The following is a 70,737-nucleotide window of genomic DNA, read 5'->3' as shown; positions in this document are numbered from 1 at the left end:
GACAAAAAGTGTAAACAAACAAAATATAGGGGTAAAACCGTAAATGCACGAATAGAATAAAGAAAACAGGGATAAAAAGGGAAAACAGCTAAAAAAGAAGGGCAAAAATGGAACAAAATGTGAGAAGAAAAATTATTGTTCTAGGGGTAAAATCATAAATGCATGAACAAGAGCAATAGACTGGCCGAAAATTGCTGAAATTAAGGTGGTGATATTAGATGGTCTTAAAATAAAATTGAAAGTTAAATAAAATATTATTAAAATATTTTTTTAATAATAATAATATTATTTTAAAATTTGAAAAAATTAAATTATTTATTATATTTTATGTAAAAATTTATGAAAATTATAATGATAAGATGAGATGAGATGAATTAAGATAATTTTGACATCCAAACATAACCTAAATTAGTATTGAGGAGTCGCAGGTGGAGTATAATAATTGAGAAAGAAAAATTCTATTCATAAGTTTCACACATCACATATCATACTTTTTGTTATTTTTTTAATTTTTTTCTCTTATCAAATATATAATAGATGAATGATGAGTAGATTAATTTAATTATATTAAGAAGAATAAAAAAAAAAAAAATATTATGTGTGATACGTAAAGCTTATGAAAAGCAAAGCTAAAAAATGTCCAAGATCCCTTGCTTATAGCTTGCAATGCCCTCACAATAACTTACAACAATTAATATATCTAGTTCAATTACTATTTTAGAAAAAATTATATTTTATAAAAAAATTTATAATTTTAAAAGGAAGTTTTTGTTTTTTTTTTTAAAACCATTTTAAAAGGAAGTTAAAGGCAGAAAGTGGTCGTAGAAAAAGTCTAAAGTGGTGTGCTAGACTTGAGGTAAACCATAAAAATCGGACGTTACGAATTTAGTTTTCTGAATTCACATTATCAAAGTTAACAAACCTGAAGACAATTCAAATAATAAAAATAGAACGTAGCTGTAATTAATACTCCACGTACCGAAGAAATGCGCTACAGATTATACTCTGTCCCCATATTTAATTCCCCCGTAACTTTTCAAGTTTACACAACAAATCCTCTGTTTGATGGATCCAAACACGAAAGAAGTGGCGCATGATTTCCCTCCCTTCTTCCGTCTCTACAAAGACGGCACCATCGACAGGTTCTTCGGTACCGAAATCGTTCCTCCAACCACCGATCCCCTTACCGGCGTCCAGTCAAAAGACATCACTATTTCCCCCCAAACCGGCTTATCCGCCCGCCTCTTCCTCCCCAAGACCACTAGCTTCTCCCCCAAGCTTCCGCTCCTCATTTACATCCATGGTGGCGCCTTTTGCGTCGAGTCCCCCTTCTCACCGAACTACCACAACCATGTCAGTTCCGTTTCCGCCGAAGCCAACGTGGTCGCTGTGTCCATCCATTACAGAAGAGCCCCGGAGCATCCTCTTCCCATTGCGTACGACGACACATGGGCCGCCGTACAATGGATGGCCTCGCATAGCAAGGGCAAGGGACCGGAAACTTGGCTAAATGATCATGTAGATTTTGAACGAGTTTTCTTGGCAGGGGACAGTGCTGGGGCCAATCTCGCGCACAGCACGGCGAGGAGGGCAGCGGTTGATGGGCTGGGGGAGGTCAAGATCGTAGGGATGGTTTTGATCCATCCGTATTTTGGGAATGACCAGCGTAGCAAAATGTTGGAGATAATTTTCCCAACAATGAGCGGTTCTGATGACCCGAGGATGTACCCAAATAAGGATTCGAAATTGTCGAGATTGGGGTGCAGCAGGGTGCTGGTCTTAGTTGCTGAGAATGATGGGCTAAAGGAAAGAGGATGGACCTACTATGAGGCACTGAGAAAGAGTGGGTGGAGTGGTGCGGTAGACATCATGGAGACAAAAGGGGAGGATCACGTGTTTCATTTGTTCAACCCAAATTCAGAGAACGCATCATCCCTCTTGAAGCAGATGGCTTCTTTCTTTAATCAGAATTAGGCCACCTAACTACTTGTTTAAAGCCCGTTTTACTTTATGTTCTGGTGGCAAGGCAGAGTGTTTATATTCTTATTAGGATAATATTTTTTGCTATTTGTTTTGGTTTCAAATTAGTTAGGTCTAACGTTAAAACTGTTCAGTTGGTACATGCAAGTTCAGGCTGCCACGCAAAACTGGCCATTCTGAGCACCATGAACAAATCATGTGGTCTTCATCAGCTTGCCGGAATTGGAAAAATAGTGAAGCAAAATTACATATGGCTGCAAGTAATGAACCCTAGCTACTCCACTTAACACACAAAATTCGTTGTAAAGGGTTACTCTTACATAGCTGCCAACTTACAGGCCCCTAGCAACATTATCCACTAAATTTCCAGGTTTGTTCCGGAACTCTGGCTTAATCGATTTTTGTTCATTGAATCCATTCCTTCTTTTTGCTCGTGGGTTCAAATTCTCAATTATCCCAATTTTCACGACAATCTTGTTTAATAAAAGAGGATCATAATTAATAAGATTCACATTCAGATCACACTTGATTTTTAAGGTGTTCTAATTCTAACTAGTAAGTATGATATTAATTATATATCTCAATATATATAAAATGAGCTCCCAATGATATTGTTATCTTGGACTTCTTTGCTGTCTGTAATGCTAGCAGATCAGAAAAGGATTGAGCTCTGACAACTTAACAGATCAGTGGCCTCCATTCAGCCAAGACCCATCAATCAAACAATATAAGCAAATCAATTGAGTGAGCTGCAAAAGCGGGCTGCCTCTGTTGCGCAGAACTTAGGGCCCGTTTGTTTTCAGATTAGAAATGAGATGAGTTGAAATTAAAGTTAAAAAATTAAATAAAATATTGTTAAAATATATTTTTTAATATTATTATTATTTTAGGATTTGAAAAAATTGAATTGTTTATTTTATTTTGTGTGGGAATTTAAAAAAGTTGTAATGATGAAGTGAGATTAGATGAAATATTTTGGGAAAACAAACAACTTTATTTACTCAAGTATCTGCATGCCACACACATCCATTAATACCTACATATCTCCGAAATATAACATTCCATTTTCATAAATGCTAGCGACCCAAAGCATGCATCCACCGCTTCTAAAGACCACATATCGCCTACATTATATCTTAGCGATCCTGTATAACAAAGGAAACAAATTTATCAATCACAGCCACTGCCTTGTCATATCTGAGGTTGAACAGATGGAAGCAGTGCTCCTCCCCTAAATTCTCCACAATCTCCACACTGCCTCCCCACCCACTTTTCTTCAGTTCCTCGTAGTAGTGCTTACCCACATCCATCAAATGGTCCTTCTCTGCCACAAAAATCAACACCCTCTCACACCCAAGCCTGGCTAGATCCCCTGCCGCTGGTTTCAGCCTTGGATCCTCCAACCCGCCATTCGTCGGACACATGTGTAGCCACATTCTGTCATCGTCCGTACCTCCGAAATATGGATGCAACAGCACCACACCAATCACCTTCACCCCGGGAAGCCCGATCGATCCGACTCGGACTGCTAGAGTGTGCGATATGTTCCCTCCGGCGCTATCTCCCCCAATGAAAACTCGTTGGAAATCTGCGTAGTCGTTTAACCACGGCTCGGGTCCGTTTCTTTTGCTGTGGGATGCCACCCATTGGAGAGCGGCCCAGGAGTCCTCGTAACAGGCGGGTATTGGTCGGGTTGGGAACAGACCGTACTCGACGGAGACTGCAATAACGTTAGCTTTCGCGACGAACGTGTTGAGGAAATCATGGTACTGGGCAGAAAAAGCGGATTGCATGCAGAAACCGCCGCCATGGATGTAGAATAGGAGAGGGAGTTTCTGGGTCGAGTCGGCGGATTTTGGTATAAATATACGAACTGAGACCGCAGATTCGGATGAAATTACGGCGTCCTTTGATCGGACCCCCGTGACTGGGTCATCGGAGGGTGGGATTTTTTCAACTGGTGGGCGGTGTATCACAACGCGGCCGTCTTTGTATTCATGGAAGAAACGGAAGTGGTGGGTGATTTCCTCGTCGCTGGAGGCCATTGTAGAGACCAAAGAGCCAAGGTTTAGATCTTGTGGAGAGAGAGGGAGCGAGTGAGTGAGGGTTTCTCGGTCTGTATATTTATGGTTTGGACACTTTTCCGCTTCTCAAAATTTTCAGAACATATCTGATATTTTTCGTTTTCCCAAGATAAAGGCAACCTTAAAATTAAATCGTTTGACGCGAATTGTCATACCGACAAGTCGTGTCTACAGTTTTAAGGACCAAGGAGGGCAAGAATTTCAGTTGTGTACGACTGTTCGACGGAACAAATTAGGTAAAGTTTAGATCTATAAAAATTAAAAATTAAATAAAATATTATTAAAATATAATTTTTATTTTAAAATTTAAAAAAATTAAATTATTTCAAAATTTAAAAAATTTAAAAAAATTAAAATTTTTCTTATTTTTAGTTTAATGTTTTAAAAAATTATATTGATGAGATAAATAAATTAAATTCAACCAGCAATCCAAACAACTAAAAAAGAGAAATGAGTACGTCCATTTTCCATTCTTTTATTTGTATCCAAGGGTGTGAAATGAAATGAGCGACAGATATCTACCAATCAATTAATTGTAAATTTTGCTATACATCATATACTATTCATTCTGATAAGGAAGAATCAAATTCTTCATGATATATGTTTTTCTGTTAACGTAATATTCGCTTGTATAGCTGTAGGGATATTTTGATTATTTGTATTCAATCATTTTCTATTATATAGGGGTGCAAAATTGTAATTATTGTATATATAATGAAGAGTTATCTCCTCACAGAGTAAGGAGGATTTCAGACACTTTCGTTTATCAAACATCTTTATGGTATCAGTTTCAAGGTTTCTTTTGTGATCTTGACCATGGCTGATTCGTCTTCTTCATCTCGTACTCTTCCGCTCAACACAATGGTGCATATGTTCACCATTAAACTGACCTCCTCCAATTATCTATTGTGTAGAAATCAGTTTGTTCCTCTGTTAGCTAGTCAATAGCTTTTTGGCTATTTGGATGGTAGCATCATGGCTCCTTCTACCACGATTACTCTTTTTGATGGCACCACAAAGTCAAATCCTGCTTATACCTCGTGGCTGCATACAGATCAAACGCTGTTCAGTTTACTCTATTTTTCTCTTACATAGGAATCTATGAGTGAGGTACTGGGTTTCCGTCATTCCCATGAGGCCTGGCGTGCTCTTGAAGCCTCATTCTCACACCGATCGAAGACTCGAGAACAGCAACTCAAGGATAAACTCCAGCTGATGCAACATGGCTCTCAGTCCATTGCTAAGTTTTCTTGCACCTTCAAAGGTCTTTGTAATCAACTGGCTGCCATTGGTCGTCCCATTGACAACACGGATAAACTCCACTAGTATTTACGTGCATTGGGATCCGACTTCAAGATCTTTTCTACCACCATGATGTCACAGCTTCCACTATCTTCTTTTGCAGAGATTGTTCCGAAAGCTTTGAGTCATGAGATCTTTGAACGATCTTTTTCTCAGCCGTCTTCCAACTCTGCCAATTTTGTGCAGCAGACTTCCAAAGCGGCGCGAAATAAAGAAGTGAAGCATCGGTCTTCAATCTCTTCTACACCTTTTGCCAATTCAAAGTCATCATCCACCTTTTGTTCACTGTCAGTTGTGCGACAAGGAGGGCCACTTGGCCAAATGTTGTTGGAGCTTCTTGAAACTCAAGAAGAAGCAATCGGCTAATCTTGCTGAAGCATTTCAGCCTGCTTGAATCAAGATTTTAATGACTTTGAATGGTTCCTTGACTCTGGTGAAACGTCCCACATGACAGGTGATACTGAGGGTGTGGTTCAACCGGTTGTTTACTCTAGTAATGAACATGTCATGGTTGGCAATGGTCAATCTTTAGCAATCTTTCACATTGGTTCCATTTCATCTCTTGTTCCGTCAAGTCCTATTCTTTTATCTAATGTCTTAGTTGTTCTTGGAGTTCAGAAAAATCTTATTTCTACTAGTCAACTTAATAAAGATAATAATTGTTGTGTTACCTTTTCTTCCTCTGGTTTTACCATACAGGATCGGGTCACAAGAGTGGTACTAGGAGTTGGAAGAAGTGAATATGGTCTCTACGTGTTGGATCGTCGTCATCAGGCCTTCGTGTCCACTACTTCTCCACTGCGAGCCTCTGTTCATTTATAGCATGCTCGCATTGGTCATCCACATTTTCGTACTATTGCTTCTCTTTCTAGATTTGGATCTATTTCCTGTAGTAATAAATTAGTGAACACTGATTCTGAAATTTGTGTTTGTTGTAGACTCGACAAAAGCCAATGTTTACCTTTTTCTCTAAATGATGAACGTTGTGCCATGCCTTTTGATCGTTTACACTGTGACTTATGGGGTCTATCACCAGTTCCTTCTTTTATTGGATATAGATACTATGTGGTATTTATTGATGATTGTACCAGATTTAGTTGGATATTTCCCTTAAAACAGAAATATGATTTCTTTGATACTTTCATCAATTTACAACTTTTTATTGAGGTGCATTTTTCAGGAAAAATGAAATCATTTCAGTGTGATGGTGGAAATGAATTTACTAATAATAAGTTTCACTCTCATCTGCATTCTTGTGGCATTGTTCTTCGTCTGGCATGCGCTTACACTCCTAGTCAGAACGAGATTGCCGAACGTAAGCATCGCCTTGTCACAGAAACAGTTGTACCCCTATGTTTCATGCCTGTGTGCCACTCTCCTGATGGGTTGAGGCCTTCTCTACTGCCGTCTTTCTCATTAACTGACTCCTGTCATCGTCTCTTGCTGGGAAAACGCCTTATGAGCTCTTGTTTGGTAAGCAACCTGATTACTCTATGCTTCATACTTTTGGGCGTCTTTGCTTCCCTAGTTTGATATATTACTCACCTAATAAATTATTTCCAAAATCTGCTCATTATGTATTTTTAGGTTACAATACCCTTTATAAAGGATTTTGGTGTTTAGACTGAAAGACACATCGTGCCTATGTTTCTTCGCACGTACAGTTTCATGAAAATATATTTCCTTAAAATGGTGATTCTGTGCAAAAGATGACGTCCAATACTGACTATATTCATTTTTATGAGTGTCAAGAATGTGTTTTTAGTTCTTCTAATGTTAGTTCTTCGGATTCTTTGCCTTCACCATTCTTTTCGAATTCATCGTGTCTGTCTTGTAGTGATATTCCACACCTGTCCTCGACTCCTTCCCTTGGTCCGCATATTCCTCCTTCTATGAAATCTCTCTCAAATTATGCAACTTAGGACACCACCATCCCTCTACCCTTTTCTTCCTCTCCTTGTATGACCACTTCCAGCCAGCCGATGATAACTAGAGGGAAAGCTGGTATATTCAAACCACGATTGTATCATGCTATGAGTATCTTATATTTTTCTCAGCTTTTTTAGGCTCTTCTTACTCTCAAAGAGCCACGGGGCTTCAAGTTTGGTGCAAAATACCCTGAATGGCTCTCGGCTATAGATGATGAAATTCACGCTTTGAAGAAAAATTATACATGGGTTCTTTTACCTCGACCTCAGCATCATAATGTGGTTGGTTGTCGTTGAATTTTCAAAACAAAGCTTGACTTTGATGGGTCTATTGAGTGTCATAAGGCAAGTCTTGTGGCTCAAGGATTTTCTCAGGTTCATGGTCTTGACTTTGGTGACACCTTAGCCCTGTGGTGTGCCCTGCTACGGTCAGAATCGTTTTGTCCTTGGTTGTTACTTCTGGATGGCGCTTATATCAACTAGATGTTAAAAACACATTTCTTCATGGTTTTCTCAACGAAGAGGTGTACATAGAAGAACCACCTGACTACACTGATCCACAATTTCCTCAGCATGTTTGTCGCCTAAAATGTGCTCATTATGGCTTGAAACAAGCTCCTCAAACTTGGTTTCATCGCTTTAGCTCATTTTTGCTCAAACTTGGCTTTCTTTCTAGTCAGGCTGATTCCTCGTATTTTGTTTATCACTCATCGCTTGGGACTGTTTACTTACTTCTTTATGTTGATGACATCGCTAGAAGTAATCATTCTCTGGTTCACACCTTTATTACACGACTTTCCAAAGAATTCTCCATGAAGGATTTGGGTGATTTTCATTATTTTCTTGGAGTAGAAGTTCAAGCTAATGAGAAGGGTCTCCTTCTCTATCAAACGAAGTATGCTCTTGATCTCTTGCAATGTGCTTCCATGAGTGATGCCAAGCCTATTTCTACACCTTTTGTCGTTGGTCAGCATCTATCAGCCGAAGGGACACTGTTCTCCGACCCTACTCTGTTTCGTTCTCTTGCCCGTGCTCTCTAATACTTGACAATCACCAGGCCTGATTTATCCTTCAGTGTAAATTCCATTTGCCAGTACATGCATGTTCCCACCGAGGATTATTTTCATGCTCTTGAGCGTATTTTGCTCTATGTTAAAGGCATTGCTAACCATGGACTTCAACTTCATAAACAGTCCACTCGTGATCTTCTTCCCTATTTTGATGTGGATTGGCACGCCGTTCTACTAGCAGCTATGCTATTTTTTTGGTGCCAATTTAATTTCTTGGTCTTTTAAGAAACAAAACACTAACTCTTTCAAGTGCAGAAGGAGAATATCTCTCCTTAGCTGATATTGCATGGAATATTCAATTGCTTCGGGACTTTCGTGTTACACTCTCAGCGCCACCTAAAATTCTCTGCAACAATCAACGTGCAATTTTTATGGCAGTCAATCCGGTTACTCGTCTTCAATCAAAACATAATTGCAATCGACTACCATTTCATTCATGAACTTGTTGCTAATGGCACTTTGAAAATTGATTTTGTTTCTTCACATCTGTAGCTCGCTGATTCGCTGACCAAAGGAGTCACCAAGCCGTTTAGTAAAAGAGGATCATAATTAATAAGATTCACATTCAGATCCCACTTGATTTTTAAGTTGTTTTAATTCCAACGAGTAAGTATGATATTAATTATCTGAATATATATAAAATGAACTCCCAATGATATTGTTATCTTGGACTTCTTTGCTGTCTGTAATGCTAGGAGATCAGAAAAGGATTGAGCTCTGCAACTTAACAGATCAGTGGCCTCCATTCTGCCAAGCGCCATCAAACAATATAAGCAAATCAATTGAGTGAGCTGCAAAAGCGGGCTGCCTCTGTTGCGCAGAACTTAGAAATGCCAATGAGAATAAGAACAACTTTATGTACGTAAGTAGCTGCATGCCACACACATCCATTGATACCTATATATCTCCGAAATATAACATTCCATTTTCATAAACGCTAGCGACCCAAAGCATGCATCCACCGCTTCTAAAGACCACATATCGCCTACATTATATCTTAGCGATCCTGTATAACAAAGGAAACAAATTTATCAATCACAGCCACTGCCTTGTCATATTTGAGGTTGAACAGATGGAAGCAGTGCTCCTCCCCTAAATTCTCCACAATCTCCACACTGCCTCCCCACCCACTTTTCTTCAGTTCCTCGTAGTAGCGCTTACCCACATCCATCAAATGGTCCTTCTCTGCCACAAAAATCAACACCCTCTCACACCCAAGCCTGGCTAGATCCCCTGCCGCTGGTTTCAGCCTTGGATCCTCCAACCCGCCATTCGTCGGACACATGTGTAGCCACATTCTGTCATCGTCCGTACCTCCGAAATATGGGTGCAACAGCACCACGCCAATCACCTTCACTCCGGGAAGCCCGATCGATCCGACTCGGACTGCTAGAGTGTGCGATATGTTCCCTCCGGCGCTATTACCCGCAATAAAAACTCGTTGGAAATCTGCGTAGTCGTTTAACCACGGCTCGGGTCCGTTTCTATTGCTGTGGGATGCCACCCATTGGAGCGCGGCCCAGGAGTCCTCGTAACAGGCGGGTATTGGTCGGGTTGGGAACAGCCCATACTCGACCGAGACTGCAATAACGTTAGCTTTCGCGACGAACGTGTTGAGGAAATCATGGTACTGGACAGAAAAAGCGGATTGCATGCAGAAACCGCCGCCATGGATGTAGAATAGGAGAGGGAGTTTCTGGGTCGAGTCGGCGGATTTTGGTATAAATATACGAACTGAGACCGCAGGTTCGGATGAAATTACGGCGTCCTTGGATCGGACCCCGGTGACTGGGTCATCGGAGGGTGGGATTTTTTCAACTGGTGGGCGGTGTATCACAACGCGGCCGTCTTTGTATTCATGGAAGAAACGGAAGTGGTGGGTGATTTCCTCGTCGCTGGAGGCCATTGTAGAGAGCAAAGAGCCAAGGTTTAGATCTTGTGGAGAGAGAGGGAGCGAGCGAGTGAGAGTTTCTCGGTCTGTATATTTATGGTTTGGACATTTTGTCCGCTTTAAAATTAAATCGTTTGACGCGAATTGTCATACCGACAAGTCGTGTCTACAGTTATAAGGACCAAGGAGGGCAAGAATTTCAGTTGTGAACAACTGTTTGACGAGAGTTTCTCGGTCTGTATATTTATTGATGATTTGGATGGAGAAGAGTTCTTTAGATTGATAGTTGAAATTTTTTTATTTATCTTATCAATATAATTTTTTAAAATTTTAAACAAAATATAATAAAAAAAAATTGTATTTAAAGATTATTTTTTAATAATATTTTATTTAATTTTTAATTTTCATAAATCTGAACTTTACCTAATTTGTTCCGTCGAACAGTCGTACACAACTGAAATTCTTTGCCTCCTTGGTCTTTATAACTGTAGACACGACTTGTCGGTAAGACAATTCGTGTCAAACAATTTAATTTTAAGGCTATCATCACCAACCTCCTAGCCCAGTTTCTTCATGCCAACTATGAATGGACGCAAGAGTAAATTCGAAAGTCACAAACCAACCGAGGCTAGCAAGTAATCTTGTATATGCAGGACCAGTTTTGTTTGAGTCACAAACGGGCGTGTGGGAAGTTTTTGCCGGCAACTGTGAGTCTGTCGGAACGCTGGAGAAATTGGGAGATTTCTGTCGACCAACGATTTGTGAAGTTGGGAGATGAGTTCAGCGATTATATTTGTATGTTGAGGGAATCTAAAAAGTAATAAATAATAATAATAAATTGGTAAATAATTTATAAATAATAATAAATTTTTAATTATTAAGATTTAATTTGATTATACAAATCAAACTATCTCATTTTATCTCATATTATATAATTATTATATATTTTTAAAATTTTTATATTAAATATATTTAATTTTTTAAAAGTTTTAAAATAAAAATTATATTAAAAAATAATATTTTAATAATTTATAATTTTCGAGAGATGTGGGGAGAGTGTGATAATGTTTCCGAAGTTAATTGAGGAGTTCTATGCCGTACATCCACCCCATCACACACGTGATTGGTGTGTCCGGCGTGTGGGGTCCGGCACAAATATAGATTTGGAAATCTCAAACATGTGCCCTGAATGATCAAGTGGTTCAGATTCTCGAAAAATGAGTTCGGTTCAGTATATTCGGATGCAGGAGAGTGACACAGCAGCACCAACGTGCAACACCCTTCGAATAGAGAATTAAATGTTAATAAATATATGCTCTAATTCTGCTATTATTTTGCTGTATTCACGTGTATTATACATCAACCGTTGAAATTTTATTTTAAAAAATAAAAAATAAAAAATATTGATCCGGTAATAACAGTGTAATAAAGAATGAAGATATAATAACTTTGCAGCATGTGATTGCAAGATATAAACCCTTTGCCAATCCAAAAATAAACAAAACGGTTAAACTTAAACCCTCGCCGCAGCCCTTGTCTTCTCCTCTTTCGGCTTCTTGTTTTCTCACTGCGTCAACCACAGACACGGATACACATCCTCAAAATCTTCAGCCTTCTGGTAATCTGGTTTGCGTAAATCAACTAGCAAGGCAAATAATTAACAGCTCCACCTAGCTATACAAAACAATAAACGGACTAGCTAGCTGGAAGCAGATGGGGCAGCTACTGCATTGTAGCCATCAAGATCTTTGATCAGATCTGTGTTTTCTTTTTCTACTCCCATTGATCAAGTCTCTCTAATCATTAACGATCATGAAGGCCTGTTTCATTAACTCTCCAAAGCTTCTTCTTCCCCCCCGTTTTTCTCCAATACAATTCCTCTGTCGTCCTTTCTCTCTCTACCTTAACCGGGCCTCGATCTATATTTATCGAAGGCCTCAGCTAGCCAAAATCCTCTTCCACCATAATTCACCAGCATCTAACCCTTACTCTTCGCAGATGGACACTTTGAATGATGAAATAGCTCATGAATTTCGCTTCTTCCGAGTATACAAAGATGGTCGCGTGGAGAAATTCCAGCCCACTCCCAAAATCCCTCCCTCCGATGACCCCGCACCGGAGTGCGATCCAAAGACGTCGTGATTTCGTCCGAACCTCCTATATCCGCCCGTATTTTCCTACCCAAGATTAACGATCCGACCCGGAAACTCCCCGTCCTGTTCTATATTCACGGTGGGGGCTTTTGCTTCTTATCTGCCTTCTCTCCTCTCTTACATTTCTATGTGAGCACGTTGGCAGCTGAATCCAACCTCATTGCTGTCTCGGTAGAGTACAGGTTAGCTCCGGAGCACCCAATCCCAGCTTGCTACGAGGATTCTTGGGCCGGGTTCCAGTGGGTGGCGTCCCACGCTAACGGCAATGGACCTGAGTCGTGGTTAAATGATCACGCTGATTTTAACAGAGTTTTCCTTGCCGGGGACAGTGCCGGAGGAAACATATCGCATAATTTGGCTTCTCGGGTCGGGTCGACCCAGATACCAGATGTGAAGCTGGTCGGGGCCATCTTGGTTCACCCGTATTTCGGAGGTACGGACGATGATAAAATGTGGCTATACATGTGTCCGGAGAACAGCGGTTTGGACGATCCTCGGCTGAAACCGGCTGCAAAGGATCTGGAAAGGCTAGGGTGTGAGAGGGTATTGGTGTTTGTGGGTGGAAAGGACCATTTGAGAGAGGTGGGTTGGCGTTATTACAAGGAACTGAAGAAGAGTGGGTGGGGAGGTAGGGTCGAGATCGTAGAGAACGAAGGTGAAGACCATTGCTTTCATCTGGATGACCTCAAGCAAGAGAAGGCGGTGGCTCTCATCAAACGCTTTGCATCCTTTATCAACCAAGAAGGAGCAGGCGCGCCAATCTGATCCCCGTGGAGTATTGGCTCGACTGATCTTGAGCCTTATGAAAGGGCTCGACTGTTCAAAGATCGAACGGCGTAGACTTAAATAGAACAGGAATATTTTAGTTTCAAACAAATTTATAAATGTGTATGATTTGGTACTGTATGTTAAATTGTGAAGTTAATTTTATTTTAAAATAAATTTAATGTATTATATAAAGACATATTAGTTTGTAAATTTATTTTTATGAAATCTTTTTATAATAATAATATTTTTCTTAATAAAATACATATTTTTATGTAAAATTTCGATTTACACAAATTTTTTAAACAAGAAGAACGAGAAAAGAGCTTTCTAGCTCAGGATTTTTCTGCCATCGGGGGGCCAATTTTGTCATTGTCATATAGCATAACTTATGCTGACATGCATGGAGGTTGGTACTTGATCTAATATAATGCTTATTGTATTGGCCTTTGGATGCGTGAGACGGACTCGTCTATTTTTGTAAATGAGATGAGATGAAATGAGTTACGATGAGATAAATTAAAATAAAATAAATTAAGATAAAAGTTAAAAATTAAATATAATATTATTAAAATATATTTTTTTAATATTATTATTATTTTAAAATTTTAAAAGTTGAATTGCTTATTTTATTTTATATGAGAATTTGTAAAAATTATAATGATGAGACGATATAAAATGTATTGTGAAAACCAACGAGGTCACTCTCTGCACCTCTACCCTTATAAAAAAGAAAAATTCTAAACATAAGCCTCACACTCTACACACCCATTTAAAAACATGTGATTTTATAAAAAAAGCAGAGTGTGAGGCTTCTGTGAGACTTCTGTGTAGCTTCTGTGAGGCTTCTGGTTGAATTCAATATGAAATATGAGGATAAAAAAGTAAAATTACATATTTTTAAGTAGGTATGCAGAGTGTGAGGCTTCTGTGTAATACAACTCTATAAAAAAAGCATTCTTGAAATCTTTTCTTAAACGAGTTGGTTTCTTCTATTGTGTCCTCTCGAAAGAGCGGTCGTATATGCTTCCTTGGCAACTGGAGCTCTCTAAGTAAGCCCTCAGTTGAATCCTGTTTTGTAAGAATAAGTTGAAAAGTGAGAAAAATTCAATTTTTGCACGTGGTGACGGTTCGGATCTCGATTGGAGTGGTTTGGAGTCCACGATGACGATTTTGAATTGCGGTTGTCCATACGTACATCTATGGTAGTAATTAGAAATAAAATACAATAAATATAAATGAAAAACAAGACATAAATTTACGTGATTTAGTACATTACCTACATCCAGTGGTCGTTTGGAGAATAAATTCACTATAATAAAAATATATTTTACAATCTCTTATAATCTTCCATGACTTATTATACAAATAATAAAATTAAAATTTTCTGTCTGGATATTGAAGAATCTCTCTCTCTAATCGTCCCAACCGATGACACCTCATTGGTTGGGTTTGAGGCTCTAGATGGGCCAGGGGATATTATACCTTCCACCCTCCCTTTCTCTCTTTGGGTCCATCTTAGGTTGCTACTCTGCGAATCATCCTTCATCTTCATTTTCTATTTCTTATTTCTGGTCTGTTGATGGGTCCATGTACAGTCGCACATCTTGTGGACTTTGAATATGTATTTGACTTCAAATTTTTGAATAGGAAGTATAAATCCAATGAAAGCATCGGCATGTCTTTAAGTAGGTTGGTCTCAAAGCCAAACAAGTGTCCATTATTAGTAGTTGTTGCATTTATTAAGGTTGAAGAAACAAGTGTCCATTATTAGTAGTTGTTGCATTTATTAAGGTTGAAGAAACTAGTTTTATTAGTTGTTGTATTTATTTATATATACTTCAGTTAAACTATTGGAAGTTGTCATTTTTTAAATTGTTTGTGTTTTTTCTAATGTGGTTAGCTTTAAATGAACCCTCCAACTAATACAAATTTTTAAATTAAATAAAGATAGATTTAAAGAATTCGTTACGTGGTGCTTTCGAAAATGGTTAGCTTAGCTAAACTAGAAAAAGTAATTTTTATTTTCTATTGAAAATATAGTTAGTTCTACTCTGCCACGGGGAGGCCAGAGGAGCACACCAGCTTTGGTTGAACAGTTTATATTTACACAGACTTGAGTCATATTAGAATTTAAAAAATAAATAAAGCACAATGGGGCAGAAGAAAGAAGGCCGGAGGAATGGAAAAACAAATGACCTGTTGTAACACCCTCACTCCCTAAGATTTGGAATGTCACGTAATTTTCATTAAACATTACATGATAAGAGGTTTCATAATTTAATAAATAAACTAATTAAATAATTAATATCTGACATTAAATTCAACTGCTCTATCTGAGTTTGGCCCGCCTGCTCGTGGTCGTCATCCTCACTTAATTGATTTAAAAACATAAAATAAAATTAAAATGAGTTGAAAATTCAGTAAGAACTCATCTCAACATAAACAAACCCAGGACTTAGTTTGGGCACAGTTTAATTGAATTTCTTTGCAGTTTCTGCTCGAATAAGATGAGCATAAAAACTTGACCCCTATCTAGTCATATGATTTCAGTATTGGTAAATGAATCCACTGCAATACCATCAAGTAATATTAAGCTGTTAACTGTAGTAGTCTGGTTTTTATCTTACACAATAGATTTTTTTATAGAACAGAATTTTTTATAGCAGTTTTTTTATAACATATTTTTTTATGACATTGGCACTTGATTAAAATCAAAAAATCGAATCGAAACATTGAAACCGTAAGTACCGGTTTAGGAAGATAACTAATGCGATATCGATTCTTGAAAATATAAAATTGGTATATATTGGTTCGGTTCTAAAATTTGTATAAAATCGGATCGGACCGGTTAAATCCCTAATTAAAACCTCTAAACTATTTTTCATATAGATCATCAACTTTAAATAATTTTTATTTTATTTTTATTTTAAATTCTATATTAAGAAGTCTAATATTGTGTAACAAAAGACTTTGAGATTCATATTAATAAATTTATTATTTGTTCTAAACTTAATTTAAATTACTTTTAGTGAGGTCACATCATTAGAAATAAATAATATATAGAAATTATACAAAATTTTAGGATTATAGGGAAAAAAAATTAAAGAGAAATATTTCTAGGTATATTGAAATTTTAGAGAGCATATAAAATTATAAGTTTTTTTTTTTTTTTTTTTTGTGAGGGAGCCATTCTCTATATTTATAAGAATATAAATAAAATTTAGGGGGCAATTTTAAATTTAAAAAAAAAAATTGGGGGACAAAAGCCAGCACGGGTCCGCCACTAACTCTAGACTCCAAAGGAGATTTGAATGGTCTGAGAGGTCTCAATTATTCATCTTGAAAAGTCAGTGGCTTATATTTGAGTAATTTTAGATATTTTCCTATATCCTAAAAGTATGTATAATGTGATCAATAATGAACAATAATTATTGTTCAAATTAAAGTGTAATTGATAGAAGGGATGGAGTACAAATACGTCTTCTAGTCTTTCAGCATCTGCAGTCCTTTCAAACTCAAGTGGAGGAAGAAAAAAATTCTCTCTAGCTATTTGAAGATTCTTCTTCTCACCGTTATTATGCAAAATTCTTCTAATATCACTTCTGCTGCTTTTTTTCTTTTTCTCTTTTTCGCATGTTTATTTTCTTTCTACGGCTCAATAATAGAAATATATTTCTTTTTCGTTTCCCTTCTTTCCCGTATGATTTCTTCTTCATTTCAGATTTATTTTCGCATCTTTATTTTCTTTCTTCTTCGTTTCTTTTTGGTTTGAAGAGAGGGAGAGAGAGTTTATGTGTGCGTGCGAATGCCAGTGTGCGACAAAGAGAGAGAAAGGGAGGTTCATGGTGGCTGGGTCTGGTAGATGTTGTCGCCGATGTGAAGTGGTGGAGGTGCAGTGGTCGCGTACGGCTGCACAGCTGGACACAAATGGGTGAAAGCCATTTTAGTTGGATTTCTGCGAGGGAGAGGGAGGGCTGCGCATGGGGACATTGGTGGTGGCTGGATTGGTCGCCGGCGTGAGGGAGAGTCGTTGATGGTGATCGTGATGCTGGGTGGCCGCCTACGGCAGCGCAGGTTGAGATAAATGGGATAAACTCATTTCGGATGGATTTTCACGGGGGAGAGATTGGGCTGTGTGTGGGGGACATCGGTGGTGCCTGGGTTGGTAGTCGGCGTGAGGGGGACTCGCCGGTAGAGGCGGTGAGGCTGGCCGGGCACGGCGGCGCAGAACTAGGTTGAAGGAGAACGAGCCGTGGGGATTAATCAGGCCAGAGGAGAGAGATAAAGTGAGAAAAATAAATTAATAAAACACTGTAAAATCACTAAAAAAATAATATATGTTGTTATATTTTACAATTTATCATCTAAAAAAATATCTAACTACTTGTTATTAATAAATAAAATTAATTTTTTTTTTGGCAAAATTGAATAGAATAAAAAGTAAGAAAATATTATATAAAATCAAATTAGAAAAAATATGTTTAATTATATATATGGCTAATTATATATATATACACCAATGCATGCAGTAATTTCACCATTCACCAGGATTTTTTGTTGATTACATTTGTGTGAAGGATCGTGTTTGGACCTTCACGAACAAATTATAACAAATTATTATTAATTTTGATGATACTGACCCTTTAATTTTTTTAAATTATTATTATTATTATTATTATTATTATTATTTTAAAATTTTGTTTTTGTTTAGCAAAATTATGACAATGACCTTCAAAGCTATCGAGTCTTAAATATTATATAATTGTATTATTTAATCTAATAATCTAAAGGCATGCATATTGAATACAAGGTTGGCCTTCAACGATATAATTAATTAATTAAGAAAGAAATAACAATTAAAAAAATTTGAGATTCTGATTGGATAGAGAATATTGATTAGTTTGATTTGGGTGAGACATGCAGCATATTTAACATAATTTTTATTGAAAGATAACATCATTAATAATCGAGATCTGGTGTAGTAATAATGAGGTACGACATACGTGATCATAGGGGTGCTACCCGCCCCCTACGGGGCGGGGGCACCCCTTCCCCGCACCCCGCCCCCGGGATGCGGGGGCGGGGTGCGGGGCGAATTCCCAATCCGCCCCGCTTCTTTTAACTTAAAAAAATAATATATTTCTTTAATATAAAAATTATTTATAAGTGCAAAAATACATTTTTAGATCCAAATTATAAATTTGAATTTTTTAAATATGACTATAATTTAAAAATTATGTAATTTTTAAATTTGTCAATGCATATTTTGTGAACAAGTCTAACAAATTGTAATATATATTTATATATATATAATTTGTAAAATATAAATAGATATTTATGTATATATATATGTATATAATATATATATATATAAAAAAATAGGGACGGGGCGGGGCAGGGTTGGGCCCTCCCCGCCCCCGCTAGGGCCCCTAGATGCGGGGTGGGGGGCCTCGCCCCCGCATGGGCGGAGCGGGGTTGCCCGCCCCGCCATGCGGAGGCGGAGCGGAAGCGGGGTGGGGCCCTGCTGCCCACCCGTACGTGATCATGATAATCAATGATGATGAGTTGCTTTGTTTCTTAAGCAAAATCTTTTTAGTTCAATCTTCGGGCAAATGTGCCTCGCACATTGCCCCACAGCTAGTAATTGTAAAATAGGTAAATAATCATTTTAAAAAAGAGTAAAATTTATTATTAAAATACTAAATTTTTTTTTGTAAATTTCAAATTTTAATTTTTTTTTAAATAATTACGTAATGTAAAATTTATAATTATAAATATATTTTCTCTATTTCAAATACAAATGTTATAAACACGAAATGATACTACAAACTAACGTGGCACTCCTACGTTCATTAAAATTTTTTCTTCTCCCTCCCCCTCCCCCACGCCCCACCAACTTCGCCTCCGTCGCTCCCATTCCTGGCCGGGAGGTACACACCGTTTTTTTTTTTTTTTTTTTCCCACCGTTTCTCCATTCCTCCATTTCAGTCATTTTTTTTTTTTTACAATTTCTTTTATTTTCTCAACAACTAAACAGAGAACAAGTTGCAAATTTATTATTTTCTTTTTATTTTCTCAACAACAACACAAATAGAGATCTGTTGGTTTCCTGTCACCTCCTTTCATTTTCTCAACTAAACACAAATAGAGATCTGTCGGTTTCCTTTCACCTCCTTTCGTTTTCTCAACAACCAAACGCAAATAGATCTGTCGGTTACTATTTTGCTTAAAGGTATTCGCTTGTATGCCTCTTCACGTACTTAAACTTATGTATAAATTGTATAATCCGAGTTTGCATGTCTTGTATACAGAGATTTTATTCTTGTATATCTATTCATGTACTTAATCATGCGTTTTGCAGGTGTTCTCGTTCTGACAAAAATGGTATTTTCTTAGGCTTATTATCAGTAAAAAAACGTGGTCATTTCTTTCATTTTTCCCGCTGGGCACGTACATTTTTTGTCATTTTGTCTGGGATGCTTTTTTTCAGACATGATTTTGGGCAAATCTCATAAAGCAGAAGAAAGATGGGATAGAGATGCATAGTGAAAAGTGACGCGTGCCACCACGAGTGTCACGTTCTCTTCACTGTGAAGCGTGAAATTTGTACAAAAGCTATTTTTATTCCATCTTATAAATGCCCTCCCTTCTCTTCATTCAGCTCTGCCCCTTGCCAACAAGCATTAACGAAGCCAACCTCTTCCGTTGAGAAGTGTATAAATCTTTGTCATCCTCTTGTTTCAAATGGGGTCGGTTGGCAATGAAATAACCCATGAATTTCGTTTCTTCCGGGTATACAGAGATGGTCGGATCGAAAAATTTATCCCGACGCATAAGATCCCACCCTTCAACGACCCAATTACTGGGGTCCAATCCAAGGACGTAGTTATTTCAAATAAACCTCCCGTATCCGCCCGGATATTCCTACCCCGGATCATTGACACTACGAGGAAACTTCCGGTACTCTTCTACATCCATGGCGGTGCCTTCTGCTTCGAGTCCGCCTTCTCTCCGATGTACCACAAGCACGTTGCCTCCTTGGCTGCTAAAGCCAATGCCATTGCCGTCTCGGTTGAGTATGGGCTTTTCCCGGAGCGGCCCCCACCCGCTTGTTATGAGGACTCGTGGGCGGGGCTCCAATGGATCGCATCTCATGCGAATGGAAACGGGCCGGAGCCATGGTTGAATGAACATGCGGATCTTAACCGGGTTTTCGTAGGTGGAGATAGTGGGGGCGGGAACATTTCTCACACGCTGGCCGTTCGGGTCGGATCTATAGGGCTACCGGGCTTGAAGGTTATTGGGGCGATTTTGGTGCACCCGTACTTTGGTGGCATGGAGGATGATGAGATGTGGTTGTATATGTTCCCAACGAGTGGTGGGTTGGAGGATCCGAGGCTGAAACCGCCCGTAGAGGATCTGAGTAGGCTGGGGTGCGAGAGGATGCTGATATTTTTTGCTGAAAATGACCATTTGAGAGGCGTAGGCGGATCCTATTACGAGGAATTGAAGAACAGCGGGTGGGGTGGGAGTGTGGAGGTTGTGGAGCATCGAGGAGAGGATCATGTTTTCCATCTTATGAAGCCAGATTCTGAAAATGCCGTTGATTTGCTCAACAAGTTTGCATCCTTTATCGTCCAAGTCTAATTTGCAACATGGAAACGATGGATCCCTCGGCATAGATTCCGTGTATGACCTTATGTCCATATCACTTATGTTTGCTATATATTCGTACGTATTTGTTAGAGTCTATGCTTACGTTTGATTGCTGTGATGGTTGAGATAATATGAGAATAGTAGTGGAAAAAGAAGGAATAATAATAAAAAAAAGTAGTTAATAGTTTATTGATAGTAATGAATTGTTTGTAAATAGTAATGAAGTGATCTTAATTATTTCACTTACCAAATACCGTGTGTATATATGGGAATCTGGGATTATGCTTGTAAAATAATTTGAAATGAAGAAGTTTTTTTATATTAATTGAGATAGCAAATTTACATCGACAACGTTTTCGATTTGAAAAGTTAACGTACGCACACGAAATTGGGTTTGTTAGCTAGCGCTCTGTTTCATTTTGAGAGAATGGCAGAGCTACGATTCATGATTGATAGTATGTACGTATCAATAATAGAATAGGGTTGACAAAAACAATGTAAACGCTTTATAAAAACACTGCTTCTTTGAAGTTAGTTATTTTTGGTTAAAATTAATATATTATTATGAAAAATTATATATATCATACTATCATCTTACTTTCATTTCATAAATTATGATGTGATATATTTATCGCCATTAAATAATCATTTATTATATACTTCTTTATCATCTAATAGTTATGAATGTGCCACGTAACACTTAGTATGATCAAAATATGATAAGAGTATGGTGTATATCATTACTCTATTATTATTACAAGTAGTCATTTTTATTGTAAATAATTCGTCATAAATATTTATTTTTCTTATAACAATGTATATATGTTAGTTGTTGATGACATGTTTCACACACCAGACACCAAGCTCGATCACCTATAACACAAGAAATATGAGGGCTCAGGATTAACGAAACACTTTCGATGCCTAAGTCAATTTGTTAATTCTTAGAGGAAATTTTATATCACAGAGAACTCTAGAAAAAACATTTTAACCAAGAGTTTAGTTTTTATACCCACGGCGAGGTGGTTCTTCATATCTAGTGTCAAGGGTGTTCGTCTTCTGTATAGGGCACCGCTTTGTCACATTTTATGCGACGTGATTCTCCTGAATAGTATTTTTTGTGGTAGGTTGGTGCAGTCACCTTCTATGCATTTTGTCATGGCCTTGATGTGCATTCTGTCAGAGATAGATGGCCTTGTCATGATCTTTGTCTTATTCCTTATTTGATTCGTAAATGCAGCATGATCCTACTACTACGTGTGTATGCAGGACCGTGTTCGAAAGGTTGGCGTCCTATCATTTCATGTCCACCTTCTTTATCTGTTGGCCCTGAGCCTCCTTTCTCTTACCTTTACTCGTGAGCCGACTATACTTTGGTTGCTAGGCCTCTCAGGATAAGTTAAGCGCAGCACGATGAGAAATGTAAACCATCCTTTCATTGGTGATTCTGTTCGCTCTATACAGATTATGTGACATTGCCTACAATAAAAGGACAATGAATCACTCAATGCCATGTAAGAAGTGCACAGATTGAATTTGCTTTTGCGATCCACCGATGGTTTTTCTTTGTTATTTTTTCCTAATCATATATTATATATTATAAGAGTAGGATTCTGAAAATATCCGAATATATAATATAATAATAATTATAATTACATTTTCGACTAGATTTGTATAAGATGGTAGAATATATTATATCCACCCACTTATAATTATAAATATTTCTACGTCAATGACAAAAGTATACAGAAGGCTGATTCTTGGCATTGCCCTTTGAATATTATAAGATTAGATGAGTCCAGACAATGATAAGAAGGACGTGTGAGACATTACCAAATCCATTGTACTGAGATGAATTTTTCTTTACCAAATCCATATATGACACACGACATGAATATTCAAATCTACGTGCAAGGCATTTATTTATTCATTTTTCTTTTGTCCTGAACGTTTCCCACAACATTTGAAGGGTGGAAAATGAATCTCTCTCTCTCTCTAACTCCCTCGCTAACATATATGACATGGGTAGTAATAATATGCTCCTCAATTTGTTCACTCGGTGTTCCTCAGTTAATTTTTTTTTCTTTACTTTCTTTTAATATTTTTAAAAAATAAAAAAATATAAATACTTACTTAATCAATAAATTTTTTTTAAAAAAGTAAATAGTTAAAATGAAGATATAAAATGAGTTGCTGCGCTCAAGCTCCACATACCATCATTCCACGTCCACCTTCTTCACGTGCTGGCCCTAGGCCTCATTTTTATTATCCTTGCTTGTGTGTCGACTACGCTTTGGTTGTTAGTAGGGGTGTAAATTCAAATTGAAAAATTGAAAAATCGGATCGAATCAGACCGAATCAGATTTATTTTACTGGTTTTGAACCGGTCCGGTCTGAAACCGATTTTTAAAACGTAAAAATCGGCCGGTTCCGGTTCCGAAATTTTTTAGACCGGACCGGACCGAACCGGATCGGTTGATTAAAAAAAATAAAAATTAATATTTTTATATATAAGTTTTATCCAAAATATTTTATATATATTAAATATTAATATATATAAGTTTTATATATAATGTATAATTATAAATTTTTATGTGAAATTTTATATTAAACATATATATTCATATATGAAATAATTTCTTATTATAATTTATAAATTATTACATAAAATGTTAAATACTAAATCAATAAAAGTATATAACTAATATTAATATATAACTTATAACTATACCAATAGTCTAATATTAATACTATTATATAGTCTAATATATTAATAAAAGTGTAAAACAATTTTTTTTAAATCAATTTTTTTTTAATAAACAAATTTTTAATGACAAATTGTGAAATTTACATTTTAAAAAAATCGAAAAATCGGACCAGACCGGATCAGAAACCGGTAAAACCGAAAGTACCAGTTTAAGAGGGTAACTAGTGCGTGATCAATTTTGAAAAATAAAAAACCGGTACATACCAATTCAATCCTAGATTTTATCTAAAATCGGATCAGACCGGACCGGTTACACCCCTAGTTGTTAGGCCTCTAGGGATAAGATAGGCGTAGCACGATAAGATATTTAAACATCCCTTCCATTGGTGGTACCTGTTCGCTCTATACAGATTATGTGACATCGCCTATACTAAATAAGAACCGAATCACTCAATGCCATGTAAGATCATTTTCATTGAATTGGTCAAATATAAATTTAAATTTCAACTAATATCCTATAAATTTTTATTTATCTAATATATTCAAATCTAATCTTCAAATTGAATTACTCATCTACTATCTATATAATAATAAAATATTATTAATTTAATTATTTTTTTATTTAATTTATTTTTATTATATTTTATAGTTCTACCAATTAAATGTTGATAATAATTATATTCTAATTAAATTAATATTAATATTTATCACATTTATTAAATATTAAATTAATCTTAAATAGTAATATTAATAATTATTATATTAATAATTAATATTAACTAATTAATCTATTTTTTATAACATTTTATATTTAATAATAATAAATCGAACAAAATTTCTTAATTACAAAATGAATAATGCTAGTCACACCACTCCCAGCTCCCATTGGAGCTACCGCTGGCATTTTTTTTTTTTTTACTTTGTTATTAATGAAGTATTTTTAATAATATTGTGAATTTTAAAAAATATATTTAAAAGTGTTAAAAAAATACATATAAAAAAAATAACTAGTGGTAGTGGTAGCTCCCAAGGACCTACCAATGGTGGTTGTAGTGCCTTATTTTTTTGTACTTTTTTAAGACAAATGATATTCTCACCACTGGTTTTTACTGCTCGGTGTTATCGTTGTAATTTTTCTTTTTCTTTTTATTTTTTCTTTTTACTTAGTGATTAAGAAAATATTATTTAATAATATTGTAATTTTTTATTTTTTAAAAAAATTTAAAAAGTGTTTAAAAATACATGTAAAAAAAATAACAAAACAAAAAAGACTAATTATGCCTGACGGTAGCACCATCGGGAAGTGGGAGCGGTGGACGTAGCATCGTCCTTACAAAAAACACCTACATATTTGGCGAGAGGTGTGAGATATGAATATTATAGTGTTTGACTAAGCATAACCGCTTTGGAGTGGTTGGTCTGCTGTTGACCCATAAACAGCCCCAATTAAATTTTGACTCCTCACTTATTTCACATTAAGTCAATGGAGTGCATCACATTTGATTATTCATCTGTATGAGTCCAGACCCCTCATGTTCCATATTCTTAGTCCTTTCGTCTTCTCCTGCTGCCGTCGCCAAGCATTTCTGCCTCCCATCATCTCCATCGCCGCCTATCTCTGTCGCCGATCTCCCCCATCTTCGTCGATCATCTCCATCTCCTCCCAAAATCAGCCTATAATCAAACCAAAATAACCCACAATCCATTCAAAATCACAGTGAAACCTATTTCTACTTGGTTGCTAAGAAAATGCATTTCTGCTTGGTTGCTAAGAAAACGCAGGAAGAAAAGAAAAAAAAATGGAACATAGTAACTTAATATAATATAGCTTTGCTTTCAAAGAAAATAGAGAAAGAAGAATACAAGAAATTGATCAAATCACGCGCATTTCAATGACGCCCTTATTGCTTCAAACATTTTCTCAGCAACCAAACAAAATTAAAGCCAACACAAATTGATCTGAACTCCATCAGGAAAAAAACAACATTAACCTCTAATTTCCAAAATACAAGTCACGGGCTAGTAAATAAAATATGAGCCAAAATCAAGAAAATTAAAAAATCCAAGCAAAGAATTGGAACAATAAGTCGTTAAAACCTAAAGAACATGACCAATACAAGATGAAGAACCTTGTTGTTCCTCCCACCGATACAAGATAAGCCCCTGTTTTATACAATCAGAAACAAAATAGCTCATCATCTTCTACATGCCTGGTTCCACACGGACATAGCTTAGCACCACTGACCACCGCCCAACTCAACCTCGAGCTCCTCCCGCTTGGTAAGCTCTGTCGCTGGCCTCTCCCTCTCTTGGTATGCTTTCTCTCTCATCTCCCTCTCCCTCCCTCTCTCTCTCTCAACTCATCATTACAACTTTTTCAAATCTCAACACAAAATATAATAAAAAATTTAACTTTTTCAAATCTCAAAATAATAATAATATTAAAAAATAATATTCTAATAATATTTTATCATCTCAATTCAACTCAACTCACTTCAACATCCAAACACACCCTAAGTCACTTATTGGAGGGGTGTTTTTTGAATATCTACAGACGGACCATTCTGAAGATTAACTCTTGACTAAGTTAGTGTACACCCACTACCCACATATTTGGCGAGTCACTGTAGTTAATGTCTAAATTTATATAAACATGAGTAATTTAATATGAGGTGTTTTAAGTGTCTTGTTAGCTAAATTGATTAAAGTTAAATTTTAGCCAAACCAATGATAATGCTCTAAAGAGTGCACGGATTGAATTAGCTTCGCTTTTACGATCCGGGTTTTTTATGTTATTTTTTCCTAATCATATATCACATATTATAAGAGTAGGATTATGAAAATATCCGAATATATAATATAATAATAATTACATTCTTGACTAAATTTGTTTGAGATGATAGAATATATTATATCCACCCACTTATAATTATAAGAAAAATGATAGAGTGTCCGTTTTGAGCTCCCATTTATTATGCCCGATTGTTTTAAATTTTTTTTTAGTTTTTTTATTTATTTAGGAAGTAAGAAAATATTGTTTAATAATATTATAGTTTTTTTTAAAATATTTAAAAGTGTTAAGAAAAATGATGTAAAAAAAATTAATTTTTTTAAATCTTAAAAAAAAAAACAATCGACAAAATAAACAGACTTCCTAACATTTCCATAATTATAAATATTTCAACGCCAATGACAAAAGCATACGTATCACTCTTGGCGTTGCCCTTTGAATATATTAAGTCCTTTCTGCTTGAACTTTCTCATTTTTTCAGTCTATGGACATGTGCTCTAATATTATTGGATTACATTTTTTTTTAAAATCCATGATTGAAAAAAAAAGATCAGGTAAGTCCGGACAATGATTAGACGGACGTGTGAGACATTTTTAGGGCTTCTATGGTGGAAACTTTTTCTCGGTAGCTGTTATGATACGTGTATAACTTCTTTTACGGCATATCTATTCATTTTATTCATTGTTAATCAACGGCATTCCACAACTTAATTTTCAGTCATCTCGTAGAATTAAACAAGATGATCATCTTTCATCTTATCTATTCATTTTATGTTCAGAAACTCTTCTCAATTGATCAAAAAGACAGAATTGACTAGACAAATTATTGGGATTCCTATTATAAGAGATAAATTGCATATCACTCATCTGTTTTTTATAGATGATTACATGCTTTTCTATTAGGGCAGTAGAGATGGAGTGGAGGAAGATGTTGGAGATTGTTAATCAATATGAGGAAGCTTCTGGCCAGAGATTGAACAAAGACAAGTCTTCTCTCTTCTTTAGTAAAAACATTAGCCTCTCTTCCAAGAACTTCTTAACTAGTATGGCAGGGATTAGAGGAACAAACTCACAGGATCAGTATCTAGGCCTTCCATCTTTGGTTGGTAGATCAAGATGTAAAGAGTTCAAGGCCATTCTAGACATAGTTAGCACTAAAATGAACAATTGGAAGCACAAATTCCATCACAAGCAGGGATAGAGATTATGCTTAAAACTGTCATTCAATCAATTCTCACTTACTCGATGAGAGTTTTTAAACTTCTTAAATCTTTATTGAGGCAACTTAACAATTTGATGAAAGGATACTGGTGGGGTCGAGTAAGTCAAGAAAAAAGGATGAATTGTATGAGTTGATCTCAAATGGGGAAATTCCAAGAAGTAGGAGGTCTTGGATTTAGAGATTTTGAAAATTTTAATCTTGCTATACTAGCTAAGCAAGGTTGGAGAATTATGTTATATTCTAATTCCTTATCTTCTACTGTGTTGAAGTTTAAATATTTTCCCAAGTCTGATTTTCTTAATGCAAAAGTGGGAAGTAACTCATCCTACATTTGGAGAAGTATTCTATCCGCAAGAGAGCCTCTAAAAATTGGTCTTTACTGGAGAATAGGAAATGGGAAGTCAGTGAGAATATGGTTTGACCCTTGGTTGCAACAACCTACAACTTTTATACCTCAAAGTGGTAACAAAGCATTGGGAGAAGAAGCTAAGGTGGAAGCTCTAATGATATCAGATGGCAAGGAATGAAATATTCTTTTAATTAATGAGATTTTTTGCAGCAGAGAAGCTGAGCTAATCAAGTAGTTACCAATCAGCCAGAGTAATCAATCAGATAAATTGATATGGAGAAACAATGCAAATGGCTGCTTTATAGTGAAAAGTTATTATCATTTACAAGGGAATTTACAAGATAAGGGAAAAAGCCAAAGTTCTTTCATCAATAATCAGAGGGACTAGAAATAGACAAAATTATGGAAGATGAACTTACCTCCAGCAGCTAAGAACTTTCTTTGGAGAGCTTGTCAAAATATATTGCCTACCAAAAACAATATGTACAAGAGGAAAATTTTGGATATTCCTACGTGTCCAATGTGCCTTAGTGAGCCTGAAACAGTTGAGCATATTTTGTAGGAATGTGCCTCAGCAAATGATGTATTGAGCCAACTTTTTAGGATAATTCAGAAAAGTAAGTGGTCTTATAGTAGTTTTAGGCTTCGTTTGGAAGTTGAGATCATCTCAATTCATCTCAACTCATCAGTACAATTTTTTCAAATCCCAATATAAAATATAATAAACAATTCAACTTTTTTCAAATCTCAAAATAATAATAATAATAATAAACAATAATATTATAGCAATATTTTATCATATCAACTCAACTCACTTCAACAAACTCGATAAACAATAAATGTTGGAACTGTCTTTATCTTTCTAGACCCTTTGGTGGAGAAGAAATAAGTTAGTTTTTAAGAATATTTTGTTAGATCCACAAGTTGTGATTCACAAAGTCAACCAAACAATGCAGGATTTATGTATAGTTAATCCTAGTATTGAGCAGCATGTTAATGTAAAATACCAGTAGGTCTGATCCTTGGGTTTGTCCACCTTAAAGTTTTTGTAAGGTTAATTGGGATGTGCCGATTGATAAAAATCTTTGTAAAATAAGAATTGGGGTGGCAGTTAGAGATGATATGGGTAGTTTTTTGGCAACCTTGAGGAAAAATCAAAGTTCTTTGCCTTATCCGAATATTGCTGAGGCTTTGGCAGCAGGAATTGTAGCAAATTTTGGAGTTGATTTGGGCATGAGGATAATCATTCTTGAAGGAGACTCTAAAAAGGTAGTGACTAAAGTCAACCTCAAGAAGCATAATGGGAGCTCCTTTGGGATGATCATTAGTGATGTTCAAGCTACAATGACAAAGTTGGAAGCATGCAGAGTCAGTCATGTGCACAAGGAAGACAATTATGTTGCCCATAATTTTGCTAAGGCTGCTTTATATGTATCTGATTACGTTGTTAATATAGAGGAAACTCTATTGTTTCATCACATCTTGTAATCTTCTTGATATCAATGAAGGAAGCTTTTTTCAAAAAAAAAAAAAAAAAAAACTACTTTTACAGACCTTCATTGTTTTATCAAAGATGGATGTTACTTGTCATGCAACACTATATATTACTATATATTTTAAAATTATTTATTTTATTTTATTTTTATTTAACTAATTAAATTATTTTAATTATCATATATATATATATATATTACATATTTATTATAAAAAGATTGAAAAATAATTAAAATAAATATAATACGTGATATATAAGAATAATAAATAGAATTAGAGACAAATTGGATTGAAATGCGAGTTAATATTATATCAACTCATCTCAATATTATTTATTATTATTTACAAATATTAATTTATAAATTACCACTCTGTTAACAGACTATCTAACTCATTACGTTTTTAAATTGAAAGGGATCCGCATTCTTTGCCAAATCGTACCGACACACGACATGAATATTCAAAGCTACGTGGCAGCCGCATGGAAGGCATTTATTTATTCATTTATCTTTTATCCTAAACGTTTCCACAACATTTGAAGGGTGGAAAATGAATCTCTCTCTCTCTCTCTAACTCCCTCGCTAATACTTTTATGCATACATGAAATGGTAGTCATGGATAGTTCTACTATAGTCTCTCAATTTGTCTATTTGGTATCCCTCAGTATAAAATATATTTTTTTAAAAATATTTTTTAAATATATTTACATAATTTTAAAAAATAAAAAATATAACTAATAGTAATTTACTTAATCAATAAAAAATTCATAGTGTGCTCCACACCAATGTACGTGTCCGCTCTATTATAACCTTTGTCTCTCTCTTTCATAAACCAGAGAAACCAAAAAAAAAAAGTCCAGTCTCCAAATCAGAGCATCTGCAGCTTCTTCGTCTTCCTCCTCTTCTCCTGCCATGGATGTAAGCAGCAGTGAAATAGCCTATGACCACTCCCCATTTCTTAAGATCTACAAAGATGGTCGTATAGAGCGAATGATAGGCACGGAGGTGGTATCCCCATCCCTTGATCCCCAAACCGGCGTTGAATCCAAAGATGTCGTTATCTCACCCGAAACGGGCGTAGCTGTCAGGATTTACATCCCCAAAGCCACCATCCAGACCCAAAAAAAGCTTCCCGTTCTTGTTTACTTCCATGGTGGTGGCTTTTGCATCGAAACTGCTTTCTCTCCACAATACCATAGGTACCTTAACTCCGTCGTGTCCGAAGCCAATGTCGTTGCTGTTTCAGTAGACTACAGGAGAGCCCCAGAACACCCTCTTCCTGTTGCTTATGATGATTCATGGACTGTGCTTAAATGGGTTGAGTCACATGCTGATGAAAAGGGGCCCGATGAATGGTTGAAAAGCCATGCTGATTTTGAAAGAGTGTTTCTTGCCGGGGACAGTGCTGGGGCTAATATTGCCCACCACATGGGATTGAGGGTGGGGACAGAAGGATTGCATGCTGGTTTTAAGCTTGAAGGAATTGTTTTAGTGCATCCATATTTCTGGGGCAAAGAACCGATCGGCAGCGAAATGAGTGAGGCTGAGAAGAGAGCAAAAGTCGATTCTTTGTGGCGTTTCGTTTATCCAGCGACGAGTGGGAGCGATGACCCGTATATAAACCCCGCTTCGGATCCGAAACTGGGAAGCTTAGGGACAGGGAAAGTGCTGATTTGTGTTGCAGAGAAGGATTTGTTGAAAGATAGGGGTTGGTATTACCGCGAGATATTAGAGAAGAGTGGGTGGGGAGGTGTTGTGAAGGTGTTGGAATCAGCTGGGGAGGACCATGTGTTCCATATGTTCAACCCAGCTTGTGAAAATGCCAAAGCTTTGCTCGAGAGGATTGTTTCTCTCGTCAATCATGGCGAGCTCTGACTCTGAGAGACACAGGTATTGGCTTCATTTTCATGAACCAGTAATAATATAGCATTAATTACTGGTTGATTATCGAACTCATCTATGTAATAATTCAGCCTGGTTGAATTAGCTTTACTGTTATTTTTTTCCCTAATCTTAAATCATATATTATAATAGCAGGAAGCTATATGCTAATACTTTCTTACCTACTTATTAAAAATAAAACTCAATTATCCATTGTACTCGGGAGACTGACTTCTACGGTGGAACCTTTTTCTTGGCTGTATTTTGCTAAAATTCTTCATTGTTTAACAACCAAAAGATGAAAAAAATGCTCAGTCTGACACCATCGTCAAAGTTGGTGTTTTCTTCTTTCTTTTCTGGTCAGAAAAAGACATTGATGTCCTATTATATGTCAGAAAATGACGAGACACAAACGGGCCAAATTAATTAGGTTCACACAACAGCACACGTTGCTTTCCCGAATAACAGACAAAACAGATAGCTCGTTTGGATAATGGGCCAAACAGATAGCCCGAGATAGCCCGTTTGGATAATAAGACGGGATCAAATTATTTTAAATAGAAGTTTAAATTTAATTAAAATATTATTTTTATTTTGATAATTTAAAAAATTAAATTATTTATTATATTTTATGTAAAAATTTTAAAAAATTATTATCAGGCAATGCCTGGTTAGATTATACAGAAATTGGGATGCTGCTTCAGATTGCATCCAGCTACCTGGTTAGATTATACAGAAATTGTTATTTTCAATAATTATTAAAATAATTCAAGACTAGTAGACAAAATTACAAATGGGCCTGAAACGAATGTTCTTGGCATTTTTCCTTTGGATTGATTAGATCATGACTCGGGACGTAACACTTGTCGAATTGCTCGTTGTTCTCCACTCGATCGTAGTGTCCTTAAAAAAGTGTCTTATACTATGCTTTATCATTTTGTCTTTCAATTAACATTTAATAACGCATTCTTGGAGACCCGGAGCGCATGTTTCAATTTTTGTACAAAAAAAAAAAAAAAACCATGATATCATATACACCTTAAAATATCATAATATATTAAATACTTGAAATGATAATGACCATGAATAAATAAATGATGTTGGAGTTATCTGATCTCTGTTCGAGTATACAGTGATCATGTTTTTTCTCTTTTTTAACTCCTCGACCGATATATATCCTTTAACACTTTTATTTTGTCCTGATTTGTTTTCCTTTTTCCAAAGTTAAATGAGTCTTTATGATTATTATATTATAGTGTCCAATAAATGTTTGATTTGTTGTCTTCAAAAACTCAATAATTTTTCTTAACGTTTTAAAATTGCATCTCACTTTCCATCCAAAGTGAATTGCAAAATTGAATACACATTCAGTCATATAGATTATTTTGGATCTAAAGGATAACAAAAACTCAAAGAACAAGGATATTATTTTTATCCTAATATTATTTCATCACACACTAATGATACAAAGGCCGATAGGCATGGCTAATTAAATCCTGCCGTTGTTTTTAAATTTTATTAAATGATAGAAGGTTCGAATCTGATTCACTCATGCATGTCATCTGTTAAATGACCTTGTCTAATTAAGCGTTGTCTTGGTCTATGAAAGAAGACAACTTCTTCAACAAGGCCAGAGCCTTCTCACAATTTGGTCTGAACAGATGAAACACGTGCTCTTCCCCTTTCGCCTCCACAATCTCCACCACTCCTCCCCACCCACTCGTCCGTAGTGTCTCGTAATAGAACAAACCTCTGTCTCTCGTCTCATCCTTCTCAGTAATAAATATCAGTACCCTGGAGCACCCGACCCTCGACAGCCTCGAATCCTCTGCCGGGTTTATCCTCGGATCATCGAACCCACTTGTCGTAGGACATGAAAATAGCCACGATCTGTCCGCCACGCAAGTTCCTACAGTTTCTTTTCTTGCAAAATAGGGGTGAACCAAACAGATTCCTAACAGTCTCACTCCTGGCAAACCTTCAACCCCAGCCCGCGCTGCCATGTTGTGCACGATATTGCCTCCCATGCTGTCCCCGGCCAGAAAAACACGCTGAAAATTAGCATGTTCTCTGAGCCAGGCCTCAGAGCCTTCGCCAGCAAAATGGGAAGCCACCCACCGAAGTGCAACCCAGGAGTCTTCGTAACCAATCGGCACGGGGTGTTCTGGGGCTAGTCTGTAAGCAACAGAGACCGCAACAATGTTGGCCTCGGCGACGGGAGAAGCAAGGTGGTTGTGATACGTTGCACAAAATGGCGAACCCATGTAGAAGCCGCCTCCATGATAGTAGACTAGGACAGGGAGCTTCTGGCCTAGTTCAATGGTGCTGGGGATGAAAATACGTGCTGCGAGGCCTGTTTCCTGAACAATTTGAACATCTTTAGTGGCAGTGCCACCGTGGGAATCGATTGATGGAGGGACGACATCGGTGCCAAAGAACCTCTCCACTCGCCCATCTTTGTACGCGCGGAAATATGGAAGGAATTCGAGTGCAACTTCACTACTACTCCCCGAATCCATTGTTGAAGCAGGAAGCAGGGGTGTTGCGCCTTGAAGGGTGACCAAACTCATCTCAATTTATCTCAATTCATTATTATAATTTTTTTAAATTTTAATATAAAATATAATAAACAATTCAACTTTTTTAAATCTCAAAATAATAATAATATTAAAAAATAATATTTTAATAATATTTTATCATTTTAATTTAACTCAACTCAACTCAACTCAACATTCAAACACAAACATAATAATAGTCTAAAATGATGGGTTGCCCAATAAGAATGCTACTTTGCGTAATCATTTACCTGTTATCACTCTCGTGAATCAGCCAGTGATTGATAGAGTACGGGAAAAAGCTGGCATAATCTTTTATTGTTGGTAGGAGATTTGTTTACAGATGGGCCCGAGTGGTACGAGATTTGTCACAAGAAAACGTTTGGATTCGAAGATGACTTGAGATGATTTAAAATAAGTTAAGATGAGTTGAGATTGATTGTAAATAATAATGAGATGAATTGTGAATAATAGTGAGATTTGTGAGATTTGTGAATTAAAGTTGCTGAATAGTAATGAATAGTAGTGAGATGAATTAAGATGAGTTGAGATGAACTGAGATGACTTGCGAATCCAAACGAAAATATTTACGCACACTTTTTATTTTTAATTGAATATATATTTTTAATTAATATAAATAATTGTACAATAAAATTAGAAATATATTATTATTTTTTATTTTAATTAAAAAATATTAAATTATAATATGTCTCCAACTTGATTCTAAAAATTAAAAATATAGCTCCCACTTTTAACTTTTAAAATAAAGTTGAAAACTGATTATCTTTTAAATCAATTAAAAATATACATATATTTTTAGTTTTTAATTGAGTACATATTATCTTTCTTATTAGCATAAAAAAATGTATATTTTTAACTTTTAGTATGAAGTTGGAGATATGTTATTCTTTTATTTAAAATAAAAAATTATACGTACATTTATAATTTTTAGAATGAAATTGAAAAGTTTTATCTTTTTAATCAATATAAAAAAATTACATATTTTTTTAAATTGATTAAAATGATAATATATCTCTATCTTCATTCTAAAACTTCATTATTTTAAAACCATATAATCCACTCTCCACAAAACAAAAAGCACACGAGACTCGTAATCTTTTTATTTTTCTTACTTTGTTAGTTTCTTAATGTCACATCTTAATATTTATTCCTAACTAATTAAGGATGTACTTGATTTTAAAAGTAATGTATGTATTGCTTGAATGCTTATGATTTTTAGTATCTAGATTTCAGGCAAACATAATGGATTAAGCTTGAGAGAAAAATTAGCACACGGTTTGAGTTAACTTGAAAAAAATGGCACATAAAAAAATCCATTCATTCTCTCTATAAATACAACCAACGAGACTTGAAGTAAGAGAATTAAAAATGGCACGTTACTCCTTAGTTTTCTCATCTGGAGAGTGAACTCCATTCGACTAATTATATTTTTTTCCCTCCAAATCTCACTTTTTTATTCCTTGCCTTTATTTAGTTTTTCCCACCAAATTGACATTAGTTTTTTTTAATGTATTCCGATCTTTAGATCTCTATTTTCTTTCCACACCAATTCTCATTGCATTTTCTTTAGAAGTATTCCTTAAACTTTCTTAGTCTATTTCTATCTTGATTACTACTACACTCAATCACTTTAAATTCTTGTAAATTGTTCTCATTCTAACTTCTCTAATTGTTTAACATTAATATCTATATTGAATCAATACCATGCAATTTTTGTATGTATATTTTTTTAATAATTATGGCTCCAATTACTATTCGAGAATGTGCAAAACAATCATCTTGATTGACTTCAAGAGACATTAGTACTACGGATTAATCATGATCCTTTCACAGAAGATCTTCTTATGTGGGGGGATATTTGACAATAGATCACTCAACAACAGTTGGTAATCAAGTGCATGAAACACATTTGAGTAGTGAAAGAGCATGTAAATTAAATTTTTAATTTTTTTAAATATTAATCGCATTATGATTTTCTAATTTTTTTTTCCTTAACAATATATTGATATTCCGTGATGTACTTTTTATGATTTACAATTTTTTTCACTGGGTTAATATATAAATAAATTACTGCAACAAACACATGCAGCTATTGTATTCTCCAATTAATCTCTATTCATGTCATTCTACAAAGTGTCAAAAGTTCATAAAACATGGTGTCTCATAGTAAAGAAGAAAATCAATAGGCTGACTTCTATATTATAAGCTCAGATAGAGCTAAATTGTTGTGTTGGCATATTTCATAATCCTATTGCCCCATTTTTGAGGTGATTTAACCTTTGGAGTTGCAGCCAAGTACTATTTGTTTTTCATCACGCCTAAACCATACTAGTCATTGCTCACATAAAACTTGTCTAGCATACCACAATAACCAGCCATATAAAAAATTTATGTTTCTAATTCATACAAAACCACCTAGAACAATACCTTTACTTGCTGCCATATATATATATATATATATATGTATGTGTGTGTATGTCATTTTCCTTTCAAACCTACTAAACAAAATTTATAAACGAAGAATTTCTAGACTCGTTTTCAGAACTACGATGGTCTCTTTGGGTACCCAAGACCCATATTGTGAACCGATTGTTAATACCCGAAAAAATCTGTGTCCTTATGGGCTTGGCAAGAAAAACAGCCCAGCTTAGAACACTACGCTCTAGTCCAGTGCGATTGTGCACCCCTTTCTTCTTTTGCTAGTTCTGTTCATCATGGGCACCAGCGTGGTTCGATAATTATTCAAAAGAAAAATTATAGATATCCGTGTATTAATCGGGATAAATCCCACCATTTATTTTAATAAAATTACAATTGCAATGGGATAAAAAAAGAAGAAGAAGAGTATTGTAAGATTTAAAAATTAAAATTTGATAGTCATTTTATTTTTAATAATTTATTCGGACAGAAACGTGATGGGATTGAGATCAAGCCAACAGCACGAAAACTCAATTTTTATATTTTCCAGCATTTTCCTTTTCAGTTTTAAATAAATAAAACCAAAATAAGTAGTTTTCTTGGGCAGAAATTCACCATTCTCATTCCTGCTACTTGCCAAGCCACTCTCCCCGTCTCCCACACCCTCACGCTATACAGAAGATATTTTTCCCTCCCAATATAAAATCCCAAACATCGCCATACCGTCTCCTTCTTTTACTCTCGTTTAGCTTTAGCCTCTAGGGTTATCCATGGAAAGAGCAGCTCTGCTCCGCTCTCTCACATGTTCTCCTCTCGCCTGCAACGCGTTCCTCTTCCGCTCCTCTGCTCATAGATTCTCTCGCGCTTCCCTATCCCCTTTCTCTCGCTCTTCCTCATCTTTCGCCCCAAAGCGCCACCGTTTGATTCCCCATCCCACCAGACGAACCCTGCTCCGCCGGAGCTTGCTCTCTACTACGTCTTCCGCCTCTTCTCTTAACCTCAGAAAACGATTATCCTCTCTCTCCACGCGCGCCGTCGCCACACCCCCCACCCAAACTTCCCATGGTACTCTCTCGTTTTTAGTTCGAACAACGCTAACAACTTTTGGAATTACATTTTGTTTCGCCGAATCTTTTTATCGGCCAAAACGCACAGTGTTGATGATTTTGCGATTGGTTTATGTGGTGTAGAGTTTGCAGGGGCTCGAGATGAGGTTGCCGAGAAGCTCGGGTTCGAGAAAGTGTCCGAAGAGTTCGTCGGAGAGTGCAAATCAAGAGCCGTTCTCTACAAGCACAAAAAGACTGGTGCAGAGGTTATGTCGGTGTCGAACAGCGACGAGAATAAGGTCTTCGGCGTTGTCTTCCGCACTCCTCCGTAAGTGCTACTTCTCTCCCTGTTTTGTTTTGAAATCTTGTTCTGCATTGGCCGTCTTAGAAGAGCTTAGCAGTGCCTGATTTCACGTTTTCGGTTTCGGTTTTCATGATAACGGTAAACTTGTAGTCGTTGGAGGCCATGTGTTTGTTGTGAACATGTAATTTTGAGAAAAAATAAATAAAAGGAATACAATTAGTATGGTGGACAAAAAAGAGTGTAGAGCACGAGAAGCAAAATAGTATTAATTTTAGGTTTAGCATTAGGTCGAGCCTATATCCACCGTTGTAAAAGTTTGTGCAAAATAATATCAGACCTTAAGAAGTTCTAAACTTGTAAGACCTTTCTTGTTGATGAAAATCTTCTAATAAGGGAGGAAATGATTAGAGAAAGATGACCAAATGTGCGAACCCTTCCATTAATGCCCAAATATTGATGCTCTTGTGTCTAATTTTTCCTGCAGAAAAGATTCCACCGGGATTCCACACATATTGGAACACAGCGTGCTGTGTGGGTCAAGAAAGTATCCCCTGAAAGAACCATTCGTTGAATTATTGAAAGGCAGTTTGCATACTTTTCTAAATGCATTCACATATCCTGATAGGACTTGTTACCCAGTTGCTTCCACAAATACAAAAGTAAGAAGGAGCTTTACAGTGGGATTGGATTGGGAATTTAAATGTGTTGAGTCTTTGATCTAGCTCTAATTTTCCTTAAACAGGATTTCTATAACTTGGTTGATGTATACCTGGATGCTGTCTTCTTCCCAAAATGTGTGGAAGACTTCCATACTTTTCAACAGGAGGGTTGGCATTACGAGCTAAACGATCCTTCAGAAGATATATCTTATAAAGGTTGCTTTATATATATATATATATACCCAACCATGAGTGGTGTTACAGTTTTTCATGGAATACCCTATACTTTGTGCAGTATTTCTAGCTTCCTCTTTATGGAAATCATCTGATTCCTTGCCATATAATTCATGTTCTTTTTATCCTTCATAGATGATTTTGGTGTTTTTTTCAGGTGTCGTTTTCAATGAGATGAAAGGTGTCTATTCCCAGCCTGATAATATATTAGGGCGGACAGCTCAACAGGCAAGTCTCTTTTCTGTTGTTTATTTATATGTCCCTTTCACTTTCTACCTGTGCTGAACAAGGTTTGCATTCTCAATCACATTTATTCTGTAGGAAGTCTTAGTGATTTGTGCAAATAAACTATCTTATTCCATACACTGATAATTAGCGTGTCCAGAATATTTGATCCTTACTGGTCGAGTTTCAAATTTGTTTCCAGGACTCTTTCATTTATTTCTAAATTAAATCACTACTATAGCATGTGCTAGATCTATGGCTTATCATGCAAGTGGATAGAAAGAAAGTCATGCTGGGAAACTAATACATAATTCAAATTTTTGGGTTTATAGAATCTGTTTTCTTTTTTTATAAATAATGTTCAAGTATTGCTCCATTTAATGAATGCTGGAGTTTGGTAACAGGCTCTCTTCCCAGACAATACTTATGGTGTTGACAGTGGAGGTGATCCACAAGTTATTCCGAAATTGACATTTGAGCAGTTCAAGGTTTGTCACATGGAATCCTCTTTAACATCTTTGTTCTGTTGTGATAGTATAATACGTGCAACTTTCAAATGGTGATTTCATAGGTGTTGTATCTTGTGGTTACTTACCAGTTTCTTTAACCCGAATGATTGACATGGTGCGTTCTTTCGTTTGAGCATGATAGTTATTGTGTTAAGTTGGAATGCAATTCTGGTGTTTCAATGTGCTTTTTTGGCTATTCAATTGCTTATCATCAATTTTTATTTGTGTATGTTGTCACAAAATGAATGTGAAGATTTTGGCAGAGCATTTATAGTTTTTTTAAGCATTTTAATACCATCAGATTTGTTTTGGTTAATGCAGCTACTTTTCTATGGAATTGTGCAGCAATTTTCTGGTACTTCTTGGTAGTTGCCTTATTGTCTTGAAATTTGAAAGGATCCTGTCGGTTTCATTGATATATAGATAACAACATTTAGCTTTTTCTTTTTTACAAGTTTTTAACTACCTCTTTTTGAGCTTTGATTTTGGTGTTTTTTCATTCCTGTTTTGTAGCACACCTTCTAGAATTCTTGGGCGTATTTTCGGCCACAAGTTAATTTTATCTGCATGTGTTTCTTTTTTGTGTAGAGCTTGAGTGTGCATGCTGCCGGCTTATCCATTACTGGTCAATCTTCATTATTGTGTATGATACCGCATGGTGCTATTTCCCTAAATAAAATTTACAGTAATTTCATTGTAAACATTACAGGAATTTCATCGTAAATATTACCACCCCAGCAATGCCAGGATATGGTTTTATGGCGACGATGATCCAAATGAACGCCTACGTATCTTAAGTGGTAATAACTGACATCTACTTTATGAACATATGCCCCAATAACTTCCCCCTATGGTGATGTATATGGGCGATTTTGATAACTTCCACACCCTCATAAAGGTCTTCCTTTGGTGGTTTTGTATTACTATAAATATAAAAGGGAAAAAGTTACCAAACTTTAATTTCATGGCGTTGTGCCTACTGCATTCTATATGCTTTTTATACTGAAGTACATTTCTTTTAAAAAAAATGTGCTTACATTTGTGATTAAAAATTCCCCTTATAATTTTATGAGCATTCAATTTAAAGACCATGATATACTGGTAGCTAGGTTGAGGAGAAAAAGTAGAGAAGGGGGGGGGGGGGGGGGGTTGTTGACAATGTATTGATTCTATTTTTTTTTTAATATGGCATCTTACTCTCTCTAATTCTCTCAGAGTATCTGGATATGTTTGATGCAAGTTCTGCTCCAAACGAATCAAAAATTGAACCACAAAAACTATTTTCAGACCCAGTCAGGATTGTCGAGAAATATCCTGCTGGTGAATGTGGGGATCTGAAGAAGAAGCATATGGTTTGCCTTAATTGGTTACTCTCTGATAAGCCCCTAGATCTGGAAACTGAGCTTACCCTTGGGTTCTTGGATCATCTTATGTTGGGAACTCCTGCTTCTCCATTAAGGAAAATCTTGCTGGAAAGTGGCTTAGGAGAGGCCATAGTTGGTGGTGGGGTTGAAGATGAGCTCCTTCAGCCTCAGTTTAGCATTGGTTTGAAGGGTGTCTCTGAACCTGATATTGAAAAGGTAGAAGAATTAATCATGAGTACGCTTGCAAAGTTAGCGGAGGAAGGTTTTGATGCTGATGCTGTGGAGGCATCCATGAACACGATTGAGTTTTCTCTTAGGGAAAACAACACCGGATCATTTCCTCGTGGCTTGTCGCTGATGCTTCGGTCCATTGTAAGATTCAGCAATGTCTTGTTGTCTTAGATAATTAGGCATTTTTCTCTTGCTCTTTTTTTTTTTTTTTTTTTTTTTTTAATGTAAGTACTCTGTTGTTTTATAGGGTAAATGGATATATGATATGGACCCCTTTGCGCCATTAAAGTATGAAAAGCCCTTAATGGCCCTAAAAGCCAGAATAGCAGAGGAAGGCTCCAAAGCTGTCTTTTCTCCTCTAATAGAGAAATTCATCTTGAAAAATCCTCATCGTGTTACCATAGAAATGCAGGTAGTCACTGATCTATTTTAGCCTAAAAAGTTTCAGTTCCTGTGTGCATGTTATGCTTCTGTAATTATCTCTCGGTTATTTTCTGTCAGCCTGATCCAGATAAAGCTTCACGTGATGAAGAAGCTGAAAAGGAAATTTTGGAGAATGTTAAAGCAAGTATGACAGAGGAAGATCTTGCCGAGCTAGCACGTGCCACACAGGAGTTACGATTGAAGCAGGAAACTCCTGATCCACCTGAAGCCCTGAGAAGTGTCCCAAGCCTCTCTTTGCAAGACATCCCAAAGGAACCAATTTGCATTCCTATAGAGGTTGTCATTACCTTTGGTATCTTGCGTTTGGATGTTCTACGCGTTTCTCCTATGGGCAGTGAGCTTATCAAGCATTCTTATGTGAACTGTAGGTCGGGGGTATCAATGGAGTAAAAGTTTTGCAGCATGATCTCTTTACAAATGATGTACTGTACACTGAAGTTGTCTTCAATATGGGTACACTAAAGCAAGAGCTGCTCCCTTTGGTACCACTTTTTTGGTGAGATGTTGCACTAAGAGCTACTGTTTATTTTGTTGCTAAACTTGTTATTGATGTCTAAAAATTATATTTACTGCTCATAATCCTGGAGCTACTCACTGGAAGGAAGAGCAAACGTTATACTTGCTCTATGGGGAAAAATATTTTACCACCAAGAAAGAAACGGAAAAGTATTAATAGGGAAATAGCAGTAGCAGTGTTAGTAATGTTGATGTTCATAGAATCGAGTGCATATTGTATTTTTCTTCTTCTAAGATAATAAAGATGACATTAGTTGACTATTTAACATTATTCTTGACAGCCAATCATTGCTGGAGATGGGTACAAAAGACTTGACTTTTGTTCAACTTAATCAGTTAATTGGAAGAAAAACTGGAGGAATATCAGTTTATCCATTCACGTCATCTGTACGAGGTAGAGAGGATCCATGTAGCTATATAGTTGTTCGAGGCAAAGCCATGGCAGAACGTGCTGAAGACCTATTTTACCTGGTATTAATTCTTTCTTGACTATACGTGTAAGAAACCTAAAATGAAGCTCCGTGCCGAGGGCCTGTGCACCCTTGGGATTCGTCGGGATGTTCCCGACACCCGGTGCCAATAAAAAAAACCTAGAATGAAGTTAATTTGAACCACTTGGGTTATTGTAAACATTGCAGCAATTCATTTGGTGTATTTAACCTATTGTGAAATTTGCGAGCACAGTGCACCAAGCCCAAATTCTATAATCTCTGTCATGGGGCATCTTTGTTATTCATGTTATACACCAATCAGGCCTAAGCTTTTACTTTATTTCCTCTAGTTGGGTGAGTGAACTAGTTTCTGGCAACTTGAACCGAATCTGATTTGACAGACATGCCAAAACTCATGTAGAACTCTTTTAGGAACGTAAGAATATATGCACAAATAGAGGAGAGAACAAGGTATTGATCTCTAATGCAACTTTCTTTGTGTGGTTTGATCAAGATTCTGATTTTACACAGGAATAATATGTGAATATTTTCAATCTTTTGATTATTGTTTTTGGCCTGTAGATTGAATAATTTTGCTTAATTTTTTACCCCGAGCATCTGCCTCTTCTAAAGTCTTTTAACTTCTGTTTGTTATCCCTCTGTTGGAGAACAAAACTTTATGCAAAGAAGTTTAGAATGTCCACACTAACTTCGTAGACAACGAGAATATGGCGGATGAGCTTAGAATCGTATTGCTAAGAACTCTTTATGTTTGGATGTCAGCTCAGAATAGTCGAGTTTTTTTAGTTGTAGTGGTTTTGTCTTCCTGTTTTCCCTCTCTTTCCTAGTCTGGTGCTTTCTGTATGCGTTGTGTTCTTGGGTTGCGATCTTCTCTGTGCTTTTAATAAATTGACTTGTCAAGAAAAAGTTTGTAGTTGCAAGCTTGATTAGTAGACTGCCATAAATGAAGAATGTCTTCTGCATAGCTGTGGTTTTTTTTGAAACGTGTATGATTGATTAACATTTGTCAACCTTCATTGATGAGAGACAGATAATTCTATACAAATGGGTGTTTTATTAAGAGACCTCATCCACAATTCACGCATTCTTTTTTATTTTTACCTTGTAGCTATGCCCTTGGCATACCATACTACCTTTGCTTGCTCTATTTGATACTTTTGTTTCTTGCCATATGCTGTCATTACTGTAATTCCCTTCTCAAAAGAGTAGTTCTCTGTGGATCATATGCTGACTGAGAATTTCTGCATTTATGATAGGTTAATCGTGTTCTTCAAGAAGTCCAGTTTACAGATCAGCAGCGGTTTAAACAGTTTGTCTCACAAAGCAAAGCAAGAATGGAGGTGCTTTTTTTTTTTCGGAAAATAATCAACATAACTGGACCTTAATATTTTTCATTGAGTCTCATGGTTAAATTTTTTGTTTTCAGAACCGGTTAAGAGGTAGTGGTCATGGAATTGTGGCTGCAAGAATGGGTGCGAAGTTAAATGTTGCCGGGTGGATTTCTGAGCAGATGGGTGGTTTCAGGTTGGACAACTTAAATATTTTCTACTGATTTTTCTTTTGGGCTAATCTGTATAGTCGACTATTCTACTCACTTTATGGATGCATTTGGTTTACTTCATAGGATTATATTTCCCATGAATTAATGTTTATAGTTATTATATAAATGATTGCAGTACAATTTTGGTGCAGGTTTTTACTTGAATGTCTATAGATGTTGTTATTGGATGCCTTGTAGGTAGTTTTCAAGACATTCATCTTCCATGATGGTTTGTATTAACCCCAAAATAAGTGATCTGAAAATGGATTTGTCCTAAAAATAAATGCTTGGGGACCTGGGGTAAAGGTGCCCATGAAGCTGAGGCGTCTTTCCGTTCTTTTTTTGGGAGGGGGAGAACTGTATCAAAGCTTTGTAGGCAGTTTTGCTTTCTTTTAACTAGCTTCTCAAGTAGAATCTTTTTGACTGAGATAGAAGCTCAAACGAGGCACTTAGCTTTGATTGAAGGCCATTGCGATCAATGAGATTTCTCTTTTTGAATCAGCAACAACGAATTCTTCTCTGGAGGAATTACTAAAAGTTCTTTTCCTTCCAGTAGCTCCAATGGATTTACATACACATATTGTCTGATATGGTTTGCGTTTCTACTCCACTTGTAGTTACCTAGAATTCTTGCAATCTCTCGAAGAGAAAGTTGATCAAGATTGGGCTGGAATTTCTTCATCTCTTGAGGAGATCCGCAAGTCCTTACTTTCAAGGAACGGTTGCCTTGTAAATTTGACTGCTGATGGAAAAACCCTCACAAACTCGGAAAAGTTTGTTAGCAGATTTATTGATTCACTTCCTAGCAGCTCTCTTGTTGAAACAACTAATTGGAATGCCCGGCTTCATTCTTCGAATGAAGCCATTGTGATACCCACTCAGGTGAGAATTTCTATTTTTCCTCCTTGTTTGCCCCGTTGCTTTATTTATTCCTTGCAATTATTTCTTCACATTTCGATTTTGCAGGTCAATTATGTTGGTAAAGCAGCTAACATTTATGAAACTGGTTATCAACTCGATGGGAGTGCACATGTAATTTCAAACTACATTAGTAATACATGGTTATGGGATCGTGTGCGAGTTAGTGGTGGGGCTTACGGAGGCTTTTGTAACTTTGATACTCACTCAGGTACAAGTTTGTGCCATTGTGAGTTTGTGCTGGAGTAGAATTATATTGCTATTTAGAATCTTATGTGTTTGGTTTTTTTAGGAGTCTTCTCCTTCTTATCTTATCGTGACCCCAACTTGTTAAAGACACTGGATGTATATGACGGAACTGTGGATTTTCTCCGTGGGTTGGAAATGGATGATGATACACTCACAAAAGCCATTATTGGGACCATTGGAGATGTGGATTCATACCAGCTCCCTGATGCCAAAGGTTATAGCAGGTATGCAAACAGAACTCTGTACAAGGTGGCGGTTTTTATATTGAGCTTTTTTAACTGCACTTTAATACAATTAAAGATGTTACAGTTGAATATTAACTGTTTCTTTACCGAGAAATATTTATCTTATGAGCTGTAGTAATTTCCCCGTCTTGACTCAAAGATACACTACCTGCATGAGTACAACTCATTTCATCTTCTATTTTCACCATTCTTTCTCTAGTATGTTGCGGTATCTGTTGGGAATCACAGAAGAAGAAAGGCAAAGAAGACGTGAAGAGATATTATCAACCAGGTAACAAATTAGGCTTATTAACCGATCTAAGGTGTGCTAAAACTAGGTCACAGAAACTATAAAGAGTGGAAGGATTTCTCAAAACCGAGGAGATTATGACAAAAAAAAGAAGCTTTTGAAGAGTTTCAAACTAGTGGCACTTAAAGTTTAAGATAACTGGACTAAAACGATGCAAAATTTCTATAGATACAAAATGAATTTAAATTTCCTTCTTTCTAAATGGCCTTGGTTTTTGGGTACCTTTGAACCTTTACTCAAGTAAAAGTGCAAGTTTTTTCTCTTTTCCTCACAGGCTGCAAGACTTCAAGGAATTTGCCGATGCAATTGAGTCAATTAAAGACAAAGGTGTCGTGGCTGCAGTGGCTTCTCCGGATGATGTTGAAGCTGCGCTCAAGGAACGCTCTAACTTCTTTCAAATAAAGAAAGCCCTCTAAGACTCGAAAAATTTCTACCAGAGCAGACAATTCTGTGATACAATTTTTTTCTCCTACCGGGGGGTTATAAGATGGTCAAAGAGCCCCAGATTTTTCTAAGTGGAAGAAAAGATTTAGGGCCCGTAGATTACATGAAAAGAAAATTTGACTTTTGCAACATGAATTTGTACAATAGTCGGGCTCAACATATTTCTTAGTTTATAACATCATTTGGTTTGAACAATGGTATGTACAGTTCCCAATGAGGACTGCATTGCAAGTTCAGTCAATTTTATCTTTAAATTTTTTTAAAATTACAATGATATCTTTCTCAAAATTATACTTTTTTCTATTTAATAAAGACGTGCACATGCAGTTTCTATTTGAGGTATGCAAATATAATCTCTCTTCTGGAAGCCATTGTCGGTAGATACTGGAAATCCAATCCGAAATTTGGTATCCCGACCCGTAATGTATGTTGGCTCAATTGAAAACCCGACTCTGAACTCTTTTCGTGAAGGGGTTTTTATACAAGTAGATAAGTAAACGGTGTAGACTTCAATTTATGTACTCGCCAGTACCTAATTCACTTCAAGACCCAGAAGCCCACCTCCCTCTATTCCCTTCTTCCCAATTTCCCTTTATTTACTTTGGGTCTATCAGTTGTCTACTTCTGTGGATTTACACCGATATTAACCCAATTGTGAACTTATAAACGTCTGTCATTTAGCAATAATGCTCTATCAAACGGGACCCAGGAAGTGAGCCTCCCATTGCAATTTGCTTCTATGCAACGTTGATATATTGCATGGCACCCTTCCGTTCACGACTTTTGTCCATTCTCAAAGACTAACACCGTCAAAGAGAGAACATTGGCCAACCAACCTGTAGACGTGTACAAATGAGTCGGTAAATGAACAGGCAGTTGCAAATAAGTATGCTGCTATGATGTCTTAACTAGAAGAAATTTACTCAAAAATCATCGAAGAGAGATGAAAGAGCTATTTAGCCGCTTGACCCATCTAGGCGGTGCTACTGGATGATTGGTGGTGGTGATGGTGGTGGTGTTCTGTTGGAGAGAAACCATCAAAGAAGTTCTGCCTGCTGTCCATCGGAATGGGAGATTATTGCTAGGCTTAATGAGGCCCTGTAAATGAAGAAACATGTAATTGCTGAGTTCGAGGCAAAATTGCAAAATTAGGATAAAAAAGTCTTGAGGGTGAGATGATTCATGACGGATGACAATGGCCGAAAAGAATGTTCTTCCCACGTAGTCCTGGTCGGCCCTGGCCCTGCAAGTATAATTGAATTATGGGTCTTGTGACTCTCGTCTCTTTTGCTCCTTTATTTTCTCGAACTGGTCGTCGTACTGGGAATTGAAGACTAGCTGGGATGTTCGGTTGATTGGAACAGTAAAACGTAATAAATATTGCTGAATGTGAGTTTGTGCATGCGTTTGTTAATGAGACGGACACCCTGTCCACCGAGGATGTAATCCAAGGATGACTCCCATTTGTTTTTTTTATTTTTTTATTTTTTAATTTATTTTTTATATCTTTAAATATTTAAAAAGAAATCACAATATCATTAAAAAATAATTTCTTAATTACTAAGTAAAAAATATATATACCGAACCATCTTCGAGACAACTAGCATTATTGTTAATAAAAAGAGTCATTTAGCCTTGCCATTAATTTAATCCCGACATCCCCACGTTTGTTCTACTCTTACAACGATGGGCTTAATTAAAACTAGTATTTTGTATATCACTACCACACATGAGATCTAGTTAGCTTTAAAGGAACGTTTCTCTTAGAAGAATGATCTCAGATTTTCTAGCTACATAAATCTATTTCCACTCTTTCTCAAGGGCAGCTTTCGGTGTGTACCTATTTCACTCACCTGAAAGCCCTTTGAGACAAGTTGGCAAATTACAAACATGTTCTAGCTTGTTATTGTGAAGCTGTACATACATTGAACTCTTATATTCATCAAGAGCACATTTTACAATTTTTAATGGGCTTGAATGAGTCTTTTTCTTTCGCAAGAGCTCCGATCTTGCTAATGGAGCATTTGCCCTCTCTTAAGAAATTATTTCTCTTGCTTAACAAGAAGAACAACAGAGAGAAATCTTAGTTGCTTCTCTTCCCTCTGTTGACTCACATGAGTTTGTTTCTAAGAGTGATAGCTCCAGATTTGTCATATCCTTCTCCAAGAAGGAATGACCAGTGTGTGAGCATTGTATAATCACTAGTCATGTTATTGAAAAGTGTTGTAAGTTGCATGGATTTCCACCAGGATACAAGCCAAAGCCAAATCAACAGTCTGGCCAATCAAGTTGTTCTTAGTGACAACAATTCTTCGACTGCTTCTCCCTTTTCTCTAACTAAGGCTTAGTATCAACAACTCATGTCCATGCTTCACTCCCTAAACACTTATATTGAATCCACTCATGTTGTTAATGTAGTAGCTTCAAATTCTTTATTTTCTGGTATTTTTTTCCCTCATCATTTATGCAATAATACCCACTCTATTTTCTTCTTCCATTACATCTGGTTTGTTTGCCCTAATTCTTGGATTCTTGATACAGAAGTCACAAATCATATGGTTCCTTCTGTAGATTGTTTCTCTTCCATTACTTCTACCATTAATACATTTGTTAAGCTTTGTAATGATCAATCTGTGTCTGTTACAAATATTGGTACTATTCGTATTTCTGGACATCTTGTTCTTCATGATGTTCTTTGCGTTCCTATTCCCTTTCAAATTAATTTCCATCAACAAGCTTACTAAGTCACTCATTTGCTGATTTTTGTTTTCATCTAATATGTGTTTCATTCAGGACATGATCCATTGGAGGCTGATTGGAATGGGTAGACAACAAGGAAGACTTTACATACTGCAGCAACTAGACTCTTCTTTTTCTTCTAAACTTCAATCTTTTCATGTTTCCTATACTACATTTTCTAGTTCATTTAATAATCTACTTTCACATGTTTGTTCTGTATCTTCCAAATGCTCATTGTTTGAGTTTTGTCATAATAGATTGTGCCATCCTTCTGTTTCGATGATGTTGTTTGTGAATAAATTTGTTCCAAAATTGGTTGTACCTAACGCTTCATGTATGATTTGTCTACTAGCCAAACAGAAGAAATTACCTTTCACCAATAATGTTCATCTTTCTGTTTCTCCTTTTGATCTTGTTCATTGTGATGTTTGGGGACCCTTCTCGATTTCTACTGTTGAAGGTTACATATTTTTTTTTACTATTGTTGAGGATTCTACTTGTGTCACTTGGGTTTACCTTTTTAAATGTAAATCTGAAGTGCCATTTCTCATTAAAAAAAATTTCAAACTAATCAAAACTCAGTTTCATATTAAAATCAGGAAAATTCGTACTAACCATGATATATAAATTTTCCTTTCCACCTTTCTAAATTCTAAATGTGTCATTCATCAACACAATTGTGTTGAAACTCCACAACAGAATTCTAAATATTCCAATCTCATCTGCCTATTGAATTTTGGGATGATGCTGTTTTAACAACCACTTATATCATTAATAGGTTACCTACTCCGCTCTTGAAACATAAGTCTCCTTTTGAGCTTTTGTTTAATTCCCATCCCTCATATGATCACTGAAGGACTTTTGGTTGCTTTTGTCTTGCTTCCACCTTACAAAGATCTCGCACTAAGTTTGATCCCAAGGCTCATACTTGTATTTTCCTTGGATACCCTTTTGATGTTAAATGTTATAAACTTCTCGATGTCAATATAAATCAATGTTTTGTTTCTAGATATGTGCCTTTCACGAACATGTCTTTCCTTTAAAATCTCATAATTTTTTTCCTCCTAAATCTATTTCTTCTTCAAACACATGTATTCCTTTTCCTCATCAATCTTCAACATTAGATTTATTTCATGTGCCTTCAACAACACCTTCATCATATCATTCTTCTATTGACAATCATTCTATATCTATTGTTACTCCTCATTCTACTACCACTCCTGAAAATAATATATCCCCAATTATTCCTCGGAGATCAACTAGAATCATAGGAGCACCTAGTTACTTGTAGAATCTGTATTACAACTCTTCTTCTGCACACTCTGCATCTGATCCTACAATAGGCCCTTCCTCTCCTCCTCTCTCAAACACCAAGTATGACATTTCAAACTTTATTTCTTATGATCGTTTATCTTCCAATCATAAGTCATTTGCCTTGTCCATTACTGTTGATATTGAACCTGAGTTTTATCATCAAACAATCAAGCACTCTCATTGGAAAGATGCTATGACTGTTGAGATTACAACCTTGGAAAATAATAATACATGAACTGTTACAAGGCAAGGTTGGTTGCCAATGGCTATACCCAAAAGGAAGGTTTGGATTATTCTGAGATTTTTTCTCCAGTAGTTAAAATGGCTATTGTTAGAACATTGTTGGCTATTGCTACTGTACATAATTGGTATCTTATTCAACTTGATATTAATAATGCATTTTTGCACGGGGACTTATTGGAAGGAGTGTACATGAAGTTGCCTTATGGTTTCCACATTAAGGGGGGGGGGGTCCAAAGTTTATAAGCTGAATAAATCTCTTTATGGTCTGAAACAGGTTTCCCGTCAGTAGTTTTCTAAGTTATCCAATCCAAAGCCGATTACTCATTTTTTACCAAGACATATGGTTCTTCGTTTATTGCTCTTCTTTTTTATATTTATGAAGTCCTTACTTGATGATAAATTCAAGTTTAAGGATCTTGGTCAGCTCAAATATTTTCTTGATTTGGAGGTGGCTAGATCTTCACATGGCATTTCCTTATGCCAAAGGAAGTATGCACTCGAGATTCTCCAAAATGCTGGTTTTCTTGCATCTAAGCTTGTTTATTTTGCCACGGTTTTCTTTTCACATGGCATCTACTGTCTTTCATTAACTCATTGGTAGGCTTCTCTACCTTATACTTACAAGGTCAGACTTGTCTTACTCAGTTCATAGACTTAGTCAGTATATGACCTAGCCCAGACAGCCTCATTAGAAGGACAAAACATATTAAGCTGGACTGCCACTTCATCCGTGACAAAATTCATGCTGGAATCATCAAGACTTTTCATGTTACTTCTCAACACCAACTTGTTGATGTGCTTACCAAATCTCTTGGCCATCAACAGTTTCATCACTTGATAACCAAGATGGGAGTACATTCTATTTACTCTCCATCTTGAAGGGGGATATCAAGTTTATTTTACACGTGTCATATGCACTTTTAGGCCTCGTTTAAATTTAAACTCACATCAACTCATTTCATCTCATCATTATAACTTTCTTAAATTTCTATATAAAATATAATAAACAATTCAACTTTTTTAAATTCTAAAACAATAATAATATTAAAAAATAATATTCTATAATATTTTATTCTACTATTCACAAACTATCTTAACTCATATCTGAATTCAAACAGAGCCTTAATATACTTAAGATTAATTATCTTTACATAGTATAAATATTTTGTATTTTACTTATTTTGTTTTTAAGTCGGATCATCAATAATATTCTTCAATTTTCCCCAATTACTCGAGAACCTTCTGTTTTCCAAGGGTTTCATCTTGTTAATATATCGCGATCATTACGTGGGAAAAACATGCAACAGCTCACAACAAGTGGCGAGATACACGTACGCAGATGTGATGTGGTTCTCTCATTCTCTTCTCAATATTGGTGGTACATCCATCCCCAGGGGCCAGAGCCAGACTCAGACCCACGTTTCGGGTCCCATAGTTTTACCTGCTGCATGCCGAACCTCATGCATCATCGGGCTCCACATACCATAACATTCAGTACCACGACATGAGCAGAGAAGTGTCCCTATTGCATTTGGTTCCCCACATTAATATACAGTTTGTTTTTTTTTTTTTTTCCCTTAAATTTGTACCACTCTAGCAGATTTTACAGCATTCTGAATGTCTTTTTTACTTTTTCTTTTCTTAACCATAAAAGACATTATCCACGTTTAACTTTTTCTACGAAGGAATATCTGAAAGGCTTCTAAAAGTTGCCATTTTTCGGCCACTGGTTCTGGCTACCTGTACTGCCCAGTCTGGCCAGTGAGGTTGATCTCTATGTAATCACATTTTTTGGGTATTTTAAATGCTCATTTTAAAGTGGTGGGAATGGCTCTTAACCATCAATGTGTTGTCATTTTATTTATTACTGTTTTATTACCTAATTATTATTTTTTCTTTTTATTATTTCAATCTAGATTAAAAACTTTATTCTTGCATAATTTAAAAGAAAATAAACTATTTTTTTTATAAAATTGAATTTATTTTGAATTAATTTATGTGATTATGTTGATTGAATTTATTTATTTTTAGATTATGTAAAAAGGTAGATTTTTAATACAGATTCATATAACAAAAAGAAAAAATAGTAGTAAAATAACAATAAAATACTCAACTTAAAAATGCAAAACGGAGAGTCGCTGCAGAGAACAGGATCTCTCAGTAATAATGAAGGAAAACCATTTACTGCCATGCCATTACATGCAAATCAATGTATCTTTCAGTATTACAGTTGCAAAAATTAATTACTCCACCCAAATGCAAAACGGAGATTAGTTGTAGAGAACAGTATCTCAGTAATAATTAAGGAAAACCATTGACTGCCAATCAATGTATCTTTCAGTATTACTGTTGCAAATTAATTAATTAGTACACATCCAATTGATACAACCCCAATTGCCCAAAAAAACCTTTCTCTGGCCACAGCTATACAGCCGGTGTACACGTCGATACCCAACGTACGTACTGCTTGCCTGGCCTGGCGTCATTGGTCATAGTTCTACGTCCTTATCTGCAATGTTTATGCAGACTCGATACGCATGCCATTCATCAATCTTGGTAATGAACAATGATGAGAACTATTCCCGGGGGCTTGATCCTGGCCTTCTTTCCCACGTGTTTTTCTGCCTTTGTTTAGCTTTTCTTGCCCTGGTCCCCTACACCTTCATGATCTACACAACACCATTTAAGTCCTACATGTGCTGCTACTGCTCATCCTGGTTTTTGGCCTTGATGCCTTTTTATGGTACAATCGTGGGGTGCTGTCATGGCTAGCGCCTGGACCAAAGGACTCAAGAACTTGCTACCTCGCTAGCTAGGTTGCTTTCTATCAACTTTGGAACTTGGACCTTAAAAGAAGTAGTACTTCATTCCTATCTTGCAATATGCTGTGTATGAATAAATGGTGCATATACAGCTAACAATTAAAACCTCGGTTATGATTTTTTTTTCCCCCCTCGCAATAGCACTAGCTTATAATTACTTGAAATCAAATGGTTTTTGTTGAATTTCATGCGAATTTTAGCCTTAAAACCGAAGTACAGATATCCTAAAAGTTCATACAAAGTAAAGATGCCTTCAAAAGTGAAAGGACCACAAAGAGTTCCAGGAAGACTCGTTTTTCAATCATTTAAAATACGCATATATGGTGTCATGCAGCTTTCTCCTTTAGTCGAAAAAGTTGAAAAAAAAAAAAAAACTTGAAACAGATAGGCGTCCCCGGCCCTTTAAAGGCTTGGCCCTCTCATTTTCTCTGACAATAAATATTCTAAAACGAGCAGCTAGCGGACTGAAAAATTGACTCCAAGTCCAACCACCATTTCCATCACTGGAACAAAAAAGACAAGGGACAAGTTCTACTAGTCTATAAACGAGACTCTGAATTTTCATTCATATGCGGTACATCTTTAGAGGAAGAGGACCACCCATGCAATATCTAGAGCTAATTGGAGATGATATATTCATTTTTTCTTTTTCTTTTTTCTTTTTTCTTTTTGGGTTGGGAGGGAGGGAGGAGTGGGGGTCAATGCTACCAAACTAGACCTAAGAGACTAACTTCAGTATTCTTTTCACACACTAGAAGGATCGATGGAACTTGACACGTTCTGTCGAGTTGGAAAGTGACTCTCCAACGGGCAACTTAATCTGCAAGATATATTAGAAGTAGACATGAGATCCTGGTGGTCCAATTGCTAATTATACATGTACCAAGAAATTCACAAACAACTGAGAGTACCTTTAGTGAGACACAGTGATTGGACCAAAGAACCCCCCGTGTTTAATTTGCATACCAACCAGTTTTTTAGGCCAACCTTTGCATATAATATGATCTACTGATAAGAGTAGTAGCTCCATGGCTGTCCAGCAGATGATCGTGACAGAGCAGTTCAGCATTCATGTCTCCTCCTTCGTCTTCTTTCAACTGTTTTTGAGTAATGAGTTTGGGATGAATCTAATCATGAAGCCGTATGAATTAGCGCCAGCCCAACTGTGATCCCATTATGATGGCCATACCATCCATCCAAACTTACTCTCTAATAGTCTCTATTTCAATGGAAACTGAAATATTTTATTTATTTATTTATTATTGTATGTACTCGATATTTCATCTACCATCATTTACCACGTCCAGGATGCATGGGTGTCACCCCTGGCCAGTACATCCGTTTGACTGGTTTCGTTTGATTATACAGATGGGATAAGATTGAAGTTAAAAATTAAATAAAATATTATTAGAATATAATTTTTATTTTAAAATTTAAAAAAATTAAATTATTTATTATATTTTATGTAAAAATTTTAAAAAAATTATAATAATTATATAAAATAAGATGAAATGAAATAGTTTAAATTGTGTAACTAAATCAGACCAGTTCCAGTAACATAAACGGTAATTAATGTCACGCCTTGAGTTTAGGACAATAGTACCTCATCTTGGAGGTTCCCGCATCGATGCTTCTTACAGTTCGCTGGCCTTGGTTAAGCATTAATATTACCAGCAGTAAAATGTCCTGGCTAGGGTTAGTTTTTTTTTTCTCTCTCTTTAGAACTTTTATTGTATTTGTTTGTTTTTTGTCATATTCATTGTACAAACTTCGTTATTTTGTGCCCTACTTTCGGATTTGAAAGTACTGCTGCTGAACAAGTTGTAGAACATAAATACATAAAAGGGGAGGCCGGGGGCTTTCTATACATGACAAAGGTAAAATAATCCTATGCGTATTGGTGTGTGTATATAATACATATATATATATATATATTATACATATTATAAATATTTTAACCACAAAAAATTTTTATAAAAATAAATTTAAAAATTAACTTACGTTGATATGATATATTAGATTATAAAATTATTTTTATTATAAAATACATCTAACGTCTAATATGAAATTATATCAATTTTTTAAATTTATTTTTATAAAATATATTTGTGATTGTAGCACTTTCCTATATATATTGGACACTGGTTATGTCTATGGATTACACAAAAGAAAATATTGCTATAGTGCGTGTTAAAGGGTAGATTGGACTTGTAATGTTCGACGATGTGGCATGATCAATTAATAAATGAGTTTTGTTAATCATCATCCTCACATATTATATTTATTTTTAATATTTTTTTGTTTTATTATTTATAAACTAATTAAAATTTTTTACTCATCATCCATTCATCATATATTAGATAAGAGAAAAAAATAAAAATAAAAATAATTATGTATAATATATGATCAATGATACGAGGATGATGAGTAAATTTTTTCTTAATAAATAAGCTTTGGACACCAAAGAATTAAAGCATGAGAATTATTTTATAAAAAAATAATTTACACGGCCATACTACTTAGTACTTATAAAGTCACTTTTTATAAAAACCTGTACGTATGGACCAAGTAGTTGTCTTGAAGCATTACATTCAGGTTTGTGGGTGTGATCATGGGTTTGGTCGGTGACCCCAAACGTCCTCAAATTGTGAAAAAGTGTTGTGTTTATTATTATAAATTTAATTATTATTATTATTTTATTATGAATTTCGTAATTATTTATTTTTTAAAAAAAGATTGCAAGACATTGTGTACTCTTTATTTATTTTTAATGGAATCTCAACCGTCCATCCTGTTCAATTGCCCACCTCTTTCAAGACCTCTTCAACATCCCCTCTCGGATGATCGGATCTATCTCCCCATCTTCACACGCACTTTCCGTCTCCGCCTTTTACCTTTAATAAAAACCCACAAAATAGAAAAAGCAAAACCAGAAAGCAATGAAAAACGATAGCAGTAGTAGTAAAGAGACGGAGAGAGAGAGCTCGGCTAGTGCGTACAGTATGGGGGATTGTACGAGGAAGTGTAAACGAAATATTGCAGCTGTGGAGGGCTCGAGCACGAGCACGAGCACGAGCACGAGCATGAGCATGGCGGTGTCTAAGCGGATGAGAATTGTCGGTTTGCCTTCCTTGACCGTTGAGCTCGAGAACCCTCTTTCCTGCGTGGCTTTGCCCGGGAATGTGTCATCTCCTGCCAATTCAGTGGATTCTGAAGCAGTGAACGCCGGTGCTTTGAGCTCGAGCTTCTGCTCGGACCAGCTCCTGGCTTCTTGGTGTTCCAGTAATGAGTCGAGCGAGGTTGTGAAGGACAGCTTTAGGCTCATGGATCTCGAGGTGAATTTTTTGTTTGAGTCTCTGATCAATTTAGACTACTTGGGTCATTTGGTTTTGAATTTACTTATATCACTCGGGGTTGATCATTGATGAGAAACCGGTAGAAATTAAAGAAAATAAAGTTTTGAGGTCTCTTGTTTATTGTTGCTTTTGCTGCCCTAACGTGAAAAGAAATTCGAAAGAGCTCCACACTAGAAATCGAAACGGTTAATGTAGCCTTGTTTGAGGGAAATTTATTTCCCTACATTCATGTTCCTGTTTTTTTCTCGGCAACCAAACGGAATTTCTCTGGAATACTTCTTCTTTTCCGGTGCCCCCAGACTTTAATTGCTCGTTTTAATTAGTTAGATTTTTAATGTTGTATTTATTTACGCTTCTATAATGTGCAATTGCAGGCCAAGAGTTTCGAAACCGTAGACTCAGCGTGTATCGACAACACCAAATTCAGGTCATTTTTTTTTTTAATTATAACTCCCATGTCCCTCCGAATTCAAAAATTCGTTCCTTCCGTGACGGTTCGTTTCTTCTCATAATCTTCTTTCTATTCAGCAGAGAGACGACGCCATCGAGCGAACTCTGCGGAGAGTCGGAAGAAATCGATTCGCTGGCGAGGAAGCCGTCGTCGGCGAAGACTCCACCGAAGGAGGAGATCGAGGAGTTCTTCGCAAAGGCCGAGAAGCAAGAGCAAAAGCGATTCGCGGAGAAGTGAGTACTACCTGGTTTCTCTCTATGTGGGCGTGTGTGAGAGAGAGAGAGAGAGAAGAGAGAGTGCAGAGTATAGGCGCGCGGCTGCACACTAACAGCGTATTTTAGCAGAAGGGGGAATCGAACGCTAACTAACCAACAACTTTCCTTCCTTACTTGCAGGTACAACTATGACATTGTGAAGGATATGCCCCTGGAGGGACGGTACCAGTGGGTTCGTTTGAAGCCATGAAAAAAATAAAGAGAAAAAAAGTCACTAAACTGACACTGGGCAACACAGAGAGTTGCGTGCAACTTTGCCCCTTTCGGTTTAGCGGGGAATGGTTGTTTTATTTTTCACAGCTCTCTTTCATCTACTACTATTTACCATTTTAGAAAGAACGAAGCTCTGCCTGCCTGCCTGCTGCAACTACCGTCCCCCAGAAATGCTTCTGTTTCTGCAGACATCACATCCCTTTCGCAGTGAAACAAGCTTAGATATCGATACTGAAGAAGGAAACAAATAAAAATAAAATAAACACGTATGATCTGTTCTGATCTGTTTTTTGGATTGTGGAAAGTGTTCGATCTTCGTTTGGGCTTGTTTTTGGCTCTTTGTATAAGCTTCCGTTTTCAGCGGTTTTGGTTTGGTACCAACTTTCTCGCACCTTTCTTTCGTCCCCGTTATTGTTTGAAAGCGGAATATTCTCTAAATATCTCGTGTGTATGATTCTTATGATTGTTGGGACCATTTGTTTCGTGGAGTACTAATATTCACATCCAAATAAAACAAGCTGTGTGCGCATATATATATATATATATATATATATATATCATATATAATCATGAGGTATTCTGTTTCTCGAGTCTGCAAATATATAATGCCGACCCAGCACTCCACTAATGAAGTTTCTGGCAAAAAAGAGGTGCCTGTAGTGGGGTTGAGACTCGTAGACAACCAAAGAAATGGTGGCATTAGTTAGACCATCCAAACCAGCCTCAAATTACAATGCTCTCCTGATCTCTATGCCTAACTTGTGGCTCTGAGTAACAAACAAAAGTTAGTCACTGAAAGTAGTGAGAATTAATGGAAGTGGGCATGACCGGCAGGAGGGAAAAGCTCACTCTACAGGAAATGATCGTGTGAATTAATGAAGCGCTTGCCGTCGAATATTCATCTAAGCCATAGGCGAAGTACCTTTTTCTTCTCTTTTTTTTGTCCTTCAAGTTGACAGCTTATGAGTAGACACAGAAATAATCGTGGTGGGCAAGATTTAAGAATCGCCGAACATGGGGATGGCGAAGGCAAGCTGTGGCAGAGGTTGCTTGTCTGAGAACAAAAAGAAACAGATACGTGCACATTGGCATGATTGTGAATTTTCAGACGTGTCAAATTTGCAAGCAAGGCAATCTTATTGCACGTGGGGTGTGTTCCAGTCTTCCGGTTCCTTCCTTTCAAAGTACAAAAATCTCTTCTGTTTTCTTTTCAAATGGCTAGAATGGAAAAAGGCTTCCAGGCCTTCAAAGTAGAAAAGGGAAGACAGAAAAATAAAAAAAGAGAGATACGAAAAGAGGAAGGCTTACACGTGCAGGTTTGGATTGCTGATGCGTTTGTTTCCCAAACTTGGCTTGCTTTGGATCTGACGCCCGCTATTTTATTTCCAAGGAGACGTAGATTTGAGAGATGGGTCGGGTGGGGAGTAGAATGTTGCTTTGGTTTATTTGGAAGTCTGGTTTTTGGTGTTTCTTTTCTTTCCGTTTCTCTTACACGACGAATTACGACGTGTATTTGTTTATTATTCAAGATTGTCGACTCCCATTCAAATATTTGAGATTCACATATTATATATTGTCTCTATTATATATAGAGTAATACTATTTTAAAGTCTATGAAGAATTTTATGTATCAGTTACTATTCACTTTTACGTTCTACATCTATAATTTTTTTTTTCATAAAGTGTGGGAGTATTTTTTATAAGATGTTAGAGTATTTTTTATAATGTGGAGTAGTAAATAATGACTGATAAGAATAATTTTTTAAAATCTTTATACCATACACTATTTACGTAATATAATTTGATTTGCAAGATGGGACTAAGCCAAGGGAGCTGGCCTGGCCTTCCCAAGGCTTGAACAAAATTTTCTCAATCTGAGTTTTTGTATTTTATTTCAAGCAAATTAAAATCGAATATCTTAGGTATATTATTTTCTATTTAATTTAATTTTATATAATATTTTGATAAATAAAATTTTAATTCTTAGGGAGATTTATTAGAAAAATAATATTTACTTTTGAATACATTTAAAATATAAGAGAATATAAATAAAGTATTTTTATTTGTAGTCATCATTAACATTCTCTAAAAATTTTATGAAGATTTAAATCATAATTTTAATTTTTATGTTAGCTAGAATTTATGTATACTCTTTTTAATTAAGACATTATATAAATTTTTTTGTTGATATGATTTTTGTGAAATGCCTATTTTCTTTAGGTTTTGAATTTATTTTTTATTTCTTACTCTTTAATTTTTTTTATTAATTATATTTTGTTAGTAGTGTTCCTAGAAAAACCCAATTGAATTATTTATTCCAAAACACTTGGCCCCGCAAAATTATAATCCCTACTTCATCCTTGTTTGTAAGATTCTTCCACGTGAATAGTGTGTGACGTAGAAACTTTTAAATAGAGTTATTCAAATATATATATATATATCCATTCTCTATTATATAAGCGGATATCGAGCCGCTACAGTAATAAACAGTAAAATTCTTATTTTTTTTGTGTGATAATTTGTGTTTAACGTGTTGTGTCTTTTCTATCCTTCTATTCTCTTCTTTTGTGTCCGTTTATATAAAGTGTTTTTGGTCTTTTACTTCAGCTGTGTCAGGTGTCGGCAACTTTAGTCATATATTTGTCTAAATGCTTTTATTTGTTTGTGTCAGCTCCCTCAAATCCTCTCTCATTGTCGGCTATCTCCCTTTCGAGTTATCTCTCTCAATTCAGACCTATCTCTTTTATCTCTCTTCGTCTTCTCTCTCTTGTGCATCTTCTCTCTTCTTTTGGTTCTTCAAGTTTGTTTTTCAGTGTTGGTTTTTTTTTTCCTTTCATTTCGTTGAAGCTGATTTTTTTTGCTTGTCTGATGTGTATGTTTGTATCTTCAGGTTTGTAGTGTTCGATTTGTGTTGATCAACTGCATCTTTAGTTTCGTGGGGGTCCAGATCTAACTGTTTTTGTCTCCATTTTTTCGTTTCTCGATTTGCCTTCATTTTATTCTCAGCCCCGCCTGCTTCTGGTCTCAGCCCGACATCTTCAGTTTCATGGGGGTCCTGATCTGACTATTTTCGTCTCCATTTTTCTCTCCATTTTTTCATTTCTCGGTTTGCATTCATTTTATTCCCAGCCCCGCCTGCTTCTGGTCTCAGCACGACGAAGACCAAGAAGACAGATGTTGAGGAACCCCCATGCTACACCCAAACGTCAAATATATGTGCTTCCAAAACAAGAATAGTGATGGATCTCCCCAAAGGTGAGATTTTTTTTTTTTTTTTAACTTTTTTTCGTATGTTTTGAGGTTTTATAGAATGTTTGGATCCATTAACGTAGATCTGACTTTTAAAAAAAAACTTTTTTCGTATCTCTCAATTTTGGTACTCCCAGAAATCCTAACGTCGACCTGGTCAAAATTCTCAAATTTATTTCAAAGCTATCATCCTGTTCGAATAATATAGGTTGTAAAAATCCCAAATGGGCCTTTTATTTTTGCTCATATGTGCAGTCTCGGTGCCAAGACTGCATTCCTAGTCCTAATTTCTTCATCTCTTTAATTTCTATCATCTCTCTCTCACACACACATTTTCTTTCTTTTTTTTTTCTACGTTTTCCTTGTTCTGGTAGTTTTTTTTTTTTTTTAATGCTTTCATTTCTTTAGTTTTTCTATTTTATTTATGCTTTGTACATACAGATTGGAGTAGATGTAAATTTTTGTTGAAGTTGGTTTATCTTTAAATTTTATTTTTTGTTTATGTTTCTGTTTTTGCCTTCATTTTATCTGTGCTTTCATTTTTTTTTTCCATCCTTTATGTGTAGGTAAATGAACAAAGTAGTGGATTTTTTTTTTTCTTATATTGCCTAAATTTTTATTTCACTTTGATTCTATTCTTCTTTGTTTTTTCTTTTTTTTTTTGTTTGCTGTGTCTTTTTCTATTTTCTTTTTCCTACAAACCTTAACAGATGTTTATATCTTTGAGATATTGTCTTCAGATTTTTTTTCTGTTTGAAAATTTGCATTTGTAGAAGTTTGTAATCTAAAAATATGTAGAACATTTGTGTTTGTAGAAGTTTTATTTTTTTTTATTTTTTATTTGGTAAATTTCTAGATCTGGTAAATTTATGGATTTGTACAAGTTTTGAAATTTTTTTTTTTTGGAAAATTTCTGTTGGTTTTTTTTCTTTTATAGATCTCAACACATCTTCACATATTTGGAGAGATGGTGTGCATATATCAATTTCATTTTTTTTGTATAATTTATGTTGGCTGTAATCTGAAAATATGTAGAATATTTGTGTTTGTATAAATTTTATTTTATTTTATTTTTTGGTAAATTTCTGAATCTGTTATGAATTTGTCTATTATCTTATGAATTTACGATATAATTTGTTTGTAGGTAAATGAAGAAAGAAGTGGAATTTTTTTTTTCTTTTTTTGCCTAAATTTTTATTTTACTTTAATTCTATTCTTCTCTGTCTTTTTTTTTTTTTTTTTTGCTGTATCTGTTTTCCCCCCCTATAAATCTCAACAAATGTTTAACATGAAATCATCCTATAAATCTCAAAATAATTTTTTAAATTGTAACCAATGTGGTCTGAAATCATCAAAGCTATAAATGTTTAAAAATTCTGTTAACATACAATTTTGTTTGGATTTGTACTCTAAATTTGTTGTAACATGTATGTGTATGTACTATTTGATGAATGCATAGAAAATTTCATATTTTTCTGAGCACAAGAGGAAACAAAAATATACCTAATTTATTCCAAAATTCATAAACTAAGGTAGATTTCACAAAAAATTTAGAACCCATAAGTGAGGAAATAGATTTGGGAAAGTCAGAACAACAAATAACAATTTTATCAGATGGCAAACAGTAGAAAATAAATAACATGACAATCTCTTTTATACTAAACCGCAGGCAGTCAAAGCGGTGGGGAAAAAAAATTAAAAATATCATCTGATAAGATTTGCGTAAGCGGTGGAAAACTTTTAAAAAAATAAGAATATGATAACAACTGCAAAATAATTCTGATTTTATTCTTAAAATCAGTTGGTCGAAGAGGTGATGGAAAGGATAACATCTGGAAAATATTTTGGTAGAAGCAGATTACGATAAGAACTAAAAAAGAATTCGGTAGAAGAACGGCAACAAAATTAGTAAGAAGAATGGTAACAGAGTCAGAAGGAAAAATAAATAAACAGTTTTTATTAAAGCCCTTCTTTTATAATATATTAACTGTGTAATTATTTATAAATTACATAAATATTATATCATTATTTAATTAACTAAAAATATTTCATCTTTATTAATAAAAAAATAATAATTCTAAAAAATAAATATAAAATATAAACTAAGTAAACCTGCCTTTTATGTTATTTTCAGATAATATATATATATATAATATATATTTAGTTGAGAATCTTAATTTTAAAAATAATAGTTGTCTTTTCGGCCAAACTATAAAAGGGTATCGTTATCAAGGCCCACCTTAAGGCCCAATAATGGGCATTCGAAAGGCCCTGTGGCCTTTAGTTTCCGCTTGAAACCCAAAACAAAGATCTCTCGCAAAGACGGGCTTTTGGAGATAGGTTGGATGGGCGAGGTCGAATCTATTGATACTGGCTCCAAAATAGAGATTTCTGACAAGAGGAATCTTAACACCTAGTATCTAACGTATTTTTTTATCGGCGTCAAGCGAATATGCTTTCGACAGAAACTCATCAGTAATTTTTATTTATGTGGTTTAGAAAATAAGAAATTTTATGTGAAATTATTTTTACATATTTAACTAATATGATTAAGGCTATGTTTGGGTATTAAAGTATCCTCAACACTTTTAAAGTATTCTCGTACTTTTAAAAATACTTCACATGTCAAACAACTTAAAATACTCTCAATGAGACCCACAAACTCACTTTAACCTCTACTCATAACTATTCACAAACATTCTATAATACTTATCACCATTATATATAAATAAAAAATAAAATCACTATAATATTTATCACTATTAAATATAAAAAAATCATTATAATATATAAATAAATAAAAAATCACTATAATATATAAATAAATAAATAATCACTATAATATATAAATAAAAAATATTTATCACTATAATATATAAATAAAAAATAAAATCACTATAATATATAAATAAAAAATATTTATCACTATTATATATAAATAAAAAATAAAATCGCTATAATATATAAATAAAAAATAAAATCACTATAATATATAAATAAAAAATAAAATCACTATAATATTTATCACTATTAAATATAAATAAAAAAAATAAAATCATTATAATATATAAATAAAAAATAAAATCACTATAATATATAAATAAAAAATAAAATCACTATAATATATAAATAAAAAATAAAATCACTATAATATATAAATAAAAATAAAATCACTATAACATATAAATAAAAAATAAAATCACTATAATATATAAATAAAAAATAAAATCACTATAATATATAAATAAAAAATAAAATCACTATAATATTTATCACTATTAAATATAAATAAAAAATAAAATCATTATAATATATAAATAAAAAATAAAATCACTATAATATATAAATAAAAAATAAAATCACTATTATATATAAATAAAAAATAAAATCACTATTATATATAAATAAAAAATAAATACTATAATATTTATCACTATTATATATAAATTAAAAATAAAATCACTATAATATATAAATAAAAAATAACATTACTATAATATTTATAACTATTATATATATATAAATAAAATCATTATAATATTTATCACTATTATATATAAATTAAAAATAAAATCATTATAATATTTATTACTAAAAATAAAATCACTATAATATTTATGGGACCCACACATTTTTCAACTACCTACTCAAAAGTCAACAATTCAACATACTTCACACATCCAAACAATTCAAAATACTCTCAATGGGACCCACAAACTCACTCCAATCTCTACTCATAACTATTCACAAACATTCTCAATACTTCTCAACACTTCTCAATACCCAAACGTACCCTAACTATCTCATATTTTTTTAATATAAAATAATTATTTTAGTCAATCACATTAGTAAAGTACGTAAAGACTGATTAATCGCTATAAAAAAAGAAAAATTTACTTATCATATTTTTTATCATCAATTTCTCAATATTTTTTGATGTGACATTAAATAATAGATTCACAAGTGAAACATAATAAATAATTTTTAATAATTTAATATTATATTATGAGATTATGAAATAATGATGATAAAAAATATGATGAATAGCATTACTAAAAAAAATGATAAAATCTAAAATGAAGAGCAGTGTTATTTTAAAGAAAAATTAAATAATAAATTAGAATAACAACTATACAAACCTAAATCCCATAAAATATATGCATTTCATGTATATTAATATACCTTATCTTTCTTTTTAAGATATAATTGTTATTATCAATTGACTTATAGTTTAACCAGTATGTCTTTTTTTTGTATATATAATAAGGGTAATGATAGAGACAAATATATTCTTACAACATTAAACAATCATTTGTAAAATCAAGATATTTTTATAATTTATTTTATAGACTCATTATGTTCTTGTTTAAATTTAATTTAATTTTGAAAAACAGATATACAAATGCTATAGCATTTATAATTAAAAAATGATATACACATCACATTTCACAACACTTTATACAAAATTTTAAAAAGAATAGTGTTTTTATAAAATATCTTATAAAATTAATATTATTTTATAAAAATACTTTTATTTTACAACATATATTATAAAATTTGTTAATAAATAAAAGGTACCGATAGTTAAACCGATAAGAGTAAAAAAAAGTAAATTCATATATTTTTTAAATATTTTTAAATATATTTTTTTAAAACAATAAACCAATTTATTAATAAACACTACTTTAACTTAAAAAAAAAGAAAAAAAAAAAAAGAGACAGTATCGGTCGATTTGGTGTCCAATTCATCGGTCCCCCATTTTCTTTTTATAATTATCTATCTCTCACGCTCTCAACAAATAGCGGCTAAAAAATTCCCGATGCAGAAACGGGTCCCACTACCTGTTCGAGAAATAATGGAGGAGCTTATCCTAAAAGGCGCGTGGTGGGTACGATCCGACGTGGCTTTCGATTCCACTCAGCGAAGAGCGAACTACCACCCGACCATCGACCACCACCCACCAGTCTCCCCAGATCTCCCCACACCAATGCGAGCGGCTCAAACCAGCCCACCTCAATTCCTAGACCCTAATTTCCCAAATTATAGACTTTCACAGCTGAATTTACCGGGAGTCCTATTTTATTTTTCTGTTTGTTCTTGAACAATTACCAAAAAAAGAAAAATAAAAACTAACTACTATGTGGGGTGGTGGTGGTGGAATTGGGGGTGATCTCTATTGGGGAAGAAAGGAGGCTCAATCCAGAGGAATCGCGGTGGTCTTCGCTTGGGCTTCGATTCAGGAGCAGCTCTTGAAGAGCTACGTAGACTTGTACGCGTCCCTCGGATGGAATTGCCTCGTTTGCCATGCCGATTTTCTCAACGCGTAAGATATTTTCTTTTCGTTCGCTCCGTTTGATTGCCAAGAACATGAGGAAACTGAAAACTGGGGCTCATAAACCCAACTCAGACCCCTATTTGCTACTAATAGCACTAATTACCTCTCTGTAGTTCATATCAGGTCCAAAGGTCCAATTTTGCTGGTGTTCTCTCCTTTTGTTTTGTGATTTTTTTAGGGCTGGGGGGGTATCGCATTCCTTGGAGTTCCAGCTTACTATGAGAGTGTTTGCTGCATTTTTAACGAGTGTCGCTTCTCTTACTCATGGTTAATATTTGTGCAGATTTTATCCTGAGAGGGCCATGTCACTGGCATTTGTTGTTCTCAACGAGCTTGTTGAGGTCAGTTTAATCGGTAGTTATCCGATTTCAACTTAAAAAGCTCAGTTGGGATTTCAATTTTGTTTATTAAGTAAGATAAAAGGTTGAAAATTCAATGAGATACTGTAAAGCTTTAATCTGACGCAGAACTTATGATTGGGGCTGAATTCCCATATTGCTCAATCTTTAAGCTAAATCAAAACCCATCCGACATCAATATGATGTGGGATCGCAGACTAAACAACTTATGTTATATATTGAGATAATTAGGTATTTCTGTTTTGACGCGTACAAAAACCTTTTTGGTATTGGGGGTGCAGGAGCTAAGGATTAGGCCATGCCCTATTGTCTTTGTAGCTCTATCTGGTGGTCCCAAAGCTTGCATGTATAAGATTTTTCAGGTACTTGTAAATTTTGTGATATCGTAGGCATTAAATTTGATCTTTTGGTGTAGGTAACTGCAAGTCAAGCATTTATTATATGCTCCGCTGAGTTTAAACTATTATTTATTTTCTGAATGTGGCAAACTAACAAATTTGGCACTCATAATGCAGGTTATCGATGGAACATGTGGAGAGATGTATTGGGTATGCCTTTTTCATTGTTGTGGATAAAACTTTCTGACCTATACATCGTGTTTTTTCTTAAAAATGTCTAATTAATTAAATTAGCTTCATTCCTTAACTCTCTCTCTCCCATGTTATGGTTATTGAAGGGTGAATATCAGTTGGTCAGAAATTGCTTTTCTGGGCATATCTATGATTCTAGTCCAGTAGATTTTACAAGTGATTTTGGTGCAAGATTCACTCTACACCCCTCCATTCGGAAAATGCCTGGGTCATCAAAACTTGTTTCTTGGGTGGCGAAAGGCGTTGCTTCTGGTCTCGATGCATTATATCTTACTAGGTTTGAATCGCAACGAGTGGAGTATTGGCAGGCCTTGTACTCCTCTGTTGTAAGTCACCATCTTGCCTTTTGCCTTTAAACATATATTCTCACCATTTTCAGCAGCCAATGTAACATTTTTCCCTCTTTTGTAGAACTTGAGCGCTCCTTTTCTCATCGTGTGCTCAGAAAAGGATGAACTTGCACCGTACCAAATTATCTGCAATTTTGCTCAACGTTTACAGGATCTTGGTGGGGAAGTTAAGCTTGTGAAATTGAATGGCTCCACTCACATAGGTTTGCCTCAAACATTCTTAGTTTCTTATTACCTACACAGTGTAATTTTGAATCGTATCATTTAGCCTTCTGGTTATTGGCATGTTACCTATATGTGCTCAAAAATCATGATTTCCTATTTTGAATTTGTAAATAAACAATAGAGTTTCGAACATATCAAGTTTTCTGTTGGTTACATATTTGTGGCTCATTGGAACAGAAGTCATGTGATTTTTATGTTGTTTTAGGTCATTACAAGCATTATCCAATCCAATATAGGGCTGCTGTGACCAATTTGCTTGACAAGGCCTCTTCAGTTTATTCCCAAAAAATCCGACTACTGGGAGAAAGAGCTAGCATGCAAGGTATGCATGATGAGATATCTGAGCTAATCTGTGACCTCCAGAAAGCAGCTGTTAACTCAAACCAGAGCTTCAGAAGAGTTGCACAGGGGCCAAGCGACCACTTCTTCTTGCCAAGTTCTGCAGAGTATCAAAATGGTAGAGAGTCTCCATCTTTACAAGATGAGCAGAAAGAAAGATCAATTTATCTACCTAACCCGTCAAGCATCAATGCACATAGCGTACTTGGCCAATTCCTCTTTGATGTTTGTGTTCCCAAGAACGTTGAAGGTTGGGATATTAAATTTGGTGGCTCTCTGAATGGGCAGCCATTTGCTTCTGCACGTAGAAACTCGCCTATCCAGGGTATTAAATGCACTCGCCGATCAAGACTATGACGTCTCCTACAGGTTGACTTTCTGAAATAGAGTTTGCATGAGTTGTTCAACAGCAACTAAGAGATCACAAGCAAATCAAACTCCTGGAAGATGATTAAAGAATTGACGTTGGGAATGTAAGTGGCGGAGCAGCTGGAATCCTTTGGCACTAAACGAGGATAAGACCATATATATCGTATTTAAACAAAGAGGTATGTTGATTATGATCTCATTTCCACCTGTTCCATAAGCTAAGTGTACAGATAAGTGAGGACAAGATCGTATGTATAGAGTGAGGTGTATGTTTGTTATGACCTATCCTCCTGTTGAATAAGCTATATGAATGCACGGTTAAAACAAAAGAAGCTATATGAATGCACAAGTGGTCAGCTGATGCTGGGAGATAGATACAGTCATTCAGAAGTGGGCTTCTATCGATCAGTTCTATGTTTGCAGATGCTGTAAGGAGTTGTTTGCATGAGATAGTGTATAATACTGTATGGTGGTGTTATCTACAAATGTATGGTTTTGGTATTTAGACCATGGCTGTACGAGCTTCGAATGGTCAAGAATGAGGCTTGGAGAGTGGAGACCTGTAATATGTAAATAAGAGGAAGTCTTAATGGCAAGATTTTTTTTTTTTTTTAATATGCAAAAGAGGACGATACCTCAGATTGGACAGTCGAATATCTAATGTGATTTTGGTTAATGTGGATGGACTGTTAAGCCCACGTTTTTGGGCCGGCCTCCATTTTGTAAACAGAGGTTAGAGATAACAACAGTGATCAATGATATTTCACTCTTCATATTTGACATGAGAAAGTCCAAGGTTGAAAAGTTTTCATTCTTCACGATGCATCGTGTGTTGATTGGATGCAATGTTGTTGACTCAAATGGGCTTTTACGAGTTTTCCGCACCAAACACTTCCAAATTGCCATTCGATGAGGGCACCATGCTTTTCCAGCTTTTGCAAGTAGTACTCCCTCCAAATCACCAACCTATTTCCCTAATTTGGAAGTCGCTGTTAGAGCCTAAGGGTGTTTGGCTAACAAGAATCTGGCAAACTCGTGAACAACATTCCATGTTTTAAAATCCTGAGTTTTGGCTAGGGGTGCTACCCGTCCCCTACGGGGCAGGGCCACCCCTTCCCCACACCCCGCCCCGCATGGGGCGGGGGTGGAGTTTTCACTCCCGTCTCCCGCCCCTAGGATGCAGGGGTGGGGTGCGGGACGAATTCCCAATCCGTCTCGCTTCCGTCTATTTAAAAAAAAATATTACATTTTACTTGGTTTAAAAATTATTTCTAAGTTTAAAAGTAATTAAAAATACATTTTTAAACTCAAATTATAAATTTTTAATTTTTAATTATGACTAATTTAAAAATTATAATTTAAATATGACTATACATTTTTTAAATTTGTTAGTGCATATTTTGTGTAAATTGTAGTATATTAATTTTTAAACTATATAGTTTTTAAATTTGTCAGTGCATATTTTGTAAACAAATCTAACAAATTGTAATATATATTTATATATACACAATTTATAAAATATAAATATATATTTATGTTTACATATAATATATATATATATATATATATAAATGTAAGTGGGGGTGGGGCGGGGTTGGGCTCTCCCCGCTAGGGGCCCTAGATGCGGGATGGGGGGGCCCAAACCTGCATGGGCTGAGCGGGGTTGCCCACCTCGTCATGCAGCCCACCTCGTCATGCAGGGGCGGGGCAGCGGAGTGCGGGGCCCCGCTGCCCACCCCTAATTTTGGCTAACAACTCTTTTATATGCAACCGGCAAGAGTAACGGTTGGGGAATCGACTGACATGGTATTATGCCATGTTAGTCTATATATTATTTAAAAAAAAAAAATCTTATTCTCTCTTCCACACCCACGACCACCGAAGTTACTGTCCCTCTCTTCCTTTTTTTTTTTAAATTTCTTCTCCAAACTTTGTCTTCGTTTTGTATCTTCCGTAGCTTGCGTGTGTGAGTTTTTATTCCTTTTCCGTGTTGCATGTCAACTTTCCAAGCCTTACATCTAGCCAAAAAGTCCCTGCATTTAACTTTCCGCATCAAGAATGGATGGTCTCGCGCGCTACTGCTGCTTTCATTTTTTTTTTATGTTCAAAACCTATTAGACTATCTGACCCTACGGTACATTTTGACAAACAGAAGGCGTGCACCACTGTAGCAACAACCATCTCAGAGCATCAAATACAGAGCACTCACCATGTACAACAGAATCCCACGCAATAACTTCTAGAATAAAACTATAGAGAAAACTGTTATTGTTCCCTACGGTTCTTATGAATCTTGTAACAACCAATATTTCATTCTTCTCTCTTTTGATTGTATATAAATACACAACTGTACACTGAAGAAAAGTAATCAATGGAGAATCATCTTTTTGTCTTTAGCTTGTTCTAACAAAACCGAAATCAAGCCTCGCATCTTTCTCCAAGTGAATGCTTTCTCTCTTTCTTTCTTTTTTTTTTTTTTTAATTTCGGTTCCCTCCATCGTGCATTTCGCTTCAATCTCTTTTATTTTCCTTTCCTTCCGCATGCACGCTGGAAGGAACTGAAATAAAC

General features: G+C 35.4%; 9 protein-coding genes and 1 pseudogene across 11 annotated transcripts; 7 read left to right on the top strand and 3 right to left on the bottom strand.

Moving 5' to 3' along the window:
* Positions 1–870: 870 nt before the first annotated feature.
* Positions 871–2,491, top strand: LOC109002341 (probable carboxylesterase 13). Its single transcript, XM_018980037.2, has one exon. It carries the CDS (start codon positions 1,066–1,068, stop codon positions 1,972–1,974), a length of 909 nt encoding a protein of 302 aa, XP_018835582.1. The 5' UTR covers positions 871–1,065; the 3' UTR covers positions 1,975–2,491.
* A 455-nt stretch (positions 2,492–2,946) lies between these two features.
* On the bottom strand, positions 2,947–4,156 carry LOC109002340 (2-hydroxyisoflavanone dehydratase-like). Its single transcript, XM_018980036.2, has one exon. The coding sequence runs from the start codon at positions 4,023–4,025 to the stop codon at positions 3,117–3,119; it is 909 nt and encodes a 302-aa protein (XP_018835581.1). The 5' UTR covers positions 4,026–4,156; the 3' UTR covers positions 2,947–3,116.
* A 4,995-nt stretch (positions 4,157–9,151) lies between these two features.
* Positions 9,152–10,464, bottom strand: LOC109002339 (2-hydroxyisoflavanone dehydratase-like). Its single transcript, XM_018980035.2, has one exon. It carries the CDS (start codon positions 10,268–10,270, stop codon positions 9,362–9,364), a length of 909 nt encoding a protein of 302 aa, XP_018835580.1. The 5' UTR covers positions 10,271–10,464; the 3' UTR covers positions 9,152–9,361.
* A 1,219-nt stretch (positions 10,465–11,683) lies between these two features.
* LOC109002338 lies at positions 11,684–13,301 on the top strand (annotated as a pseudogene).
* Positions 13,302–19,744: 6,443 nt separating this feature from the next.
* LOC109002337 (2-hydroxyisoflavanone dehydratase-like) lies at positions 19,745–22,384 on the top strand. 2 transcript variants are annotated; one of them, XM_018980034.2, is made up of 2 exons: positions 19,745–20,865; positions 22,102–22,384. In XM_018980034.2, the coding sequence occupies exon 1, from the start codon at positions 19,921–19,923 to the stop codon at positions 20,821–20,823; it is 903 nt and encodes a 300-aa protein (XP_018835579.1). In that variant the 5' UTR covers positions 19,745–19,920; the 3' UTR covers positions 20,824–20,865; positions 22,102–22,384. The 2 variants fall into 2 exon arrangements, with proteins under 2 accessions (XP_018835579.1, XP_018835578.1); XM_018980033.2 differs by having other exon boundaries at positions 22,073–22,384.
* Positions 22,385–30,180: 7,796 nt separating this feature from the next.
* LOC109002336 (probable carboxylesterase 12) lies at positions 30,181–31,493 on the top strand. The gene has a single exon (XM_018980032.2). It carries the CDS (start codon positions 30,307–30,309, stop codon positions 31,267–31,269), a length of 963 nt encoding a protein of 320 aa, XP_018835577.1. The 5' UTR covers positions 30,181–30,306; the 3' UTR covers positions 31,270–31,493.
* Positions 31,494–32,732: 1,239 nt separating this feature from the next.
* Positions 32,733–49,298, bottom strand: LOC109002335 (probable carboxylesterase 12). Its single transcript, XM_018980030.2, has 2 exons — positions 49,293–49,298; positions 32,733–33,823 (listed from the first exon to the last, which is right to left on the bottom strand). The coding sequence occupies exon 2, from the start codon at positions 33,792–33,794 to the stop codon at positions 32,859–32,861; it is 936 nt and encodes a 311-aa protein (XP_018835575.1). The 5' UTR covers positions 33,795–33,823; positions 49,293–49,298; the 3' UTR covers positions 32,733–32,858.
* Positions 36,894–46,209, top strand: LOC109002334 (presequence protease 1, chloroplastic/mitochondrial-like). The gene is made up of 19 exons (XM_018980028.2): positions 36,894–37,334; positions 37,460–37,643; positions 38,104–38,278; positions 38,362–38,494; positions 38,670–38,740; positions 39,142–39,225; positions 39,956–40,046; positions 40,462–40,982; positions 41,089–41,253; positions 41,343–41,561; positions 41,654–41,781; positions 42,083–42,272; positions 43,510–43,593; positions 43,680–43,777; positions 44,411–44,675; positions 44,760–44,922; positions 45,004–45,184; positions 45,405–45,476; positions 45,769–46,209. The coding sequence occupies exons 1-19, from the start codon at positions 37,040–37,042 to the stop codon at positions 45,908–45,910; spliced, it is 3,261 nt and encodes a 1,086-aa protein (XP_018835573.1). The 5' UTR covers positions 36,894–37,039; the 3' UTR covers positions 45,911–46,209.
* A 6,589-nt stretch (positions 49,299–55,887) lies between the features above and the next one.
* Positions 55,888–57,340, top strand: LOC109002333 (cyclin-dependent kinase inhibitor 7-like). Of its 2 annotated transcripts, none has more exons than XM_018980027.2 (4): positions 55,888–56,391; positions 56,787–56,839; positions 56,941–57,096; positions 57,259–57,340. In XM_018980027.2, exons 1-4 carry the CDS (start codon positions 55,996–55,998, stop codon positions 57,326–57,328), a joined length of 675 nt encoding a protein of 224 aa, XP_018835572.1. In that variant the 5' UTR covers positions 55,888–55,995; the 3' UTR covers positions 57,329–57,340. The 2 variants fall into 2 exon arrangements, with proteins under 2 accessions (XP_018835572.1, XP_035540605.1); XM_035684712.1 differs by having other exon boundaries at positions 55,890–56,391; positions 56,944–57,096.
* An 8,159-nt stretch (positions 57,341–65,499) lies between these two features.
* LOC109002331 lies at positions 65,500–68,950 on the top strand. The gene is made up of 7 exons (XM_018980026.2): positions 65,500–65,924; positions 66,220–66,277; positions 66,577–66,657; positions 66,811–66,843; positions 66,972–67,211; positions 67,297–67,438; positions 67,666–68,950. Exons 1-7 carry the CDS (start codon positions 65,740–65,742, stop codon positions 68,154–68,156), a joined length of 1,230 nt encoding a protein of 409 aa, XP_018835571.1. The 5' UTR covers positions 65,500–65,739; the 3' UTR covers positions 68,157–68,950.
* Positions 68,951–70,737: the final 1,787 nt, after the last annotated feature.

Source organism: Juglans regia, chromosome 13 (assembly GCF_001411555.2).
Source record: "Juglans regia cultivar Chandler chromosome 13, Walnut 2.0, whole genome shotgun sequence".
Taxonomy (NCBI): domain Eukaryota; kingdom Viridiplantae; phylum Streptophyta; class Magnoliopsida; order Fagales; family Juglandaceae; genus Juglans; species Juglans regia.
This window is presented reverse-complemented; position numbering and strand designations above follow the sequence as displayed.

Bases quoted from the DNA above. Each gene is read 5' to 3' on its own strand.
- LOC109002341 (XM_018980037.2), top strand. From the start codon at position 1,066: ATGGATCCAAACACGAAAGAAGTGGCGCATGATTTCCCTCCCTTCTTC.
- LOC109002340 (XM_018980036.2), bottom strand. From the start codon at position 4,025: ATGGCCTCCAGCGACGAGGAAATCACCCACCACTTCCGTTTCTTCCAT.
- LOC109002339 (XM_018980035.2), bottom strand. From the start codon at position 10,270: ATGGCCTCCAGCGACGAGGAAATCACCCACCACTTCCGTTTCTTCCAT.
- LOC109002337 (XM_018980034.2), top strand. From the start codon at position 19,921: ATGGGGTCGGTTGGCAATGAAATAACCCATGAATTTCGTTTCTTCCGG.
- LOC109002336 (XM_018980032.2), top strand. From the start codon at position 30,307: ATGGATGTAAGCAGCAGTGAAATAGCCTATGACCACTCCCCATTTCTT.
- LOC109002335 (XM_018980030.2), bottom strand. From the start codon at position 33,794: ATGGATTCGGGGAGTAGTAGTGAAGTTGCACTCGAATTCCTTCCATAT.
- LOC109002334 (XM_018980028.2), top strand. From the start codon at position 37,040: ATGGAAAGAGCAGCTCTGCTCCGCTCTCTCACATGTTCTCCTCTCGCC. The intron at 38,495-38,669 runs GTTGCTTTATAT...TGTTTTTTTCAG, and splicing joins AGAAGATATATCTTATAAAG to GTGTCGTTTTCAATGAGATG. The intron at 45,185-45,404 runs GTATGCAAACAG...TTCTTTCTCTAG, and splicing joins GATGCCAAAGGTTATAGCAG to TATGTTGCGGTATCTGTTGG.
- LOC109002333 (XM_018980027.2), top strand. From the start codon at position 55,996: ATGAAAAACGATAGCAGTAGTAGTAAAGAGACGGAGAGAGAGAGCTCG. The intron at 56,392-56,786 runs GTGAATTTTTTG...GTGCAATTGCAG, and splicing joins TTAGGCTCATGGATCTCGAG to GCCAAGAGTTTCGAAACCGT. The intron at 57,097-57,258 runs GTGAGTACTACC...CCTTACTTGCAG, and splicing joins CAAAAGCGATTCGCGGAGAA to GTACAACTATGACATTGTGA.
- LOC109002331 (XM_018980026.2), top strand. From the start codon at position 65,740: ATGTGGGGTGGTGGTGGTGGAATTGGGGGTGATCTCTATTGGGGAAGA. The intron at 66,278-66,576 runs GTCAGTTTAATC...TTGGGGGTGCAG, and splicing joins TTCTCAACGAGCTTGTTGAG to GAGCTAAGGATTAGGCCATG. The intron at 67,439-67,665 runs GTTTGCCTCAAA...ATGTTGTTTTAG, and splicing joins GAATGGCTCCACTCACATAG to GTCATTACAAGCATTATCCA.